Source organism: Pipistrellus kuhlii, unplaced genomic scaffold (assembly GCF_014108245.1).
Source record: "Pipistrellus kuhlii isolate mPipKuh1 unplaced genomic scaffold, mPipKuh1.p scaffold_m20_p_31, whole genome shotgun sequence".
NCBI lineage: Eukaryota > Metazoa > Chordata > Mammalia > Chiroptera > Vespertilionidae > Pipistrellus > Pipistrellus kuhlii.
Genome location: NW_023425531.1, coordinates 2,492,416 through 2,564,149, shown reverse-complemented (window position 1 = coordinate 2,564,149; position 71,734 = coordinate 2,492,416). Strand labels below are relative to the sequence as shown.

General features: G+C 49.3%; 1 pseudogene; it reads right to left on the bottom strand.

The window, feature by feature from the left end:
• Positions 1-11,473: 11,473 nt before the first annotated feature.
• On the bottom strand, positions 11,474-17,961 carry LOC118731518 (annotated as a pseudogene).
• Positions 17,962-71,734: the final 53,773 nt, after the last annotated feature.

The following is a 71,734-nucleotide window of genomic DNA, read 5'->3' as shown; positions in this document are numbered from 1 at the left end:
CTGGGGAAGATGAGGGACATGGCAGTCGATCGTTGAAGCAAAAGCCACTGTGCAGCGGTCTCACACCATCCACCCCCTCGCTCATGCCGGACGGGCGGCCCGAGTCAGCCAGACCCAGGCGCTCTCTCCGGGTGCACTTATATCTCAGATCAGGTTGCTCTGAGGGGAGGAAAGGAATTCCAGCGAAGAAACCTTACTGTGTGATGTAGTTCCTACAGAAAATGCAAACACAGCACAGGGACCTGGTTCAGTACATCAGCCCAGAAGCACGCAGTCTCCACTTTGCCATGAGACCATGATACACCTCTGAGGACACCCGCCTCTCCTCACCACCCCGAGATGTCAGTGTCCCCAGGGTCTGTCTCCACATCCTCCCCTCTCTCCCGTCTGTCTCCTGGACAGCCTCGCCTTCTTGGCTCTCACCACTGGCTGCCGTGTCCCAAGGGCTTCCAGATCACACCCCCTTAAGGTGCCTGACCTTGGTGTCCCTGAGAGTCATTTTAAATCGTGTTGAATTGGCACTGCATTTTCAGAGCTGAAATCTAGACAGTGTTAGAAGAGTCAGCACAAATTCTCCCTCCCTCTGTGTCTTGTACCTGCCTAGTTTCCATCCTCACAGATCATTGCTGGTACTTATGACTCCTTCCAGCGGTCCCTAGGAAATACGGTATTTTCCCCTCAAATGTGCCATTTTACACACATAGTCTGCAATTCTGATCATGACAATGTTTAGAGAACATCATTTTTTTCCTTTTTAAGTTTGTAATCGCACGGCATTCCCTTGTTGGCTTCCCCGTAATTTATTTCACCAGTCTCCTAATGATAGACATTTGAATTGCTTCCAGTTTCCCCAACCCAGCACTGAGGGTGCACCTGGAGGTCCCCTGTCAAGCCCTGCTGGGTTGGGGGCATGTCTGATATCCCCTGTCAAGCCCCCTGGATGGGGGCATGGCCTGAGTTCCCCCAACCCAGCACTGGGGGTGCACCTTGAGGTCCCTCATCAAGCCCTGCTGGGTGGGGGGCACCACCTGAGGTCAAGCCCCACTGGGGCGGGGCAGGGCGTAGCCTTAGGTCCCTGCTGATTGCTTGTTAAGGCTCCTTATGGGAACTTGGCCTCAGCTGTGTGTGCAGCCATCTTTGTGATGGAGTGATGGTTAATTAGCATAGTCCCTTTTTATTAGATAGGATATCTCTACATCTTTCCATATTTATCTGTCTGTTTCTATCTCTCTCTCTGTCTTTGAGCTAGAACATTGGTCTTCCTCATTTGAACTCAGGCTGACTGGAACCATACCACTCACTCTCCTGAGTTTGAACTTCTGGGTGTCTATGCTCCACAGTTACACAAGCTGATTCCTATAATCTCTCTCTTTCTCTTTCAATAGAAAATATCTATATCTACTCTATATCTATATCCACATCTATCTATCTATCTATCTATCTATCTATCTCTATCTCTATCTCTATATCCACATCTATCTATCTATGTCTATGTCTATGTCTATGTCTATGTCTATGTCTATGTCTACGTCTATGTCTTTGTCTATGTCTATATCTAATCTATATCTATAGAAGTATCTATAGTAATATAGATATACTGGTAAGTCCCATAAGGGATCTGGATCTATCTCTCCACACATACCTTTCTAGCACCTCTGACAGGTGAGGAGGGATCCAGAGAGCAGACCTAAGAAGTGGGGTTAAGGACACTGCACTCTCCCAGGGAGAAGAACGTGCTGACAGCCAGAAGGCAGTGCTGGCGAGGAAGTGCACCTGGGGCTGGGCCTCCTGATCTGAGAACCATCACAATCTTGACTGATTTCTCCAGGATTCTGGAAAGAGGAGCCTGTGGATTGTTAGTAAAGGTAACAAGTCTTGATCCACTGTTGTGTCCCCTTCATATTCATACGCTGTATGAGAAAGTAGAGCTTTAGGTTAAATGAAGACTTAAGATGGAGCCCTTTCTGATAGGACTGATGTCCTTCTAAGCAGAGAAAGGGACACCAGCCCTCTCTCTGGGGCCCAGCGGGAGGGCCAAGTGAGGACACAGCAAGAGGGTGACTGTATGCAAGCCAGGGAGGGGGCCTCACTAGAAACCAACCCTGGCACATTCAACTTAGACCTCGAACCCCTGGAACCGTGACAAAATAAATGTTATTCTTTAAGCCACCCAATCTATGGTATTCTGTTATGGATTCTCAGCAGACTAATGTGCCCACTTTGTTTTTACTAATTTTAGTTATATGTAAGTAAGAGATTCTTTCACTCTTCTTGTGAAAATTAAATATTAAAGAATTTTTAACCAACAACTCCTATCTTGGTTCTCTAAACCAGCAGTTGGCCAACTATGGCCCATAGGGGCCCAATCTGGCTCTCTTGAGGAGTGTGTGTGTGTGTGTGTGTATGACAGTCAACATTTCATAATATTGTTTGAACATTTTATAAGCCACTATTCTTTTAAAAAATATATAACTTTATTAATTTCAGAGAGAAAAGGAGAGGGAAAGAGAAATGGAAACATCAATGATGAGAGAGAATCATTGATCAGCTGCCTTCTGCACGCCCCCTATTGGGGATGAAGCAGGCAACCCAGGCATGTGCCCTTGACTGGAATTGAACCCGGGACCCTTCAGTCCACAGGCTGATGCTCTATCCACTGTGCCAAAGCAGTCACTGTTCTTTACAATTTGGGGCTTCTCAGATATAAACATTAAAGTTAGTGCTTTGGAACAGCACGTTTGAGACTGTATTTGTGTTACAACATGTATAATGTGTTTCTTAAAGGATCAGATGGATTCGCAACTGCCAGTTTGAAGGGGCAACACGGAGACTCGAAACTATCTTCCGCCAGGACAACAATGAGGGGCTTTGTTTTCACCTGGCTCTATCTGTTTTTGAAATAAAGTTTTATTGGCACCCAGCTCATTCATTTGTACATTGTCTGTGGCTGCATTTGTTCTCCAAGGGCAGAGCTCATTAGTCACAAAAAAACATAGGCCTGAAAAGCCTGAAATACGAGGATTGCTGACCACTGCTCTCGACCGTGTCCAGGAGGAAGCGCTGTGACCAGTTTGGTGGGAATTCTTTCAGCTTCTATAGCACTGTGCCATTTGGTGTGTGTATGTTCCAATAATGGTTTGTCATATCTTTCTCTGCCTTTCAAATCAGGCAGCACTGTCTTGAAGACTTGCCCATGTTAGTAGATATACTATTCCAATGCAAACATTATTCATAGACATTTTGGTTGTTTGGCATTCCTTTTTTTTTTTTTTTTTTGCCACGATAAACAATGCTACCACAAATATCCTTGTATATACCTCCTTCTGCACTTGTGTGAGTAGTGCTTCTCTGATTGATATTGATGTTGGAGCTACTTAAAAATGTGACTAGGACACGATTCAGAAATAAAAAATGTATACAAGATGTGCACTGGAAACTCTCCCCTTTCCTAACCTCCTTCACCTTCCCCTCCCACATAGTTGATAGTTTCTTGTCTGCCCTGCCAGCATTTCTTCATGAAAATAAAGCAAAAACCGTGCTATGACTTCTCTTGCTTCTTACATGAAAGGTAGCATCCTGTATATATTTATTCTCTACCTCACTGTCTTCCCACTTGACAAGGTATTCTGCAGATCTCTTCATTACTATAAGCCTTCTCATATATGTATACAGAGCATCTACCCATCAGTTTCTCCAGGTATTTTGTTTGTGTAGTATTTACAATGATGTACCGCAATTTAACTATTCCCTTATGGAGGGTCACCTTTTCCCTGCTGTCTTTTGCTGCTACAAACAAGACATGCACATTTTACCTTTGGGTAGAAATGGGCACGTTGCCCTCCAGAGTGGCTGTGCAATTTGCATGCTACCTGGGTACATGGTGAAGCGGCTGACATGGAGCAGACATTTGCCCGTTGTGCTGGGCAAATTCCAACTGCTCCCACTCCCAGAACACGACATGTTTGTCACATGTCCTTACTGCCCTCGTCACTGGGCTCTCCCTCTCCACCTGCCTGTCCAGCTGTCTCTAAAACCTTCCCCTGTGTCTTGCCTTGAGGTCTGTGGCGCTCTCCCAAGGCCTGTCTGTAATAGAGGCGGTCGCTCCCTCTCTGCATCGCCACTGATGCGTGCTCACATCGCTGCCTCTGCCCTGCACACAGTGTGTGTCACCTCTTCACTGCTCTTGTCCCCCTTTCCTCATTGTGGGCTTCTCTAGGTGAGAGACCACATCTTTATTCGTGTTTGTATTCCTAAAACCCAAGACAGTGCCTGTGCTAGAATAGCTCCTCAATAAATGTTGGCTGAATGAATAAATTAACATACAAATGATCACTCAGAACAGAGATGAGCCGACCACACTAAATTTGGACAGTGAATTTGGGAGTTCGAGCACGGGGGTGTTTATCTACTCGTCTGCCCATCATGCAGATGAGCTTATCTGCGTGTGCTGATGGGTTTGATGTAATTTGCATGCTGGCGGGGAGGCTGCCAGCTCACCGAGGGCCTAAGCTTGCCTTGGAGTGCATGTCGCACAGCGTCAGCCAACGAGAGGAGACTGTGGCTTTGGAACAAACATCTGCTGGACGCTGGGTAAATACTGTTTAGAGCCTGGTGTTTATGACCGTCTCTGTGATTAATCTGAATCCCATGTAATTTAGTATTTGATCGTGGGGGACCCGCAGAGATCATGCTCATAACTCAAGTTTCAACTGCAAACACGGCATCTGCCATCCCACACTGGCCTCACGTCTAGGAGATGCTTTCATGTTGGGGTGATGCTGGGATGGGGTTAGAGTCTGTTCAGTGGCAGCCGTCTCATGTAGAGAGAACACTGTCTCCAAGGCCTACCCTGGACAGCCCTGATGTGGACAGCCATGGAGGCTGGGCACAGGGTGTCTCCTGTGGACAGAATGGAGGCCAGGCACAGGGTGTCTTCTGTGGACAGAATGGAGTGATGGGGACAGGGTGTCTCCTGTGGACAGAATGGAGTGATGGGGACAGGGTGTCTCCTGTGGACAGAATGGAGTGATGGGGACAGGGTGTCTCCTGTGGACAGAATGGAGGCTGGGGACAGGGTGTCTCCTGTGGACAGAATGGAGGCCAGGCACAGGGTGTCTTCTGTGGACAGAATGGAGTGATGGGGACAGGGTGTCTCCTGTGGACAGAATGGAGTGATGGGGACAGGGTGTCTCCTGTGGACAGAATGGAGGCCAGGCACAGGGTGTCTTCTGTGGACAGAATGGAGTGATGGGGACAGGGTGTCTCCTGTGGACAGAATGGAGTGATGGAGTGATGGGGACAGGGTGTCTCCTGTGGACAGAATGGAGTGATGGGGACAGGGTGTCTCCTGTGGACAGAATGGAGTGATGGAGTGATGGGGACAGGGTGTCTCCTGTGGACAGAATGGAGTGATGGGGACAGGGTGTCTCCTGTGGACAGAATGGAGTGATGGGGACAGGGTGTCTCCTGTGGACAGAATGGAGGCCAGGCACAGGGTGTCTTCTGTGGACAGAATGGAGTGATGGGGACAGGGTGTCTCCTGTGGACAGAATGGAGTGATGGAGTGATGGGGACAGGGTGTCTCCTGTGGACAGAATGGAGTGATGGGGACAGGGTGTCTCCTGTGGACAGAATGGAGTGATGGGCACAGGGTGTCTCCTGTGGACAGAATGGAGTGATGGGGACAGGGTGTCTCCTGTGGACAGAATGGAGTGATGGGGACAGGGTGTCTCCTGTGGACAGAATGGAGTGATGGGGACAGGGTGTCTCCTGTGGACAGAATGGAGGCCGGGCACAGGGTGTCTCCTGTGGACAGAATGGAGGCTGGGGACAGGGTGTCTCCTGTGGACAGAATGGAGGCTGGGGACAGGGAGTCTCCTGTGGACAGAATGGAGGCTGGGGACAGGGAGTCTCCTGTGGACAGAATGGAGGCTGGGGACAGGGTGGAGGCTGGGGACAGGGTGTCTCCTGTGGACAGAATGGAGTGATGGGGACAGGGTGTCTCCTGTGGACAGCACGGAGGCCAGGCACAGGGTGTTTCCTGTGGACAGAATGGAGGCTGGGGACAGGGTGTCTCCTGTGGGCCTTTGATAATTGGCTGTCCTTTTTCCAGGGAGAAGGAGGTTAAAAGAAGTGTGGTGAGGAAAGTACATGGATTCATATCTTTTTCTATGGCAGATTCTTTCTAGATGCTTTCCTCACATTTTTCCCATTTGCAACTCAGAGCACTGTGGGGTCAGTATTATCAATGGCCATTTACACACACACAAGCTGGGTGAGAGGGCCTTGTTCTGGCTCTCAGCTAGCAGGTGCCTGTGCCTGACCTGCCAAAGCCCCTGCTTGCCTCAGGATACTGTTCTGCTGTCCCCAAGGATATGGTCCATGGCCCTCGGCAGAGCCATCAGCTGTGACAGTGCTGAGTCTCTGCAGATAGCGCTGGCTGCATTGGCCCTGAACTCTGTCTCCTTTGCTTCCAAGTAAAATCATCAGATGCCGTGGCAGCTTTGGAGTTCTTAAGAACATCATCCAAATGCTTTGGTGAAAAGCCCACTGCTGGTGGACTGGAGCATATAGCTTACTAGAGACTTGGTGCATCAATTCATGCACAGGTGGGGTCCCTCGGCTGGCAATCGGGGCTGCGGGAGGTTGGCTGAGGAGAGGTTCTCTGGGAGGTTGGCTGGCCATGGGAGGCTGGCCATGGGAGGTCACTGACAAGCAAGGGGCAGCTTCTGTGTTGAGCCTCTGCTCCATGGTAATCAGTGCCCAACATAGCGACTGGCTGACCGGTCGTTTGGTCGTTCAGTTGCTTAGGCTTTTATATGTATAAATGGTAGATAAGTGTCCAAGGGAATAGAGCATTTGCTAAGTTAAGAATTCTTTCTAGCTCCATAACTGCCATCAGAATGAAAACAAAACAAAACAAAAACAACAACAGCTGGGCCACTGGGTTTCAACAGAATCATCTACAGGCCTTTAAAAAATATTCATGCCTAGTCCCCAGCCCCAGACCCACAGATATCTGATTCCATGGGTATCTTAGACAAGCTTTCCATGCTGTTCTGATGCACGAACAGGCTTTAGAGCCCATGATTGGAGGCATGGGCCACCTGAGTCTTCAGACCTTGAATAAGGAAAGGAGGATGCTTTCTTTGGATCCATCTTTTCTTTGTCACATCAAATCTCTCTCCCTCTCTCTCATGCATTTTTTGCTAGCAGTAAGAAATTCTTAAAAGCTTTTTTGCTACTAAACCATCTGCTAGAAAAGCCTCCCACTAGGTTTCAAATGCCAGACTGTTCCCATTAGCAATTTTCTTTATTATTTTGGGGAAAAGAATGAATTACATTTCTTCCCTATGAAAGAAACTACTTTAAAAATAAAAATGTTCATTATGGACTGGTAGAAGTTGCTTATATTTTTTAAAGAAATTGCTTTATTAGACATGTGTCCTGCGAGTTAGCTTGATTCTTGCCTGAGGAGGACGTTTGGATGATCCCAGTGCTGGATGCTCTGGTCAGCAGAGGTAGCGCCGAGGATGGAGACCAATTTAGCTCAAAGAACTGCAGGGTGTTTTATTGACTTCCTGATGCCCACAAGCTTATGAAAGCAGTTCATCCACTGCTATAAGCCTCCCTTGAAGGTGCCTATGGTTTGTCACATTGTATGTTCTAACCCTTCCCATTACCGTCCACCCTGGGCAGCAGCAGGAGTGTTATAAGAGACTTAGGGGGAGAGACCTGACAGCCTTCTCTGCCTCCACGTGGAGGTAGTTTTCCTTCAATGTCACGTCGGGTGATCTTATACGGCTATGGCCCATGGCTAGCTACCCACAGCCCTCTGGCCCCCGCCGAGCATGCCCCATGACCCAGCTCTCCCTTGCATCAGTGTGCTGTCCCATCAGTCCTTCAGAAGAAACATGAGCAGAAGTGATGTGTCACTTCTGAGTCAGCATTTTTAAGAATTGGGGGCTTTTAAAATTTCTTTTCCCCCTCTGCTGACTGAGTGCAGCTAATTCCAAACCCCTGCAGCAAGTAGAACCCTGAGGTGGAGAGTGTGTGCGGCCCTGGGTCTCTGCCTGGAAGACTTGCTTTGCTCTGAGTGAGAAAGAAGCCCCTCTGGGGCTACAGCGCTGGGGTCGGAGTGTGCCTCTGACCTGGACTTACCGCCCTGAGCGAGCCCTGGCTGGAGGCCTTCCTCTGGTTAAGGCACTCTGGCCTCCTGACGCAGAGATGCTCCTGAGAGCAGTGACCCTTCCTGTGCCCAGTGGACATGTGGGCTGAGTAAAGAACTTTTGTCCTGCAACAACCATCCTATACAGTAAAAGGCTAATATCCAAATTGTCCCCTCGGGAGTTCAACCATTCGCTAAGATGTGCGCTGACCACCAGTGGGCGGTGTGGAATGAAAGAAGGCTCCAGCCAGCAGCTGACAGCGGGGGAAGATTCCGGCAGGCCTTGATCTCCCACCAGGCCTAGGGACCCTACCGGAGCATGAACTTCACACACTGGGCCTCTAGTTCTAAGAGAAAAACACTGGCGTTTGGTACAGGATCACTGTCTGCATGGGAAAGGATACTAAGGAGGGAGAGGACTAGTGCAGTTTTGCCCATTGGGACAGGCAGCAGACAAAAACGGGCACCTATTGCCACCCTAGGCCCGGTTAGCCCCCACAGACAAGTACCCTCCATGGTGCGGAGCCTGCTGAGACCATGCTGGCCACAGCCAGGGAGAGGCTGTGTTTCCGTGCGGGTGGCAGTACGTATCCTCAGAAGCCACCACAGAGCAGGATGCGGGATGGAGAGGGGACCAAATGCCTGCCAGGCCCACGGGGGTCGGCGACAGGACGGAACAATGACATGGCTGGGCACTCAGGCCAGGTGGGAAGGGGGTGGGAAGGGAGCCGACAGGCCTCGGGGCAACAGCGGCCACTCGGAGTGTGCACGGTGGTGGCAGGCCAGCTGAGTCCATTTCTGTGGCTTCCGTCTGGGGGAATGCAAGCGAACAAACTCTGTCTCGGAAGCGCCATTTGCTCCCAACATTTGCAAGTGACTTTGGGATTCGGGTACGTCTGTCAGTCTGGTACAGAGACGCCACTGACATGTGAGCAGTGACCACAGTGACTGCAAGTGCTGGCCTGACCCTCACCTGCTGGGTCACGGGGGGCCTGCGGGCACGGCTTGGGGGAGCTTGAGGAGAGTGACTTTTCCTAACTCAAACAGATACAGTTATATTGTAGCAATCCACACAGGACCTGGAATAGAATCAGAAAACCACCCTGCTGTCAACAGGAGGACTTACAACATGAGACCTGGAGCACCTGCATTCATCTGAGAAATAATCTTTACTTTCAACCTTAGACCTGTACTTACGTGAATAGGGGTAGGTTTCTCACATGTGAATGGGGGTTAGGTTTTTCTTAAGTTTCCTTTCCAAGGCCTGCGCGAAGCGATGGCGGAGGTGACTCAGCTGTGAATCCAGAAAGCAGACCCGATAAGCAGGCCCAGACCCACCCACCAGGAGTCAAAACATTATCTCATCCACATCCTCTCATCCTCTGAGGACCGAAGACAATACAGTAGCTGACTTTGTTCCCAGCCTAACCCCAGCCCCTGTATTACCTGTCCCCCTGTATTACTTGTCCCCCTGTATTACCTGTCCCCCCTGTATTATCTGTCCCCCCTGTATTACCGTCCCCCTGTATTACCTGTCCCCTGTATTACCTGTCCCCCCTGTATTACCTGTCCCCCCTGTATTACCTGTTCCCCCTGTATTACCTGTCCCCCTGTATTACCTGTCCCCCTGTATTACCTGTCCCCTGTATTACCTGTCCCCCCTGTATTACCTGTTCCCCCTGTATTACCTGTCCCCCCTGTATTACCTGTCCCCCTGTATTACCTTTCCCCCTGTATAACCTGTCCCCCCTGTATTACCTGTCCCCTGTATTACCTGTCCCCATGTATTACCTGTCCCCTGTATTACCTGTCCCCTGTATTACCTGCCCCCCCTGTATTACCTGTCCCCTGTATTACCTGTCCCCATGTATTACCTGTCCCCCCTGTATTACCTGTCTCCCCTGTATTACCTGTCCCCCCTGTATTACCTGTCTCCCCTGTATTACCTGTCCCCCCTGTATTACCTGTCTCCCCTGTATTACCTGTCCCCCCTGTATTACCTGTCCCCTGTATTACCTGTCCCCATGTATTACCTGTCCCCCCTGTATTACCTGTCCCCTGTATTACCTGTCCCCCCTGTATTACCTGTCCCCCCTGTATTACCTGTCCCCTGTATAACCCTGTCCCCTGCACCTGCTGGGAGGCAGGTTTGATGCTTGAAGCGCCCTGTCTTCTAGGCTGGTGGCCTTCCCAATAAACGCCTGATGGGATTAAACCCGCCTTCGTTAGTGAACACAGCGACAGGCAGCCCGAGCCCTCTGGGTCTCCAGGTGACACTGTCAGGGTCTACCTCACAGGCTCCCACCTGCCTCGGGCAGCCTAGGGTCTAGCTGCTGCCCTGAAAGCAGTTTGCTGTGCAAACACACACAGGGCTGCCTGCACCGGGTGCCCCTCCCTCCTCTCCCCCCCGACCCCCCAGAGGATTGCAGCCTGACCCAGCGCTCAGTGAGCCACACAGAATCACCCATGTGCTTGTTCTTTCTTTTATCTCCTAATTAGGCATCGCGGGCCTAAGTGTGCTGATGCCCACTGGACCGCCTGCGCTGTGGAGGCTGCCTCCCAGCCTGCGGTGGCTCCCCGGGCCCCCTGCCGCCCCCTCCACAGCCTGCAGGGCGCACTGGGGCCTGACTCCTAAGTGAAGGATCCAGTGGCTCTCCCGCACTCTCTACACCGGCCTCCCGCGGAGTCCTGGCCTCTGCCCGCCAGGGACTGACCACATGCTCTTCCGTCCTGCCCTGCGTCTCCGTCTCCGTAGGCCGCTCTCAGGCGTTTCACACCCGGAGGCGGGAGGTGGAGGCCTTGACTTCCAGACGGTGTGGCTGGTTTCCAATGGCGTGAGGGAGCAGGCCCACTAACCCCCGGTCCGAGGCGCTGCCCAGCCTGCGTCCCCTCCGCTGCTCTTTCCGTGAGGGGAGCCTGCCTTCCCCAGCTTCCCTGCACCTGAGCAGCTTCGTAAACATCTGCGGAATAAATAGCCAGGAACTTGAGGACCCAGACTAGATGGGAGGGCCTGACTGCCCCCACGGGTGCTGCCCAGCAGGCCCGCAGCTGCCCCAGGGCTCCTGGTGGTCCCGGTGGTCCCAATGGTCTCGGTGGTCCCTATGGTCCTGGTGGTCCTGGTGGTCCTGGTGCTCCTGGTGGTCCCTATGGTCCCGGTGGGCCCGCTGGTCCTGGTGGTCCCTATGCTCCTGGTGGTCCCTATGGTCCTGGTGGTCCCAGTGGTCCTGGTGGTCCCGGTGGGCCCAGTGGTCCTGGTGGTCCCGGTGGGCCCAGTGGTCCTGGTGGTCCCGGTGGTCTCAATGGTCCCTATGGTCCCGGTGGTCCTGGTGATCCAGTTGTCCCAATGGTCCCAATGGTCCCAATGGTCTCGGTGGTGCCGGTGGTCCCAGTGGTCTCAATGGTCCCAATGGTCTCGGTGGTCCCGGTGGTCCCGGTGGTCCCAATGGTCTCGGTGGTCCCGGTGGTTTTGGTGGTCTCAGTGGCCCCAGTGGTCTCAATGGTCCCGGTGGTCCCGGTTGTCCCTGTGGTCTCAATGGTTCCAGTAGTCTTGGTGGTCCCAGTGGTCCCGGTGGTCTTAATGGTCCCAGTGGTCCCAGTGGTCTCAATGGTCCCGGTGGTCCCAGTGGTCCCAGTGGTCTCAATGGTCCCAGTGGTCTCAATGGTCCCAGTGGTCCCAGTGGTCCCAGTGGTCCCGGTGGTCTGGGTCATCCCAATGGTCTGGGTGGTTCCGGTGGTCCCGGTGGTCCCAGTGGTTCCAATGGTCCCAATGGTCCCAGTGGTCCCGGTCATCCCAATGATTTCGGTGTTCCCAGTGGTCCCGGTGGTCCCGGTGGGCCCAGTAGTCCATTGGTCCCAATGGTCTCGGTGGTCCCAAAGGCCCCGTAAGGTCGGAGGGGCTGCTGGGCCAGGCGGCCTGGGGAAGGAGCAGGTCTCCGGCCGCAGCACATGGGAAGGGGTATCTTCAGTCTTTACTTAAGGAGAAGAGCTGGGAATGGACACTCGGCTCAGTGACAGTTAGGATGCATTTCAATAAGCCTGCCAGCCCCCCACTGAGTCCCTCTGCCTCCCGAGTTCTCAGTTGCCCGTGGGTTCTGTAGGAGCTTCTTGTCCCTCTTTCTACCCGCAGCGCCTCATACCGAGTGTGGTGTGGAGCCAGCCCTTGGCGCTGAGCGGGGGTCGGTCTGGGACAGGTGCATGCTGAGGCCTGGCGTTCAGCTGGCCGTGGCCAGCTTCTCAGGGCGAGTCACAGCCCTAGGTACAGCGAGTGGGAAGGATGGAGAGAGGTGGAGGACAGAAATGGAACACGCATTTGTTGTTCACTCACTCATGCAGTCACTGGTGGACTCCTGTGTGTGCTCTGCCTGGGAATGGCCCTTCTTGGTGTATCCGGACCCCAACACTGAGGGCTTGCACCTCTTTAGTCACCCGTTTGCTCAGCTTCTCGTCCCACACAAGCCCCTGCGGGACAGGCGTGCTCCTGGAGAGCAGCTCTGAGCAGGGAGCAGGGCCTGTAGGGTCCTGAGCGTCCATTTGAACCTGGAAAGGTCACTGCTAATGAGGCTGTTGTAGAGATTGAGTAGAATCACCAGTGCAAGCGCCCAGCCCAGCCTGCACAGGCAGGTGGTGATAGAGTGCGGTCTGAAGAGGCAGTGTGCCATGGTGGTGATGGTCCGGCCTTTGCAGCAGAGCCTGGGTTTAGATTTCCACTGGGTCACTCACTAGCATCATTGTGAACTTGACAGTTTAGTTAACTTTCCCAGAGCTCAGTGTCCTTATGGACAACGGCACTGGCTACCAGGTCTAACTCGCAGTCGGTGTGGGGTTAGATGCCAGGATGCATATTCAGTTCCTGGCCACACAGCCAGCGCTCAGTGAAGAGACAGCACTGGCTGACATACCTATCCCGGGGCCGGGGGGGAGGGGGGGGGGGCGCGGAGTCTGCTGGCCGTTTGAAATTGCTGGGGAAATTGGGATTGGAGGGGGATGCACGGTTGCTTATCTCCTAGCTGGTCAAGCTGTCTCTTCTGTTTTCTCCCACATCAGCCCATCAGCATTCCTGTTGGCCCTGCCTTTAAAACACACCTACTGCCCCCTCCCTCTGCCCTGTCCCCTCCAGTTTCTCTCCACATGCAGCCAGAGGGGCCCCCCATGCAAGCACGCCAGCCCAGTAGCCCCATTTCCCTCACAGTAAACACAAGTTGTTCCAGTGACTCTCGAGGCCCTGGCCTGGCCTGTGTGACTGCTCCCTCCCCTCCTCTCTCACTTCCTGCCTCTCCCCCTGGCTGCTACCACTCCAGCCACACTAGTTATTTGCTGTTTCTGGAACACACCAGGCATGTTCCTGTTTCAGGCTCCTTGTACTGGAGTTTCTTCTCTCTCTCCACCCTCTCCGCCACCCTTCCCACTCCATTGTTTCTTGTGACTAATTCTTTCCCTTCCCCCAAGTATCTGCTCAAACGTCACCTTCTCCATGAGGCCTTCCTTGCCCACCTGTCTAAATACCAATATCTGCAATTCCAACACCTCTCACCCCTGTGCCTTTTCTGTCTTTTTATTAAAATAGTCCTTTGAAATCTTTAATTTCTAACCAAAGACTCAAATTAATACACACACACACACACACACACACACACACACTAGTGGCCCGATGTACAAAATTCATGCACGGGGGAGGGGAGGTATCTCTCAGCCCGACCTGCATCCTCTCCAATCTGAGACGCCTGTGGGATTGGGCCTAAACTGGCAGTTAGACAACCCCCTCTCAATTCAGGACTGTTGGCTCCTAACTGCTCACCTGTCTGCCTGCTTGATCACCCCTAACCACTCTGCCTGCTGGTCTGATTACCCCCAACTGCATCCCCCAACTGGTCCCCTCTGCTGGCCTGCTCACCCCCAACTGTGCCCCCCCCCCCCCCCCCCCCCCCGCAGCCTGATCACTCCCAACTGCCCTCCCCTTCTGGCCTGATCATCCCCAAATGCCTTCCCCTCCTGGCCTGATCACCACTCACTGCCTCGGCCTCAGCCCCGCGACCATGGCTTTGTCTGGAAGGACTTCTGGAAGGTTTATGGTCTAATTAGCATATTGCCCTTTTACTAATGTAGATAGGATATGACATACCATCATAACTATAACATATGTACCAGTATTACTCTATGAAAATACATATCTAAGACATTACATTGTATATGTTGTAAGTAGCAGGAAATACTATATTCATAGCAATAATATACACCCTGTGACTTCCCTTCCTGATTTGGGAATAGTTCTCCAATTCTTTGAACATTTCCTGGCCCCTAATGTATTATTATTATTTTTTTTGTCATTCAGTGTAACTTTATTTACTGTTTATCACACATGATTTAAGATCTTTAATTTCTAACCAAAGACTCAAAGGACTATTTTTTTCCCATGAACTTGAACATTAACATCAGTGAATTCATGTATCCATGTGTTTTTATTGTAAACATCTGAATTATTCACATTGTCATAGATCCTAATCTCATAATCATAGACCATGCACAGGCTGGCAGCAAGCCAGGAAGCCACTCTGCAAGCAAACAGATACTCTGCATACGGAGAAAAGTCATAGCACAACATTTAATGTCCAACCTGAGTCACCTCAGAATGTTACATATATTGACTTCTTAATTCATATAATATCAGGAACTCAACTGCTTGGTTGGTGATGGGGTTGACCTGGTTTCAGGAGGATTATTCCTGAAATAATTAAAGAAAGGGGGGCTCAATCTTTTCTTGATTGCTTGCTCCTCCCCAGCACCTTCATCTTTCTCTCATCCTCAGCATCTTGGGCATCTTCTCCTTCACCTTCACCTCCTTCTTCTTCCTCCTTTGAATCCTCAAATTCTTCGTTGGCACCTTCTTCCTCTTCCTCTCCTTCCTCTTCATCAGCCACTTCCTTCTCCTTCTCCGCCTCTTCAGCTTCTCCTTCAGAGGAGTGTTCATCCTTAGCTTCCTCGGCTTTTGCAGCTTCCACCTCGATCTGCTCCTTCTGGAAGTGGCTGATGTATTAAGAAGGGAAGGAGCGAGCGGACATCAAGTAGAGCTAGTCTGTAACCACTGTAGGCAGATCGACCAAAGACCTGGGAACTCTGGGAGAAGCCGCTGGCTATGCTCCCCACGCTGGTGAAACTGAGCCGGGTCTCCTCACCTTCCAAGAGTTTCCTGTCAGCTGCAATGTCCATGTCCAAAGCCACATTGAGGAGGTCCTGGTATTCTTTTAAATATCCTGCCATTTCACTCTCTGTAGTTCTCAGCTCATTTTCTAATGTGTTGGTTGTGTCCTGCAGAGCACTAATGTCCGCGTTCTGTTTCTCCTCCAGCTCTCTCAGCCGCTTTCCCAGAGCTTAGGTCATGCCCGGCACGCTTTGATCTCCAGGGTCTTGGCCTTGAGCAGGCAGCGGCTTTCAGACACCTCCTCCTTGGTGGTGCCCACCCCGTAGGTGTTCTTGGCAGTGCTCTCGGTCTGCATGGTGCAGCGGCTCCTGTACCATTCGGCATTCTGCATGTTCTTGGCAGCCAGCTTCTTGTATTGGGCGCGGATGTCCTTGAGCATGGCAGAGAGGTGGGACTTAGAAAACATGTCCATCTCCACAGAGACCTGAGCTTACTGGTTCTGCGCCTGCAGCTCAGTGATCTCCTCTTCCTGCACCTTCTTCAGAAAGGCCATTTAGTCCATCAGGCTGTTGGTGCACTTTTCAAGCTCAGCTTCAGCGAGAGCCGCCTCATCTGCTCTTTTGCTTCCCTCCATCAGCCAGCCCTCTGCATCATCATGGTTCAGTACCTCTTCCTGGTAGCATAGGGGGCAGTCCCTTCCCAGCCCTGGTGCCTGCTGACTGCCCACTGCCCTCTCCTCGCCAGAGACCTGTGCAGTGGGCAGGGACACAGGCATCCCGTTTTCATTAAAATGCTTAACCCTAGCCTGCTCCCCTTGTCTCCACAGGTGGCCCGGGGACACACAGTGATCCCAGAGACCCTGGCCACCCCAGCCTACCCGGGGTTCCGATGGCTGCCTGGACACCGTGGGTGGCTTCAGGCGCTGCCCCACTCCGCTTGCCCAGTTACCTATCCAGGCCTTGACCCAGCAGGCTACATCAGGCTCTGCCTGTCCAGCCTGTCTCATTCCCGATGGCTGCCCAGACCCTGCAGGCAGAGTCAGGTATTGCCCAACAGGCCTGCTTGGTCCCCCATGGTGGCCTGGACATTGCGGGTGGCGTCAGGCTCTGCCCACCCAGCCTGCAGGTTCCCTGATGGCTGCCTGGACCCTGTAGGTAGAGTCAGGCAGCTGCCTAGACACTGCAGGCGGGGTCAGATACTGCCCACCAGGCCTACCTCACCCCAATGGTGGTCTTGACACTGCAGGCAGTCAGGCACAGCCCGCCAGGCCTGCCTGGTTCCCGATTGCTGCCTGGACACTGTGGCCTAGGTGCTGCCGGCCAGGCCTGCCCTATTACCAATGGTGGACTGGACCCCGAGGGTGGTGTCAGGCACTGCCCACCTGGCCTGCCTGGTCCCGATGGCGGCCTGGTCCCTGATGGTAGCGTTAGGCACAGTCCGCCCCTCCTGCATATGCAAATTTACCCTCCATTTTTGTTGGCTTAATTTGTACAATATATCACTCCTGATTGGCTATGGGCATAGCGAAGGTACGGTCAATTAGCATTTTTCTCTTTTAGTAGTGTGTGTGTGTGTGTGTGTGTGTGTGTGTGTATTTCAGAGAGGTAGGAAGAGGGAGAGAGAAATAGAAACATCAAAACATCCATGATAAGGGAGAATCATTGATTGGCTGCCTCCTGTACACACCCTACTGGAGATCAAGCCCACAACCTGGGCATGTGCCCTGACCAGGAATTGAACCATGACCTCCTGCTTCATAGATCGACACTCACCCACTGAGCCACATGGACAGGGCTATCTTTCTCTGAAAACTTATCACATCTAACCCACCACATCCTTATTATATTTATTGTCAGTCTCCCACCAGCTAGAATAAAAGTTCCATAAGGGACAAAGGTCTTATTTTGTTCAGTGTTTTGTCTTCATGCCTACAACAGTGCCTTGCACATAGCAGGCATTTATTAAATGTTTGCTAAAGAAAGAGTGACCCAAAGGGAAGGAACAACTTTAAAGATCTAGAGATTTAGATCTTTAAAGACCTGAAGATTGAGGCCTGCAAAGCATTTAAATATTTGCTGCCTACTGCAAAATCTGGTTTTATTTTCCAGATTACTACCTGAATCAAACATTCTGGTGAGTAAAACGATCTCAGAACATGGACCCTCGTCCTCTAATGGCACCTGTGGGCAGAGTGGAGCAGGAGTCCCTGCAGGTTGGCAGGCCCTTCACAGCTCAGGGGCTCCCGTCTGGCTGGGAGCGTCTGGCTCCGCTCTCCCCAGCAGCTCAGCCTCTGAGGCCGGTGCTCCTGGGGCTGGCCTCCCCTCTGCCTGGATTCTCTACTTACATTTAAGTAAACGGGTGCTGGGGTGGCTGACCACAGAAGGAGAGTCTGTCTCACTCCAGCACACACAGCACATTCATGAACACATGAAGTAAACCTACTCTGCTGGGCAGGGAAAGCAGGGTGATGCTTATGCAGTGTTGGCAGTTGGATTTCTCCGGGAGATGTGCAGTGGGTTTGAGTTTATCTGATGAAACTGAGACAGCAGCTCCTGGCCTGGGAGCTGAGCCCCACCCGCAGCCGGGAGGGGCTGGAGCGGGAGCTCACCGGGAGCTGGTGAGTGCACGCTCCTCTGGCTGTCTGCAGGGAGAACTCCATGTCCCGCATTTCCTTGCAATGGCGAGGAACAGCAGTTTGAGATAACGACCTGCTTGTGGACTTGCACAAAACCCCAGGCCCTTCCATGAATGAGTTTTATGTGGAGGGCGGGGAGGTGCATCCGCCTCACCGCTGATACCATCTCCCGAGGACTCTCTCCTAGGGTCGTCATTAAGGTTTAATTAAATTTTATGTTATCAATTAGGATTAATCTACATTTAGTCTGAATTAGAGGGAGCCAATTATAAATAAGTCGACTTCTCTTTTATTCCTGAACACAAAATGAAGGTTTTCAAACTTCCTTTAGAAAAACCCCACACAAAAACGCACTCCCCTCTGAACCAAATGTGCCCAGGAGGCTGGACATTCTATTAAAATGAGGTGAGAAGACGAGAAGGCTGGTGGCAAGGTGTATGGACAGAAAGTGGGGTGGTGAGGGGAGGTGAGGTGGCCCAAATGTGAGAGCAAGTGCGAGAGGAGCTTCCAGAGGCGCATTCTGCCCGCATGTCCAGCAAACAGGGACACGGCCTAGTTTCCAGGAGGGTCTGGCCGCCGCTCCAGGAGCCTTCGGGGCCGCAGTCCGCGCCCATGCCACGTGCCACGGCTCCGGACAGGTGGAAGGACACACACAGGCAGAAAGCCTACACGTGGAGGGAACACGTCAAAGCGTTTCTTCTGAAATCAGGCTGATTAGACTTATCTAAGTGTCATGAGCGGGAGAACAGCCGGATGCTGACACAGTCAGCTGGGGTCGCTGAGGCCTTTCCACTTGAAAGCGTCACCTGGCGCGGGGGAGGCGGACCTGGCGCGGGGGAGGCGGACCTGGCGCGGGGAGGCGGACCTGCGTGTTGGAGCCAGAGCAGAAGAGCCAGAACGGCCTGCCTGTGGCTGGGCCGGCGCGGCCAGGCAGCCCACTTCTGCTGTTTCCGGTTCTCTTCTTTCTGGGCACAAGCAGGACTGCATGTCTCCCCTCTTCCACCTGGAAGTTGGACAAGGGCTGGTCATTCGTCCAGCCAATGGGATGTAGGAAGCCCCGGGGTCAGTCCGGAGCAGACCTTGGCGGCTTTCTCCCTCCCACCGCGGCTGCCATGGAAACGCAGGGCACACAGAGCCCCCAGCAGCCTAAGCTGGGCAGCCTCTGGCCAACCTTCACGGGTCATGTTGCAAGAACAAGGAGCTGTCATCGTGTGAAGCCAGTGAGCTGAGGTTTTTGTTACTGCAGCTTAACACAGCTTATCCTGCCGGTTAGAACCTCTCTCAGCCTTGAGAGGTTCAAAGCTCAGTATTCTAAGCGTTGGTACCTACATCATTGGGTGGTTATATGAGGAGAAAACTGAACTAATCTGTGAAAGGTGTATAAGTCAGTGTCTGGCACACAGCTAGTACTTACTAAATGCTATTATTGTTGTAGTTGGGGTGCCTATATATTATGGCCAAATGACCCCACATTGTGAAAATAGGTTCAAAGTTTATATGTAAACTCCTAGCATTTCCATATCTCGTCTTCCTACCTAAACTGAAGTCCCACATCAGGTATACCTTGATTGCTCTTGGTGACAGTTTCTAGAATAGACGCAGCCTTGCCATGCAGACCCTATTTACTTCCTCCTGTTTCTCACTGCACCAACCAATATCCCAGAATGTTAGATACGATTTAAGAAAACACCAGAATCAACCTTTTGATGACAGCTCCTTTAGGGAGGCGTTGTATGTTCAGTGAGGGTTTGGGGACATGCCTGCATGGGCCTGCTGACCCCTGTGCTCTGAGTTGGGCACATTTTCTGACTTGGGTCTCACTTAAGTGTGTGCAGTCGATGTCAGGTGGAAACAGGTGAGGTATAGAGACTCACATTCTTTTGTGACCAACGGGACAGGTGTGCACCGTGAACTCTTCCCACCGGCTTGGGGTGCTATTGCGCCAGAAACCCTTCAGCGGGAGCCACAGGGTAGAAAGCCCGAAGAACATCCAGGAACAACGATGAGACCAGTTCTAACACTACTTGGGCCCAGATTTTAGAATGCCAGTCTTACTCCAGAACCAGGGTGTGGCCCAGCATTGCACACTCATGACAGTTAGGAATGTTTTGGTTGCAAGGGCCGGAAACCCAGCACCAGCCCCAAAGGAAATTTGTTAGCTCTGGCAGCCGGGAGGGTCAGAGCTAAGGCTCCCAGCTTCAGCCATGGTTGTATCTGGTGTTCAGAGCCGTCAGGAGCTTTCTTCCACCCACGCTGGCTTATCTCTGTATTGATTTTTCTTTTCATGGCTCTTTTACATCGTGGCAGAGCTGACTGCCAGTCATCCATTGCTCTTGTAACTATTACCTCAGCAAAAAGACTGCCTTTTCCCCACAGTTCCAGGAAGAGGACCGGGGAGGGCTCTAGGGTTAAGTTCACTAATCCACAAAGAATTTCTGCAAATGGAGAAGAGTAAAAAATCCAATAAAGAAATCGGCAAAGGGTAGGAGTAAGCAATTTTCAGAAGAGAAAATGCAAATGGCCAACAAGCAAATTACATTAAGCTCCTTCTTCGGTGAAGGGGAGAGGTAAATAAAAATGACGGGAAGATGGAGTTAGGAACACGTCAGGGTGGCCAGAGGGACACGCTTCAGACCAGGGCTTGATTGTGTGGTAGAAATAAGGACTCTTGTACTTTGCTAGAATGAGTAAAAATTGCTCTAATCTGGAAATAGCTACTTAAGTTAAAAATAGATATACTCTTTGACCCAGCCATTTCACTTTGGTCAGACAGAAATAAAAATGCCAGATCAACAGAACAATGTTTATTACAACATATCTGATACTTGAAAAAGTCTGGACATAATCCACATGTCCAAAAATGGGGAATTATTAAATAAGTTATATTAATTCATATTCTTGAGTTTTATGCAGTTATTAGAGAAACAATATGTGGAGATATACCTATAAGGTCTTGTTAAGTAAAAGAAATCAAATCTGTGTATCAAGATCCCATTTTTGAAAAAAAGAAGAAAAATCTACTCAAGTGATTTTTTTTAATGTATTAATATTTGCATGAGCCCAGGACAGTTATGGAAAGACTAATTCCAAGAAACTTGACATTAGTTACTCTAAAGGGAAAGGGTCACGTGAGCCTACATTATTGTTTGAAAGGAAAATTTACTAAGGCCTCCATAAAGAAGAACAAACTGTGCCTGTGTCCCTGAAGCAAATGCCAACACTGGACAGGTACAGGGTGGCATCCTAAGTCTTAGGGTGAGCATGGGGGTGTTGTCCACCGTCTACTTAAGGGGCCTTTGGTAAGAGCTGTGCTGTGGCTGCGGCCCTGCTCTGCCAGGAGGGGAAGGTACCATCCGTTGACCGTGGTCACGCTGGACCTTCCCGCTGAAGGATGGCTGCCTGGTGGCTGTGCATCTGACATTTCAGCAAGGATGGCCTTTCTGTGCCTGCACTCAGCTGGCTCTCGTGCCGATGGGGGGTGAGGTCAGGGCCTGGTGGTCTCTGCTGTCCATTAGGTCTGAGCCGTGTGGTTTCACTTGGTTGTGTGGAGCTGCTTGTGGGTTAGTGTTATCCATAGATAATGTGAAGGCCTAACCGTCACACTGTGTGCTAAAGGGCAGACAACTTTGACTCTGCTTGTTTTCCCTTACACTTTATTATTATTATTTCAACTTTAAAATTTTTTTTAAATGTTCTTATTGAGGGTGACACTTGTTAGCAAATTTATACAGGTTTTGGGAGCACAATTTTACAACACATCGTCTGTACACAGTATTGTGTGTTCACCATCCAAGTCGTCTCCGTCCGTCACCATTTATTCGCCCTTCCTCCCCGTCCCCTTCCCCCAGCAACCACTGCACTGCTGTACCCGCCATGAGTTCCTTCTCTTTTTTTCTATTTTGCTCAACCCCTCCACCTCCTAGCCCCACTCCCCACAGCTGTCAGCCTGCACTCTGTGAGTCTGTCTCTAGTTTGCTTGTTAGTTCATTTTGTTCATAGCAGCATTGTTTACTGTAGCCGAGATTTGGAAGCGGCACAAGTGCCCAACAGCAGGTGAGTGGATAAAAAACTGGGACATTTACACAATGGAATAGGACTCAGCCGTAAAAAAACAAGGAAATCTCACCCTTTGCAACAGCCTGGGTGCACCTGGAGAGCACATGCTGAGTGAAATAAGCGACAGAGAAAGACAAGCACCACATGACCTTCCTCAGGCCTGGAAGCTAATGGGCCAAGTGAGCTGTCCAGCCTTGGAGACCCTCCCAGGGTGTGGATTGCCAGGCGGGGCTTAAGCCACAGTCAGTCCGTGCAGCCAGGCAGCAGGCCCAGTGCTGGGCATGGTGCGAGGCAGCCGCTGGCCTGCTCCGTCCGTGGCCTGTGCTTTGCACAGCACCCAACGGCCATTACTACTGGAAATGGGGAAAAGAGAACATCTCTTAATGAATTGTTGAGTCAAAGGAGAGATAAAATATACAATCAATGACCATTTAGAGAATGAGAATGGGAATAATACATATGAAAATTTATGGGATAGGGCCAAAGCCCTTAAACTGCTTTGTATTGTTGGAAATAAAAATGAAGTTAGCTTTAAAATCAAGAAGAATTAAAATTCACAAAAATTTGAAGGAAATCAAGAAAAATAAATTTTCCAAGAACAAAGCAGAAATCCCTGGATTCAAAATCAGAAAAGCTCGCGATATGATAACTATATCCAAGAGGTGGCTGCCTGGAGAAAACCAGTAATGAGTGGCAGACACACCTCTCTCACGGACTGAGGAGGGAAAGAAACAAGTAAAATGACAAGCGACGAGGCCCCCAGAGGCCTGCGAGGCTGACCCGTGTTGCCGGGCACAGCTGTGTGCGAGTACAGGAACAGGCCCCGCATGTACAGGAACAGGTCCCGCATGTACAAGAACAGGTCCCTCATGTACAAGAACAGGTCCCGCCTGGGGAACAGCGTCCCAGGAGAAAAGCAGTTTCCGAGGGCAGCGCACCCGCTGGGCGGCCAGCCTCCCGCACGGGCGCTCCTCTGCTGCGCTCTTCCCTCCCAGGCTTGCCTAGGTTCCTGGTAGAGAAACACACAGAAAACTCTCTGATTCATGCTCGGAGGACAGCACACCCACAGAGCCAAGCTTGGAGAGTGTAGTGGAAAAAAACGAAGCAGAAGACCAAGGCACTGGTGAGAAACTATAAATAAAGCAGTAGCAAGCGATTCAATGACATATTCACAGAGGCGTTCACCATGACCCAGGAAGTTAGCCCAGAACACAAAGGCTTTTGTTTTCAGATCATTTTATTACAAAGAAATAAAATAAAACCTTGTAGATGAGCTGAGGCACTTTTCAAACCCACCCTGACCCTCCTCTCTCCACCTTCCTCCCCACCCCGCCCCTTGCAACAGCCAGAGGCAGCTCTCCCGACGTTGGTATCTACGCTTCTGATCTATGTTTTGTGTCTGCACTTCCCTCAAAGTCCATAATATTTAGCTACGTATTCATTTGTTTGTCCTTAAGCTTCCATACCTGGTTTTACTCTAAACGCACCCCTCTCGGCATCACGTTCCTGAGATTGACACGCTGACCCGGAAGCTCTCGCTCACGCGTTGTGCAAATGCGCCGTATTTTATCCCCCTTTCACCTTTACACCGGACGCCAGGCGCTTCCTTTCTTTTGGAGCTGCTGTAAGCGAGGCTGCAACCACGCCACACTTCCCGCTCACAGGCAGGTGTGTGTGTGTGTGTGTGTGTGTGTGTGTGTGTGACTGTGCTCTCCTGGCCTCGGTGTGAGCACTGTCTTCCGGTTCTTGGGTGTGTTGGATGGGATGGTAATATTCCTGCTTTGAACTCTCTTCCTATTGGTTGGTAGGATTTCTTTATAGATTCTGAATGCCGACCCAGAACTATTCAATAACAGGGAACCTATTAACATCTTACATCAGAGAAACAGGTTAAAAAAGATCCCAGAAACTGTCAGTAGGCATTCGATAGAGCTTGAGAATCATTCCTGACAAAATGCTTGAAACTTTGGCACCAGAAGGACGATGACAGTGTCTTCTAAACAAGGCCCACGTCAGACCTGCTGCTGGAACCGCAGATGCATCCCCATCGGGCAAGGACGCACACAGAGGGACGGCCACGTGAAGACCAGGGAGCAGATGGCCTCTCACACGCAGGAGAGCGGCCTGGAGAGAGTCTCCCTCTCGGCCTGGGAGGAAGCCGCTCTCCTGACCCCGACCGGGCCTGGCAGCCTTCGGAACTGAGAGAAGCAGGTGCCTGTGGACTCCTCTCACCGCCCCCACACCCCGTGGTGCTTTGCTAGGGCAGCCCCAGCAAGCATACATTCCCCTTTACTGACACTGTACGTGCTGTGAACATTTTGACCCCATGGCATGTCATGGAAAGAAGAGACTCAACTGTGAGGAAGGAAGAGACCAATGCATTTCCGGGTGACATCTGAGGAGAGCCGGGGCAGCCTCAAAGGGCAGTTCAGGACAGGGCTGGTATCACACCGCCCTCTAAAACCCACACACCGGGCAGCCAACATTGGCACTGACAACAAAAAATAACTGCACTGCGTTAGCAGGAGATGTGACGAAGAAACCGTAAACATTGCTGAGTAATACAGAGGTTTAAAGAAATAGAGCTGTGTATCAATGGCCTGAATAGGAGCCACTCTTCCAATATACTCAACAGACTTAATGCATGAGATTTAAATCTTTAGAAACTTTATAAAATGATCGTATGGCTCAGTGAGGACACTGTGAGGAGGAGTCATGATGGAAGACCTGAAACGTCAGATACAATAACTCATTACAGGGATTTCCAGCCGGTGGCTGCAAGAATGTTTAAAACAGACAATACCCGACTGTTTAGTCAGGGACACTGGCCTCTTCTCCTTAGATTGTCACATAAAAACGTGGCAACAGCCAATACAACAATGACTGTTTGGTGTGAATGAGTACAAATTATACCGATTTTTTTCAGGCCAGCAAAAAATATATTTTTTGGTGTGCAGCAGAGTTTTAGTAATTAGTTGATGTGCCATGAAATGAAGATTGAAAATTGCTGACTTATGACAAAGCTCTAACAACTAAAACTGGGTGGCATGGCTCAAGCATTCAGAACCAGGTCACTGCCACTGACGCCCAAGCACACATTACTCTAGCAGTCAGCAAACACTGCGAGTGGAAAGCAAGTGATGCTAAGATTGTCTTAAAAATCAAAGAGGAGTCGGAGCTGGAGAGGGAGCAAGGCGAGGCAGTCAGGCCGGACAGGCCGGAGGCAGCAGGACCTCTCCCTGAGGACTGACTCCTCTTCCCTTCCCATCGCTCCCGATAGCTCTGGGCCGGGATGCGAGGTGGTTGGAATGCCTCGCCCTCGCACCCGCATGTCCCTTCCCTCTGGCGGTGGAGTGTCTGAGAGCCCTGCCCAGCCGCCCCTCACCCCGACAGGCTTCGTACAGTAGGAATCAGGCTTGGGTACATGTTGCACAGCACTCACACAGCTCAGGACTCTGGTTGGCTGGAAAAGGACATTGTCTAAGAAGTAACATTCACGCGTCTCAAGAAATCATGCCTGGGTGGATGCTCTGGCTCTGGCTCATTCCCTCCGGTGTAGACCTGGTCTGGGAGGCACCAATCTCCAGGGGTCCTGCTTGCTGCAGCCCGGCCCTCACCCGACCCCACCTCCCCTGAGCAGGCCGAGGAAGGGGGTGGCGGGTCCTGGGCGTCTCATTCGGGGGTCCCGAGGGGACTGCCTGTGACCGGTGGCTGGTGTGGAGGGCAGGAGAGGAGGGGGAGCCGTGAGGGGACACTCGCGGCATGTGTGGTCCGGAACAGGCACGAGAACTCCGTGGAGGCCAGATGTCCATGTCTCAGGCCCTTAGGCCGTAGGGGCCCTGCAGCAACTGCTCAGCTGCGCCCCAGGCAGCCCGGGCACCAGGGCACCAAAGGGCCTGGGTGTGCTATTTATTATATAAAAGCCAGAGGCGGGGCTGTGCCCAGGGGCCGCCGTTTGTGAACTCTGGTGTAGAGCTTGGTTGTGCAGTTGCACCCATCCCCCCAGCTCCCTGCACTGGCCGGCAGGGGGTTTAGAGACTGACGTGCCTCACGTCCGCGGGCAAGGCCGGGCCCCCAGGACCGCCGTGCGCAGTGTGGGCTCCGCTGGGTGTGCCTTGTCTGTATCGTCATGACAGTGACCGTTCCCTGTGAGGACCAGAGGCACTCGGCAGGTCACCCCGGACAGCCCCCTCCCTGCCGGAAAGCAGCACAGACACGATCCCTCCGCATGCTCGGCAGGCTGGGCCTCGAACGCCCCTCGCGGAGTGCTGGCTGCAGGCCGCCGGGCATCCTTCTCAGCAAACCGAGCCCCAGGCGGCCCTGCTCTTTCTGCAGCTTCGGCTGGAGGCGAACCAGGTTTGCACGGAGCGCAGGCAGGCCCGGCCCCAAGGTTGCTAGGAGAGTAATCACTGTCCCATAAGTAACGTCTCATTTTAAGTGTCCAGTGTGGCCAGGCCGGCTCCTGCCCGTTGGCTAAATTGCTTTACCATTAGGCAATCGATCATTGCTGCTGGACACCGAGGGAGGGCCATGCCTTTTACTTCCTCTCCTCTCTGTACCCCCAGAGCACCCAGGCCGCCTTCTGTCACGCCAGGAGCCAACACGTGTCTCTGGAAAGTGGTCCTCATCTGGCCATAGGGCCTTTGGCATAGATACCAGATTATTTAATTTTATTTTTTTGAGCCAATAAATCGGTGTCTGAAGTCTCCTGTAGCATCTCCTGTCCATGTCCCCATGGTCTTAAAGGGACAGCCCCCATCTCTCTCCTGGTCACTGGACCAGCTGCCGACCAGCCTCCTGCATCTGCTCTCACCAGGCCTCAGTGCGGTCCCGCCCCGCCTGGCTCCTCCTTGCAGCGGCCTGGCCTCCTCGGACGGCTTCCGATGTCTCTCACAGTAATGCCCAAGCTGCCAGGGGCTGCGAAGTCCCACGTGATCTGGCTTCTGCCCACCTGGAGCCTCAGCCAGGGCGGGTTAGGAGGTACCAGCCACGCCGGTCACCTTCATGCTTCCCAGAGCCACCAGACGCCTCCGGCCTCAGAGCTCGCATGTGCCGTTCCCTCTGACAGTGCTTCCGACCCTCCACTTGCTGCTGCGACAAAAACCACAAACGTAGTGGCAGAAAACAACACCGGTTTCTTATCTAAGTTCTGGAGATCATGAATCTAAAATGGGTTTCATGGGGCCCTGGCTGGGTGACTCAGTGGGTTGGAACGCCATCCCGTACACCAAAAGGTTGCGGGTTCCATCCCCGGTTAAGGCATGTGTGGGAGGCAACTGATCAATGTTTCTCTCTCCTCTCCTCTCTCTCTCGCGCGCTCTCTCTCTCTCTCTCTCTCTCTCTCTCTCTCTCTCTCTCTCTCTCTCTCTCTCCAATAAACATAGCCTCGGTGAGGATGAAAGAAAATAAATGAAATGGTCCCTGGGGGACTGCTCGCTGCCCTCTCCAGGCACAGAGGCCGCTGCGTTCCTTGCTCACGGTCCAGGCTCCCGCCTCCCTCTCCCTGCAGGACCTGGTGGTTAGCGTGGCCCAGCCGGGCAGACAGCACCTACCCCACCTCACTGCCTTGAATTTAGTCGCATCTGCAAGGTGCCTCCTGCCACACCAGGTCCCCAGGACCTCCCCGGCGGCGCTCTGCACGCTGTTCCTCCTGATGGAGCCTCGGGTCCCAGCGCCCCTCAGACAGCCTCCTGCCAGCCCCGTGCAGGTCCCGCTTCCTCAGCCCGGTCCTCCTCCACAGCAGGGTCCTCGGTCAGCAGGCGCCTGCAGCTAAGCCTTCCCACCACGGGCTCTGGTCCCGAGGGAAGCATCCTGCCGCCCAGAGAGCCTGCGCTCAGCCCCAGGCGCCCTGGCCAGGGGCTCCCCCAAAGCCGCCTGCCGGCTGGCCTCGGCGGAATCCTGAGAGGAGGGACACTACCCGGTCACCACCCACCTCTGGTCACTAGGCCTCATGTCCAGGAGCACAGCCTCCTGACCCCTTTCTGGTGGCACTGGCTTTGGGGCAATCTCAGGGGAGGGTCAGTGCTCTCGCTTATAGACACACTTCTCCTGCAGCTGGTTCCTGGCAGGACCTGTCTCATCTCACCAGGGCCCCTCTCACCCAGGACCATCTCCTCTCACCCAGGACCCACCTCCTCTCACCCAGAACCTCCTCTTCTCACCCAGGACCATCTCCTCTCACCCAGGGCCATCTCCTCTCACCCAGGCCATCTCCTCTCACCCAGGACCATCTCCTCTCACCCAGGACCCCTCTCCTCTCACCCAGGCCATCTCCTCTCACCCAGGACCCCTCTCCTCTCACCCAGGGCCATCTCCTCTCACCCAGGCCATCTCCTCTCACCCAGGACCATCTCCTCTCACCCAGGACCCCTCTCCTCTCACCCAGGGCCATCTCCTCTCACCCAGGCCATCTCCTCTCACCCAGGACCACCTCCTCTCACCCAGAACCTCCGTCTCTCACCCAGGGCCATCTCCTCTCACCCAGGCCATCTCCTCTCACCCAGGACCATCTCCTCTCACCCAGGACCCCTCTCCTCTCACCCAGGGCCATCTCCTCTCACCCAGGCCATCTCCTCTCACTCAGGACCCCTCTCCTCTCACCCAGGACCATCTCCTCCCACCCAGGGCCATCTCTTCTCACCCAGGACCCGCCTCCTCTCACCCAGGACCATCTCCTCCCACCCAGGGCCATCTCCTCTCACCCAGGCTATCTCCTCTCACCCAGGGCCATCTCCTCTCACCCAGGGCCATCTCCTCTCATCCAGGCCATCTCCTCTCACCCAGGACCCCTCTCCTCTCACCCAGGGCCCGCCTCCTCTCACCAGGGTGGGGGTGTCCTCCTGGGTCACTGGTGGGGGGGATAGTAGGGGGGGCGAAAGGGGCTGACAACAGTGTGGCATCCTCAAGCGGGTCCCTGGAGGTCAGCGTGGCTCAGGCCCAGGGGCGCTGCGGGCAGCACAGCCCGCTCCTCACCGTGGCGCCCGCAGACAGAGCTGGGGGTGCCCGCCTGTTCATCACCAGCTGGCTCAGGGCTTGTGCTGGGGCAGGGCAGTTCCTGGGGCGCCAGGCTGTGGGCTCACACAGGCCAAGTGGGAGTCCTAGGCCAGGAGAGGGGTGCCACTGAGTGGAAGCACGTCTGGACCAGGTGCGGGGCGGCGCTGGCAGCGAGGAGCGTCTGGGCACCTGTGGGCAGAGCAGGGAGCTCCCTGCCGCAGCTTTTGGTCTCTGAGGCGGTGCCAGGCGCCGGGAGGCAGGTGATGAAGACGTGGTCCCAGACCTCACGGAGGGGACATCCGGTCGGGAGACAGCGCTTTCTAGAAGGCCTGGGACAACGGGGACTCACAAAGGCGCTGGGAGACAGTGCTTTCTAGAAGGCCTGGGACAACGGGGACCCACGAAGGCACTGCTTCTGTGGATGAGAGGGACGGGCAGCCTGGGGCGCGGGGCACGGGCGGCTTTTCTGAACAAGGTGCTGAGCAAGAGCGGAGGAAGTGTAAGGCTGACCAGGCAACAGACAGACAGACAGACAGATAGAAGGGAGGGGGGAACTCTGAGCCAAGGAGGTGTGCCAGGCCCTGGAGCCACGGGAGGCCCTGAGGAAGGGGCCGAAGTTCCAAGAGCAAGGCCAGAGGCAGAGGCCAGAGGTCAGCCTGCGGCTGAGAGACCTCTGTCCAGCTCGCCTCCTGATTTCGTTCTGATCCTGCCCAGTGTCTCTCAGGCCCAGTCCGGGGCTGCTTCACTTGGATGCTGAGGGGAAATGGGAGCACAGGGCGGATCTAGCGGCAGAGTCTGTTCTCACGTTCATCTTCCACCCACTGACGCTCAGACTGGAATTAATACATAAATTCACAGCTGCACGTCAGTTGTGATAAATAATCCCAGAAGTGCTCTGATTATTTACATTTTTATGGGATCTTGCCTGAGCAAACCCAGAGAGCTCACCAGGCACTTGAAGAATTATGTCTTGTTCAAAACCAATTTAACAGCCACGGGCAATGAAGCCATCTGCGGGCACTTGCAGTGCTGGGCGATTCTCTGCCGTGAGCAATGCCCCGAGGGCACCTAGCCAACCCAGGCCCGAGCCCCCCGGAGGGGTGGCCCAGACCGGGTGGGCTGCGGGGCCGGGGCGCCGGGAGCCTCCTGCTGACACGTGCAGACCACCTCCAGTGATGGGCGTGGAGCCCGTGCACCGCGCTGACCCGGAGGGCTGGCCCTGGGAGGACAGGCCGCTCCGTGACGAGGTCAGAGAGCTGAGGGTCGCACCGGGTTCTGCCACTCACCAGCTGCTTCCCGTTTTCCTGAAACAGAGTGGGGTGTGTTTGTCCCTCTCCCAGCCCCACACCCTTCCCCCACCCGACAGCACGGCTTTTCTCTCCTTTCATTTTCCTCATAGTTGAGCACTTATTTTTACAAAGCTCTACTGAAGTACCATACACTAAAATTCACCCATTTTAAATGTGTATTTTGATGAGTTTTTAGCAAACTTATGTAATTGTGCAATGCCACACACTCCAGGTTTAGAATACTCCCATCAACCCCAGGTCCCTCATTCCTTTCACAGTTGGCCCCTACTCCCTCCTCCCACTCTAGGCAACCTCAGATGTGTTTTGTCTTTTCTAGAAGCTCCATGAAAATAGAGTAATGTAATATGCAGTCTACGTGTCCCGCTCTCTCATGTAGCATAATGCCTTTGAGATCACCTATGTTGTCACACGTGTCCATAGTTGTCCTTTCACTGCTGACATCACGCTGTATCCCTCCTCCAGCCGATGAGCCTTTGGACCATCCCCTCGCTGGCTGTGAAGAATTGCCACGAACAATGGCAAAGATATCTTTGTGTTGGACACTTATTCCTCTTAAGTACAAGTGGAGATTGCTGGGTTGTAAGGAACGCCATTTTTAAAGAAACTGCCAAATCGTTTTTCCAAGTGGCCATGCCATTTTACGTTCGTGCCATGAGTCTGAGGATTAAGTTATTCTGCATCCTCACCGAGTCTTTTGTGTCGGCCTCTGTCTGTAAGGCTCTGCGGGGCGGGTGGTTTACATGTGCATTTCCGTGACGGCGGGTGGTGCTGAGCACCTGTCCCACACTTGCTCTCTGTTGCTATGTCTTCTTTGGTGAGGTTTACGCGCACCCTTTTCCCATTAAAACTTTGAGTTGCATGTCTTCTAGTAAGCCCTTTATCAGGTAGGTGTTGTCTTGCCTGTGGCTTGAGTTTCATTGTTCTTAGTGGGATCTTAAAAGTTTTAAATTTTGATGAAGTCCAATTTGTTACTATTTTTCTTTTATGGATTGTACTTTTAATGTCATATTAAAGTAATACTTGCCTAGCCCAAGGTCATAATTTTGTTGTTGTTTTCTTCTAGAAGTTTTAGCTCCTATGATTAGGTCCATTCTGAGTTAGTTATGTTGTGTGCGGCATGTGTGAGATAAAGGCCTAAGTTCCATTTTTTGAACTTGGGACGTCCACTTTTCTAGCATTATTTGTCGAAAGATTATCTTTTCCTCCTTGAATTACCTCGGGCCCTTGTTGAACACCGTTTGACTATTTACGAGTGCGTTTATTTCTAGACTCTCTTAGTTTTCTGTTGATGAATAACCTTTATCCCACTTGATGCAGTTCGCGGGTGCTGCCTGGAGACGAAGCCCTCTCAGAGACAGGAGTGGGCACAGGCATGCTGATGCTTTCTACCCAGCACTGGGAAGCGATGGCCAAAGTGACTGATAATGAGTGGAGTTAGATTTAGTTATAATGGTTGTTTCCTATTCAGACTCATTGCACAAGACTTTCAGTAACTTTAATCATATAAACTCTTTATATATATACTTACAACAATGCCATCAGACATACTATGATTATGCCCATTTCCCTGATGGGAAACCAAGGCAATCTCAGCCTAAGTGACTTGCTCAACCCCAAAGCTAGTATACACAGGGCCAGGACTTGTACCTGGGGAACCTGCCTCTGTAGCCCACACTTTAAAACATCAGACTATCCTATCTTGGCTGCATTTGCTCCTCCCTAACCTCTAAAGGTGTCTTGGGCCCTGCCTGCTCCCAGGTCTGATAGCAATCGAGAGGCTACCTTGGAGGGTCTGGTCTCCACTCCCTCTCAGGAATTTCCCTGTACCTTAAGTTACCTAAAGCAAGTTTCTGTTTCTTTTTTTCTTTTCTTTTTTTTTTTTTTAATTTATGTATTTATTTTTTTTTTACATATTTTAATGATTTTTTTTTGCCCCCTTCCCTCCCTCCCCCATATCCCCTCCCTCCCCATAGTTTTATGTCCATTGGTTGTACTTATATGCATGTATACAAGTCCTTCAGTTGATCTATTATCTCCCCCAGATCCTCCTCCCCTCCCCGCTGTAATTTGACAATCTGCTTGTTGCTTTACTGTCTCTATATCTATCTTTTGGTTCATCAGTTTATAATGCTCTTTATTATCCACAAATGAGTGAGGTCATGTGGTGTTTCTCTTTCATTGATTGGCTTATTTCACTCAGCATGATGTTCTCCAATTCCATCCAGGTTGCTGCAAATGATGAGAATTCCTTCTTCTTTATGGCAGCATAGTATTCCATTGTGTAGATGTACCATAGTTTTTTGATCCAATCATCTGCTGACGGGCACCTAGGCTGTTTCCAAATTCTGGCTATTGTAGATTGTGCTGCTATGAACATAGTGGTGCATATATCCTTTCTGATTGGTGTTTCTAGTTTCTTGGGATATATTCCTAGGAGTGGGATTACTGGGTCAAATGGGAGTTCCATTTTCAGTTTTTTGAGGAAACTCCACACTGTTCTCCACAGTGGTTGCACCAGTCTGCATTCCCACCAGCAGTGCACGAGGGTTCCTTTTTCTCCGCAACCTCGCCAACACTTGTCGTTTGTCGATTTGTTGATGTTGGCCATTCTGACAGGTGTGAGATGGTACCGCATTGTTGTTTTGATTTGCATCTCTCGTATAATTAGTGACTTTGAGCATGTTTTCATGTGCCTTTTGGCCTTCCTTCTGTCTTCTTTTGAAAATATTCTATTTAGGTCCCTTGCCCATTTCTTAATTGGATCATTCATCTTCCTTTTATTTAGTTGTATCAGCTGTCTGTAGATGTTAGAGATTAAACCTTTATCAGTGGTCTTATTTGCAAATATGTTCTCCCACACCGTGGGCTTTCTTGTTGTTTTGTTGATGGTTTCTTTTGCTGTAAAAAAGCTTTTATTTTGATGTAGTCCCATTTGTTTATTTTCTCTTTAGCTTCCATTGCCCTAGGGGCAGTATCAGTGAAGAAGTTCTTTTGGCATACGTCTGAGATTTTGCTGCCTGAGGATGCTTCTAGTATTTTTATGGTTTCCCGTCTGATGTTTAAGTCCTGTATCCATTTTGAGTTTATTTTTGTGTATGGTGTAAGTTGGTGATCTAGTTTCATTCTTTTGCATGTGTCTACCCAATTTTCCCAACACCATTTATTGAAGAAACTGTCTTGACTCCATTGTATATTCTTTCCTCCTTTGTCAAATATTAATTGAGCATATTGATTTGGGTTGATATCTGGGTTCTCGATTCTATTCCATTGATCTATATGTCTGTTCTTGTGCCAGTACCAGGCTGTTTTGAGAACAGTGGCTTTGTAATACAGTTTGAAGTCCGGTATTGAGATCCCTCCTACTTTACCCTTCTTTCTCAGGATTGCTGTGGCTATTCGGGGTCTTTTATTGTTCCAAATGAACTGTTGGAGAGTTCTTTCTAGGTCAGTGAAATATGCCCTTGGTATTTTAATGGGGAGTGCATTGAACCTATAGATTGCTTTAGGAAGTATGGACATTTTGATGATGTTGATTCTACCAATCCATGAACATGGTATGTTCTTCCATCTCCTTACATCATCCTCTATCTCTTTTTTCAATGTCGTGTAATTTTCTGCATATAGATCCTTTACTTCCTTAGTTAAATTTATTCCTAGGTATCTTAATTTTTTTGGTGCAATGGTAAATGGAATTGCTTTTTTAGTCTCTGTTTCTGTAGTTTCACTGTTGGTGTATAGAAATGCCATGGATTTCTTGGCATTAATTTTGTATCCTGCTACATTGCCAAATTCATTTATTAAGTCAATTAGTTTCTTAATGGAGTCTTTTGGGTTCTTTATGTACAATATCATGTCATCTGCAAATAAGGATAACTTTACTTCTTCTTTTCCAATTTGGATGCCTTTTATTTCGTCCTCTTGTCTAATTGCAATGGCTAGTACTTCCAGTACTATGTCAAACAGGAGTGGCGAAAGTGGGCATCCCTGTCTTGTTCCTGTTCTTAGAGGGAATGGTTTTAGTTTTTGCCCATTGAGTATAATGTTGGCTGTGGGTTTATCATATATAGCTTTTATTATGTTGAGGTATGATCCTTGTACTCCCACTTTGTTAAGAGTTTTTATCAGGAAAGGGTGTTGGATTTTATCGAATGCTTTTTCTGCATCAATTGATATGACTATATGATTTTTATCTTTCAATTTGTTTATGTGATGTATCACGTTTATTGATTTGCGGATATTGTACCATCCTTGCATTCCTGGAATAAATCCTACTTGTTCATGGTGTATGATCTTTGTGATGCTCTGCTGGAGCCGATTTGCTAGGATTTTGTTGAGGATTTTGGCATCTATGTTCATGAGGGATATTGGCCTGTAATTCTCTTTCATTGAGTTGTCTTTATCTGGTTTTGGTATTAGGGTGATGCTGGCTTCATAGAAGGAGTTTGGAAGTGTTCCTTCCTCTTGAATTTTTTGGAAAAGTCTGAGGAGGATAGGTTTTAGTTCTTCCTTGAATGTTTGGTAAAACTCTCCTGTGAAGCCATCTGGCCCTGGGCTTTTGTTTGCTGGAAGCTTTCTGATGACTGTTTCAATTTCTTCCCAAGTCACTGGTCTATTGAGATTTTTAGATTCTTCCTGATCGAGTTTTGGAAGTTTGTATTTTTCTAGGAATATGTCCATTTCCTCCAGGTTGTTCAGTTTGTTGGAATAGAGTTGTTCGTAGTATTTTGTAACAATCCGTTGTATTTCGTTGGGGTCTGTTGTTATTTCACCTCTTTCATTTCTGATTTTGTTTATTTGGGTCCTCTCTCTTTGTTTCTTAGTTAGCCTGGCTAGAGGTTCATCTATCTTGTTTATTCTTTCAAAGAACCAGCTCTTGGTTTTGTTGATCTTATGTATTGTTTTTTTGGTCTCTATGTTGTTTATCTGTGCTCTGATTTTTGTTATTTCCTTCCTTCTGCTTACACTGGGTTTTTCTTGTTGCTCCTTTTCTAACTCTTTGAGTTGTAGAGTTAGATCATCTGTTACCCCTTTTTCTAGTTTTTTGCAATAGGCTTGTAAGGATATGAACTTCCCTCTCAAGACTGCTTTTGCTGTGTCCCATAGATTTTGGATTGTTGTGTTTTCATTGTCATTTGTTTCCAGGATGTTTTTAATTTCTTCCTTGATATCTCTGGTAACCCAGTCCTTGTTTAATAGCGTGCTGTTTAGTCTCCATGTGTTTGATTTCTTTGGATTATTTTTATTGTAGTTAATTTCCAGTTTTATGCCATTATGGTCTGAGAAGATGCTTGATATGATTTCTATCTTCTTGAATTTGAAGAGACTTTGCCTATGACCCAAAATGTGGTCTATCTTTGAGAATGTTCCATGTGCACTTGAGAAGAATGTATATTCTGTGGCTTTGGGGTGGAGTGTTCTGAAGATGTCAATTAATTCCATCTGGTCTAGTGAGTCACTTAGGATCGATATTTCTTTGCTGTTTTTTTGTTTAGATGATTTGTCGAAGGGTGACAGTGGGGTATTAAAATCTCCTACTATGATTGTATTGCTATTAATCTCCCTCTTAATGTCCTCCAGCAGTTTTTTTATGTATTTGGTTGCTCCTGTATTGGGTGCATATATATTTACCAGGGTTATTTCTTCTTGTTGGATTGTTCCCTTTAGTATTATGAAATGGCCTTCATTATCTCTTATTATGTCCTTCACTCTGAGATCTAATTTGTCAGATATAAGTATTGCTACCCCAGCTTTTTTTTCATTTCCATTTGCCTGGAAAACTTTTTTCCATCCCTTCACCCTCAGTCTGTGTGCATCTTTTTTTCTGAGGTGGGTTTCTTGTAGACAACAGATGTATGGGTCTTGTTTTCTTATCCAATCTGTTACCCTATGTCTTTTGATTGGAGCATTTAATCCATTTACATTTAAGGTTATTATTGATAGGTACACATTTGACGCCATTTTTATTCTATACCCGTGTTCCTTCTTCACTTCCTATTTCTTTATTTTTACAGTAGACCCTTTAGCATTTCTTGCATTACTGGTTTGGTGGAGATAAATTCCTTCAGTCTTTTTTTGTCTGTGAAGCTCCTGATTTCCCCTTCAATTTTGATTGATAGCCTTGCTGGGTACAGTATTCTTGGATTCAGACCCTTCCTTTGCATGACTTTGTATATTTCATCCCATTCCCTTCTGGCCTGGTAAGTTTCTGTTGAGAAATCAGTTGCTAGTCTGATGGGGGTTCCTTTGTATGTAACTTTCTGTCTCTCTCTGGCTGCTTTTAAGATTCTTACTTTGTCATTGTTGTTTGCCAATTTGATTATAATGTGCCTTGGAGTCTGTTTTCTGGGATTCATTTTGCTTGGGACTCTGCGAGCATCTTGGATTTGTGTGGGTTTTTTCTTCTCTATTTCAGGAAAGTTTTCTGTCATTATTTCTTGAAATACTTTTTCCATGTCTACCTCAGTTTCCTTTCCTTCTGGAACCCCTATTATTCGAATATTATTTTGTTTTGTAATGTCCCAAAGCTCCCGTAGGCTCTCCTCCTGCTTTTTAATCTTTTTTTCTAGAAGCTGCTCTACTTGGGTATTTTTTTCCATCTTATCTTCTAGCTCACTGATGCGGTCCTCTGCTTCCTCTAGTCTACTCTTGATGCTTTCTATTGAGTTCTTCATGGTAGCGATGTCATTTTTCATTTCTTCTTGGTTCTTCTTCAATTCCTCATGGTTCTTCTTCAGTTCCTCATGGTTCTTCCTCATTTCTTCTTGGTTATTGTCAAATTTCTCTTCCATTCTTTTTAGCCAGCCTATGATCATTATTCTGAATTCTTGCTCTGGTAGGCTGCTTACCTCGGGCTCTTTTACTTCCTTTTCTGGTGATGCCTGCTTTTCTTTCATGTGCGGACTATGTTTTTGTCTCCCCATGGCCTCTCTTCTCAGGATGTCTGGTTATGTGGTGTTCCTTCTCCTGCGTTGGTTTAAAATTTCAAAATACAAACACTACCTGGTACAACACAAGAGGCACTTAACAGGAATGTACTTACAATATTAATAACCTTTAGTAAAGGTGACCACTAGAGAAAGGCAACTTAGGGGATAGGAGAGAAGGAAGAAAGGTAAAAATAAAATAAAGAAAAATTTTAAAAAGTAAAAATTAAAATAAAAAAAATTAAGTAAATAAAATAAAAAAAAAAGAGAGGGATAAAGAGATAGAAAAAGAGGAAAAAAAGTAATGACAAAATAAAGTTAGAAAACAGGGAAAAAAAGAAAGGAGAGAGAGAGAGAAAGAGAGAGAAGAAGCAAACTAAAAGAGAAATGGGAAACAAACTATATATATGTGGAGAAAACTGCCATAGAACAACCACTGAACCCAGCTAATGCCAGTAACAATACTTGGAGATTAATACAAACTACAATATCCCCTATTATTAAGTAAGGCTATGATATACAGAAGTAAAAGATGCAAACAAAAACAGAGTATTTTTTTAAAAAAAAATACAAAGCAACAATAACAACACAGTAATAAGCATAACAATTTCACTAACAAGCCTAAAATTTCACAATAATCAACCTTCACACAAACAATGCGAAAAGGATAGAGGGGAGAACAGTTTTTCTTTTCTTTTTTTTTTTTTTTTAACTAGTTAATATAGTGCAGAGATTGGTATTTATACACTTGGATCAGGGGTTGGAACATAGGTCTATAAGTATAGTGAGAGTTTTAGCAGGGGGTATACAGAAAGAATAGAGGAAAAACTGAAGCTGGAAAGGGATAGGATAAACTGTAGACTAAAAGGGTAAAGTTTAGCAAGAGAGTGATGGTGTAAAGGTCGAGTTGAGATAGGGTTGAATGATGCTATAGTAGAGATTAAAATAGAATGAAGGTTACTCCCAAGGTAAAATATAGAAAAAAAAATAAAATGGTACTGAAGAGGGAAAAAAAAAAAAATTGCAAAATAGCAGTAGTAATAGTGATGATAGAGATTGAAAAATGTAATAATTAAAAAGGTAAAATCAAGTAAGGAAAAAAAATCGTTTCTTAAGTAAAAGATATAAAAAATGAAGATTAAATAAAAGAGGTAAAAAATGAAAATAAAATAATAGTAAAATTAGCATAAAAATGTCCAGTAGTGGTCATTCACTTCCTCTGTTAATGTATTTGGCACTCCTGATTCTCGGCCCAAAAAGTCTTGCAGTTCCCAGCATTCCACTGCACCTCAGATTTGTAAGGTAATCCTTAATTTTAAGTAGACTATATCTTAGTTATTTGTGTCCATTTATTTTTGATTAAAAAAAAGAAAAAAAAAAAGAAAAGAGAAGGGAAAAAAAAAAGAGAAAAAAAAAAAGGGGGGGGGCAGTTTGTAATTCAGCTCTTAGGTGTCAGTGTTACCGGTTTGACCTCCCAGTCTTTTTGGTTGCTCTGGCCTTCTTTCTCTATGGCTCTAGCTGGCAGGGTGCCAGCTGGCTCCCAGACTATCTCTTCTGGTACAGATCCCTTGTTTCCAGGAAGGCAATTTCCCCCTGCAATTTCCCCGGATATGTCCAACTGGGCAGTCCTTCCCTAGTATTCAGAAGCAAGGGGGTGAAGGGGATCAGGCACCAAGGTGTCCAGATGTTCCGCCCTTGGCGAAACAGCCGAGATTCTTAACGCTCTGTCCAGTGACCTGTGGCGTTTTAAACAAGTCCCGCTTCTGGGGAGGATTACGTCAAACCCAGCACTAGGTGTCGCTGCAGCCTTCTTTGGGTGCCGCTCGGCGGCAGGTAGTGCGCGCTCCCGGCTACCCTGAGGGAGGGGTTGGAGCTCCCCGGCTACCGTAGCCGCCTGGGCCGCGGGACCCCGGTCCCCTAGGCTATCCCCGCAAACTCTGACCTTTCCGTGGGTGACCGAAGAGCTCCCCGGATTCCACGCGCCTGTGCTGATTCGAGCTTCTCAGCTGCTTGATGGACCTCCCCGCTGCGTGTTTTTCCAGGCCTCAGGGATGCTCCTCCTTTCCTGGTAAGATGGCGCTGCCTTCTCTCCGCGAGAGCTCGCTGGGAGAGCCGCCACAGCCGCGGCAGTGCTGGCCTCTTGGTCAGGAAATCTTGTCCAGCGGACCTTTCCTTACCTTCCTAGAGAATTCCGAAGCCCCTTAGCTGCCAATCAACATTCCCTGAGCGACTCAGACGCTGTTTCTATCTGTTCTGGGACCAGAGTCAGAACAAGTCCGACTGTTCGGTCGCCATCTTCCCCAGCCTTCAAGTTTCTGTTTCTTAAAACCAAAGAACCCCATTAACCCAATTTACAAGATGATTGTGCAGAGTTAAGAAAGATGATATATGTCAACCACTAAGCACAGTACCTACACACAGCACATCAGACGTTAGAGACAGGTGGTGGTGATGATGACAATATAATTTGTGACTTCTAAGACCCTAAGCCTAGGGATCTGGACTCAGAGAGTTGTCATTTGGAGGCTGTATTAGTTTATACAGACATTCACCTCACAACAACTGGGGCCAGGCATCTGTGTGCAGCTGAGGTGGATGCCTCTGGCTCAGGGTCTCTCGTGAGGCTGCCATCAAGTTGATGGCCAGAGCTTGGTCTCATCTGAAGGCTAGACTGGGAGGGAATGTGCATCCGCTTCCAACCTCACTTATGTGGTTGTTGACAAACCTGAGTCCCTTGGCACATAGTCTTTCCCCTGGGTGAGTGATCTAAGAGAGCAAGAGGGGATGCCTGAGATGAAGGTCTCTGTCTTTCCAGAACTTTTGCCATTCTCTGTGTTAGAAATAAATCAGTGAGTCCAGCCCACACTCAAAGGGAGGGGATAAAGTGAGGCATGGGTGCTGGGAAGTGGATACCCTTGGAGGCTCTCTTAGGGGTGTGCACACCACAGACATCTTGAGGGTGGGGACTAGGGTTATGTGAGGATGTGCCACCAAGGAAGCCAGGAGAAGGGAAAACTTGAGAGTGAGTTTGAGTAAAATCCTTAGGGAGGTTTCCGATCTCTTTAAGCCTGCAGAATTTCTTAGAGCCTTCCCAGAAATGATCTTACTTGAGACAGATCAAGATCGGCTTTTACCTTTTCCTGAGAGGAAACATGAACTCACCTGGATTCAGGTGCTTTCATTTACTGCATTATTAAACACCTGAGCATCTTCTCTGTACTGGGACTCCGCTAGGGATATCCACGTAGATCAGACACACATTCTGACCTCAAGGAGTTCAGAATTCTAAAAAAAAAAAAAAGGGGGGGGGGGGCTGCCGTGAGGTTAGATAATTGCAATGTAATACACAAGACTATGCTTATGGTGCGTAGTGGCACAGACGTGGAATATCCAAGTCTGCCCGGGAAGGTCAATGACTACATCAGAGGAATCACTGAGGCTGGGTCTGCGGGCTGCACAGGAACTTACCAGAGAAGTGGATGGGCAGAGGCACAGGAAGAGGAGGAGTGACAGTGGTCATAGCATGTCCAAAGACTAGTACGTTGAGGGGAGATGACGTTGGTTAGGGTTGAACGGAGGGTGAGAGTGGATGGAGTGAAGAGGGTAAATCTGAAGAGGGAATTTGGAGGACGCTATATCCTGCAAAAGATGCTTGACTTCATCCTGAAGGGGACATGGAGTTGTTGAAGGCCATTACATCATGGAGAACGTTGTCAGCTGAGCATTTCCTCTGCCAGGTGGGTCTTCACAGTGTTAGTCTGCAAGGCTGCTGTAACAAAGGGCTGCAGACTGGGGGTTACACGTAAACAGGAGAGATTTACTTCCCATCGTTCAGGCGCTGGGAGTCCAGGACGCAGGCACTGGCAGCCTGGTTCCTCCTGAGGCCCCTCGCTCTGGGTCCAGATGGCCGTCCTCTTGCTGTGCCCTCACGGGGCCTCTTCCCTGTGTGTGTGCACCCCTGGTGTCTCTCCCTTCTCCTTTAAGGACACCGGTGATATTAGGTGAGGGCCCCATCCTATGAACTAATTTAATCGCAGTTACCTCTTTAAAGGCCCATCTCCAAATGCAGTGACATTGGCATAGGAATTTTGGGAGACACAATTTGTTCATAAATTTCATTGGCTCTGTGCTAATTTCATTGCAATCTTTTATTTCATCTCTATGCTAGTTTTGCAACATTGGACAACTAACTTAACTTCTCTGTGCCTCAGTTTCCTCGTCTGTAAAATGGGGATAATAAAAGTACCTGCCTTATAGTATTGTGATGAGTATTACATGAATTAATATATGTAAAGCACTCAGAACTGCATCTGGTATAGAACACTGGTTAAGTATATAAATGAACTCTCCTTATGATGTAGACAGAATTCATATCATCATCTTATACGTGAGAAAACTGAGACATAGACTCGAGAAACACCTTGCCAATGTCAGCTGGCAGAAACACTTGAGTTCAGTGCTCCATGACCACCACCATCCCTGTGGCTCCTTGTGCAGGGCTCCGGGGTCCCGGAGCTGTGGCAGGTTCTGGTGTATTTTTTAAGGAAAAGAGGCTGGCCACTGTCGTATTTGGAGGACAGGACACATCAAAGCAATCATAGCTGCCAGGCACACCCATTGCTTCCAATAGCCAGGAGGAAATGTTCAGCTGACAAAGCTGGGGCAGAGGGCGGAGGTGTGCATTTGGAGAAAGAGCAGACATTCTAGGGGCCGAAGCAGAGGGTGCGGGTGGGGACAAGGGCAGGGCAAGGGCACCAAATCAGAGCGAGCTGGGACCTGCGTATCCTGACTGCCTTTGTGTTGTAGGCCACAGGGGGACATTGGACATTTAAAGCAGGGTCACTTTATCGGCTACAAAACAGATTATGGACAATTTAGAAAAAAATCAATTAAAATGGAAACAGAAGTCCATCATACCTTTAGAAAGTTCTGCCTCGAGGATCTAGGCAACAGGAACTAATGGAAAACTGTTCGAGGCACTTCTGTTTCTCTCTCTGCTGGACACCTTCCAGACTCATTCCAGGGAGGGGCAATCTGATTGGTCAGATGACCAAGCCTGGAGGGTGGAACCTCTTGATTGACAGTCCTACCAGAACGTCTCCCAAATGGGAAGGGGTGTTCCCCAGAGTGAAAAAAGGGTGCTGTCACCTGAAGATGGGGAGTTGTTTAAAACACAGAGGTGAGGCTGGAGTGGACTCCTGGGAGCAGGGCTGACCTGGGACCAGGCCCAGAACAAGCACTCTCAGCACTCGCCAGCCGTCATTAGCACCACGCCTGATTTTAGTTGTGATTTTATGATTGAATATTAATTTTCCAATGTTAAAAAGAACTGATGGTAGGTAACTAGACACATTTCTGTCCATATAGAGACAGAGTGTGTTTTCTAAGGAAATTTATATAACAAATACTATATATTGATAATAAAGAGCTAATATGCTAATTAACCCAACAGCAGAACAACCATCTGGATGACCTTCCAGACCACATGTGTCAAACACAAGGCCCTCGGGCCAAATCTGTCCCGCCAGGCCTTGCAATGTGGCCCACACCGCGCTGTCATCACTGCACTCCGCTGTGTTTCCATCACAATGACAGTTTATGACTGTTCAGTAAACCATTCGGCCCGCGATTTAGGCTGGATTTTAGATTTTGGCCCCTTCTCTGATTGAGTTCGACACCCCTATTCCAGACGAAGCCGGGGTTGCAATGTCCGGCCAGGGCTGCAAGGGCCAAGCCCCTTGCACGGATTTCATGCATCGGGCCTCTAGTTTAATTGTAAAGAAATTTATTTTAAAAATTTAATTTTTTTGAGGAGCCAGTACTTGAGTAATATATTCCGGTGGTTCAAAACAAACATGACAGAAAGACGCATGCATGTGAAGGTCTCCTGCAGGGGAGGGCCTGCTAGTTTCTGGCGTGCTCTTCAGGTATTTTTAAAGTTTGCTGCACGTGCTGATGATTCTGCATCAGCAGGACCTGCCTGGCTTCCTTTCTGGGAAGTGTTGGGTGCCCTGAGGGGTCCAGGGAAGCGGGGTCTGTTTTACCATCCCAGCTCCAGCCTCCTGCTGTCCTAGGTCTTTGTGGGGCCTGGGACCCCAGGGTCCTCGTACTGCGCTTCCTCTCCCTGGGCAGGTCCACGCAGGCCGGAAGGGGCCTGTGTCAGAGGACTGCTCCATCTCCTTGGGGCATTCAGAGTTCAGCCTCGTCTCCGAGTTCCTCCAAGTTCTCCAGGGCAGGGGTGAGCAAACTGCACTTGTTCTGGGGAGTTTTACGGGACCCAGCCACGTACACACCGTGTGTGGCAGCTTTCCCTGTGACAGAGGCGCTGAGTACCAGAGATAGGGGGGTTACAAAGCCCAATGTGCCTTTGTCTGCCCTTCACAGAAGACCTCAGCCACCCTGTGCCCGGGGCTCCCAGTGGTTACAGAAACCCTGCAGGGCCAAGGTGAGGAGGCCATGTTCTGGTGGCCCAGTTAGCTGGAACATGACTGGGCACCAAAAGGTTACTGGTTAGATCTCCCGTCAGGGTGCGTAGAGAAGGCAGCTGGTTAATGTTCTAACAGGACACGTTCAACAGGACACGTCCTCCATGGGATTAAAACAAGAAGTCTGGGAGTCATCCTGTCCCCTCCTTTCCCTCCTTCTTCCCATACCCACTGCAGTCAGCACCGATGCCTGTGGCTTCTCTAAAACAGGGCTAGTGTGTCCTCGTCTCTCCGTCTCCAGCAGCACCGTCGCTTCATCTCTCGCCTGGACCGCTGAAGTCCCTCCAACCCTCCTCTGCAAGAGCAAAGCAGTTTCCAGCAGCTCTTCACGAGCAGCACCTTCTTTGCAGAGTGGAGATCTGATCAGGTTGCCCTCCGCTTGATAGCTGCAGTGGCCTCTTCCTGCTGTTCTTAGAAGTGACCCACGTCCATGTCGTCCTCTGCTGGCCTCTCCGGAGCCCCGCAGCCGGACGCCCCTCTCTGCAGCCTGGCCGCACAGCGGCGCCTGCTCCCCCCACAGGGCTTTCGCTCCAACTGCTTCCCCTCCCATGTGTCCCTCCTTTCGCGTTTCCCGCCCCCGCCTCCTGTCCTTCAGCTGTCCCCGGACCATCACTTCGCACTGGGACTTCTCTGCTCGCTGACCAGAGAGCCCTCGTCACAGGCTGTCGCACCGCAGCCCCCTGGCGGAGCTCCGGCTACACGAATTTGTTCTTTTGTTTTGTCTGCTTTTCTTACGAGAGCGGACACCCATGTCTGACTGCTGACCACGGTGTCCTGGTTTGTAAGATATGTATTTCCATGGATATGTAACAAACTGATACAAAAAGAATCCTGTTCCGTTCTGTCCACCGTGGCTGCCGGCACTGTTCGCTCTGCAGCGTCTCGGCTTCCTTCCGGGGCCTCACCTCACGTTTCACGGGGGCCGAGGTGGCAGAGCCAGCGAGGCTGCGAGGCTGTGCTGATTGAATGCCACTCAGGCAGCAGCTGCCGGCGCCTGCCAGCCGGTGTCTGCAGCCAGACAGCGGGCACGCAGCAGCTTCCCCCGGTGCCCCGGGCCCCGGATCAGTCCTAGCGGGAGGAGGGCTGCTCCACACGTGCTCCCCCTCCAGGCCGGGCCTCCACGGGACCCAGCCTGTGAGGAAGCCTCGAGGAGACAGGGACAGGGTCTGTGCCCTCCGCCATTGGTTAAGTATTCCTCGGGCCCTGGCACGGGGTTTATCTGTTTTTCTGGACTTAAGCTGCCAGTGATTGCTTTTTTCAAACCTCCAAGGGGAGCTGGGTCCTTCCAGCCACCGATAAGGAGCCAGGTGACAGAGAGATCAGCATCCCGACACATAAATCTGCAACTAATCCTCGGGAATCGATATTTTTCATTAAGAACCTGCGCGAGCCGGCCGTTCTGGGGAAATCTGTTCAGGCTGACACCTTGATGAAGTTGCTCAGTCAGGGGCTTAAGTCACTGAAAGGTAATAAAGCGCAGAGCGCTCTGGGGCTGGTCAGGGGAGAGACGGCGGGAGTGCTGAGCTCTCAGTCCGGTGAAGGATGACCTCCCGATCTATTGGGGAGTGAGGGCGCCGGCCTCGGGGGCAGGCTGGCCAGACGGTGGGCGTGGCAGCACCGCGCTGCCGGGCCTGGGCCGCCAGCAGCCACGGCTGCCCACAGCTGCCCAGCAGTGGGAATACTTAGGAGTCTGGGGGTATTCCCAGCATCCTCTAACCCCACCCTCATCCTCCTCCACATTCTGGACCTCCCTATGGTCATGGGGACCTATCGCTGGCTTCCCACGCCTGGTGGCATAGGCTGGGGTGCCTCAGCGTTAGTTGACCTCCCTAAGTTACTGAGACCCCCAAACCCCGGCAGCACATCCTCCCCTTTTCTGCTCTGCTCTCAGCTCTGCACCCCATCTCGGCTTCTAGTCACTGGCAGCTCCATGACCTTGGACCTCACACCAACTGGACCATCTCTGTGGTTCTGCCCGACGGGAGAGGGATGGAGATGAGATACAAATGCCGGGAGAGACAAGCAGAGCGGTTTCTGGGAGAAGAGTGGGGCTCTAACTCTTCCGCTGTTCACCATGGTTTTCAAGGAGGAGGACACGAGGTCTCAGAAACTGGCCATGAAGATTCGGAAGCGGGAGGGAGCTAAGCAGGGACACTTAGACGCAGCCTCGTGGTGGGAGCCCGCGGAGGTGGGAGGGCTTCCCTGCAGCCTTTCTGAATCACCCAGCCTCTCTGTGCCTCAGGTTCCTCCTCCTTAAAATGGCAGCCCTCGCCGTGCTGGGATTTCGCCGCCTCTGCCTTCCCGGGGGTGGGAAGGGAGACACGGCTGCAGGCAGGCTGGTGGGTATCCACCCTGTGCTATTCTGCCACACGTCACAATTATTTATCTGTCTCTACCCGACTGGTCTGCTGGGGACATTGATTCTATGTCTTACTGAATCCCAGAGCGGGCACAGAGCCTTGTCCCAGTGAGGTGTTCACGGATATGAGTGTTTGATGGATGTCTCCTTTCGGCTCTGAACCCAGATTTTAACTGTGTGCAGTGTATCTTTAAATTCTGGGTGCCCCCTCCATGACCCCAAATCCTCACTGGAAAAGATTTAGGTCTTTATAAAATGTTTTTTTAAAAAGTTCAATCCTCGCGTGAGTACATGCTTAGAGAGATAAAGGGAGGGAGAGAGAGTGAGAGAGAGATACATCCATCACCACCCTCATCGCAGGCGCCCCCACCAGGAATCACACCCGAAACCCAGGCACGTGCCCTCCTCAGGAATCAGACCAAGAACCTTTCGGGGCATGGGATGAGCGCAACCAACTGGGACACACTGGCCAAGGCAAAGATACAGTTTTTAAACCACCTATATAAAAATTAATCTAGCCATTTACAATTAGTCAGGTATCGATAGGACAAGAACCCCCCTGGAACAGCAGGGTTTTGTCAGCCTGCTACAGTGTTACTGAGTGTAGCTAAACCGCCAAGTTCCGTAGCGATTGGGACACACTGGGACACTCGGGAGCTACGGTCCTTTCCCCGCCTCCAGGTGGCAGTGAGGAGTCGTGGTCAAGCCCATGGATTTTGGAATCAGATTTTCTGGGCTCAAATCCTGGCCCTGCCACTTAAGAGCTGAGTGACCTGGAGTGAGTTCCTTAGCCTCAGTTTCCCCACCTCTAAAAGGGGTAAGAACAGTAACTTCCCGGGTTCTGTACAAAGAGCCTAGGATGTAATTGGCACTTGGTAAGTCTCCCCGATGCGATGCGGATGCTGACAGGCCAGTGGCTGCTCCAGGAAAGCCGGGCCCCCGCGGGGAGGGAGGAGCCACCCGCCGCCACTGGCTGGCTCTGTGGGTATTGATCAGGCACAGGGCTGGGTGGGAGACTTATAGAGCCGCTCCCCTCGATCCCCCCAGCCCTAGTCCCGCTAGGAAACGAACTGGGAGTTGATCCTGACGGATGGATGGTGCTGGGCCGCCGGAGGCCGGCGGGGAGGGCTGCGGCAGCCCAGGCGTCAGTAACAGATGGGCCAGCCCGCGAGAGAGCGTGGCTGCAGGTATGAATTATGGATGCCAGTTAGGCTAATGCGCATCTATCTCAAAGGTTCCGCTCCGTTTATGTGCTAGTAAAAGCGGGCAATTTGCTTGTGTTCCAGCTATAATTTGCGCTACATTAAGAGGCCCTCCTTGCCATCACGGCCGGCCACGTGGTTAGACGCAGGCGCAGCTGGGCTGGAGGACAAGGTTGCCTGCGGCGGCAGGAGGGCCATGCAAAGGCGGGCGGTTGCCCCAGCCCTTTGCAGGTCCCGAGAGCCCTGGCCACAGAGACAGGGTCTCAGCTCATTCAAGGCCCGGGAAGGACCGGCACTGAAACCCACGCTCTCCGTGAGCCGCCCATCAAATGCTTCCATGTTTGTTCCAGCCGAAGAGCAAAAGGAAGTGTGTGGGCTGAACGTCGGGGCGGAAGGGCCCAGGTTTGCAGGAGAAGCAGGAGGCCAGAGGCAGTAGGAGAAGAGCCCAGATCCCGGGGCCGGCTGCCTGGGTTTGAATTCTGGCTTTGCCATTTCCAAGCTGTGTGACCCTTTCTGAATCACCCAGCCTTTCTGTGCCTCAGGCTCCTCCTCCTTAAAATGGCAGCAGTGCTACAGACCAATTACATGCTGAGGCAGACAGGCCCAGGAAAGCCATGTGGAATTATTAGGAAACTTGTGAACGGGTTGTTACAATCAGCCATTATTAAAAACTAAACAAGTTTGTTAAGTTGCAGTAAATTAAAGGTAATAAGTACTCAAAACTCATTATTCCTAATTATTTTACTATTATTGATCTCTGGGAGCTATTTCTGTCTGTTGTACCTGTGTGGTGGCCGTGACACAATGCTGTGCCGATGGGCATCTTTTCCCAGATCCGCATGCATGACAGCACATTACAGCCTGAGATTGCCCGTGGTGATAGCATTTACACCAGGGCCATTGGCAAACCCACAAAGCGGCACTTTCCTCTGAGAGCTGGTTCATAAGCCTTTAAGAGCACGCTATTAACACTGACTAGGAAGGTTGTTTGGAAGATTAAATAGTTAATGTTTATAAATTGCTTAGAACAATTTATGACACCTAGTAAGCACCATATAAACATCTGTGATGTTGTAACGGGACAAACAGTGGGCTCGTGCTGCCTGTGAAGCAGAGACAGGGCTGAGTCATACATGAGTGTTGATTCCAGTCCTGCCGGAAGCACAGGAGAGCAGCAGGTCAGCCAGACACCTGCCCTGCTCCCCCTCCCCCCCAGCCACTGCTTATGTGGTAAAAGCACAAAGGAAAGTAGGCAAAAGGGCAGCTTACAGACAGATCTGCGGGAGGACGGGGTCTTCAGAGGGCTGGTGACGTGCAGGGCTGGTGACAGGGGAGAGAGCCCAGGGCAGTGCCGGGCGGGCAGTTCACGGCGGGCAGGCTGGAGGCTGCAGAGGCCTGCAGGGCCGAAGGGCTGGGCCCTCAGGCCGGCGGCTGGTGTCTGGGAGAAGCTGCTCACCTTCCCAAGAGGACAGCAGCTCCATACGGGAGGAGGCCGCCTCTCCGGGGCGCCCCGGCCAGGGAGGAAGTGCCCTCATCAATCGGAGCACGGCCACTGTGACGAGCAGAGCGGGATTCCTGTTTCTCACGGCCACCATGGCGAGCAGAGCGGGATGCCTGTTTCTCACAATGCTTCCTTTCTCCTTTCCATTAGTTTTCATAGATCTCCACAAACTAGCGCAGATCAAATGGCCACTGTGTTAGAGTGGAGCTCCCTCCTGCCAGACCCCGTATAGGAAGACCTACTGACTCCCCTAGGGGCAAGGACACATGCAAATTTTGGAGAAAAATTCGGCTTAGGTTTGCACATTCTCCTTCAAAGTCCTTTCCTTCAATGTGGGCAAAGATTCCAGTAGGCTGACTCTGGTGAGGGGCGGAAGTCCAGTTGTGTTTCCAGTTGAGCAAGTTCTTTCACCTCTTCCATCCTTTCCTGGCTCAGTGGTAAAGAGGGCAGTGACAGCTTCCTCCTGAGTTTGGATTGCAAAGGTGTGAGAATAAAAGAACCAGCAGAATCTCTGGAATCTGTTTGCCTGGGTTCAAATACTACCTGTAGTGCTTGCAGGCCCTAAGACCTTGGGAAAGCCCTTATTTCCATTAGCCTTGCTTTTCTCATCTGTAAAACGGGCAATCTTTCTATTCTTTGCTGTGAGATGAAATGAAATAATGTGGTTAAGGTGTTTAGCACATTATCTAGATATAATAGGTGCTTAATAACTGTTATCAGTGCCCATAGTCATGCCTGGAAGTGCTGCCTCTTACCACCTGACAGCCTGGTGGTGTAGGCTGATCTTGCTGGATGGCTGAGGAAGACTCTCCTCCCTTTTTCTCTTCTGTGTCTGCCCTTAGCTGATGACCATTCCATGCTGAGGAGCAGAGTGCAACAAAACACTGGACTCCTGCCCAGCCCCCTCCGAAACCTCCCCAAGTTTGTAGAATTAAATGAGATAGCCCCAGTGTGATAGACACTTCATGAGGAATTCAATATGGCCGAATTGGTGGTGAAGAATGAATTGTGCCCTGTTCCCCAGGCTGGAGATTCACCAGGAAAGCTTGGGTGCTCTCTTCTTTCTCTTGTTCAGAAGGATAAGTCCATCTTATAGTCTGAGTTTGTATTTGCTTTGGGCAGAGTTAACAGACTTTTCCCCAGGCCATTGACTCTCAGGAGCGGGAAGGAAGGATGGATGTGGGTCCTCAGAGAGCTTTGCTCCAAAGTAATGCCTGGGAGGTTGTCTCTGAAGAGCAGGCATTGGGGCAGTGGTCTGGGGTGTCCTGGGATTTACCATGAGGCCAGGCCCTGGGCGGGGGGTGTGGTCCCCCTTCCCCTCCCCCAGAAAGCAGAGCAAATGGAATCATTGGATGCTCAATAGGTGGCCAACACTGATGGGGCCAGGTTTCAGAACCCCAGAAAGAAAAGGGGGTTTTGAAAAATGATGGTAAGAAAGGCCTAATCAGTGACTGCTAACTCAACTGCTTGATAACCTGTTTTCTTGGGTGGAGTGGGGCTTGAGCTGAATTGTATTTGGTTTAAACAAATAAACTTAAAATTACTTGATATGTGTGACTCCTGGAAGTTGTGTTACTCATAATAGCTGCTGGATACATGGCTGTTCCCTTTGCTCTTCTGTTTAGATTTTATCACTTTTAATACGAGCCCCACCGCAGTTTGTAGGTTGAGACTTAGGTCTCTAGGGCCAGGTAGACCCATGTTCATATCCTTGATCCACCACTTACTGAAAAATGCAAACTTTAGGTAAATTACTTAATCTCCACACACCTCCATTACACCAGCTATAGGACAGGCATTAAACATAAACAGTGCTGTTTGTGAAAATGAAACAACTCTTCGCCCAGTGCCTCAAACGTAAGTACTAGCTAAGTAAATGGTGGCTGTTACTGTCTTATTAGAGGCTCAATGCACAAAAATTCATGCAAGAGTAGGCCTTCCTTCCCCTGGCTGCTGGCACTGGCTTCTCTCTGGCACCAGGACCCGGACTTTGCTCCAGCTGTCCCTGGCAGGCACCCAGAACCCGGGCTGGCTCCCTCTGGCCCCGGCTTGGTCAGGAAGGACGTCTGGAATGACATCCGGAAGATGTCTGGTCTAATTAGCATATTACCCTTTTGTTATTATAGATTGTATGTTCTATTATTATAGATTCTATTATTATATAATAGATTGTATGTTCCATAAGTCAAGTGGGACAAAACAAGTTCCATTAAACAAAGGAAGGCATGGAGGCACAGAGGCCCAATGTCTCCGTCGAGGTGAAGAAGGACTCAACGCTTCTCTCCTAGGACCTCTCAGAGCAGGAATTCCACAAGCCGAGCGTTCCACGTCCCCCAAGCTTCCCAAACCGCAAGTGAGGAGGAACTTACTGAGAGATATGCCGAATCAGGACTTCTGTCTAGGCAGACAACATTGAGTGGCCTCGGCTCCCTTTCCTGCTCTTCGTTCCATAAATCCATTGTTTAGTTCACTCTGTGGTTTCTTCTAGAATCTTCCGGAGTCATTGTCAGCTTTCAGAGGAAAGGAGGGTGGATGCAGGATGCAGACTGAAAAGGCCCTGTGCAATCTGGCCAGAGCGGCCAATGAAGATGATGGGGCTGCTGCTTTTAAATTTTAAGTGGTATGTGTACTTATTCAGCTAATTTTAGAGTCAGTTTTCTGATTATAAAAGCATTATGTGGCAATTATGAAAAAAATTGACTAAGATTCCACATAGTATTTCTGAAGGTAAGCAGTTTATTAAAAACCCAATTCCCCGAGTCCCTTTGGATTTGGAAAACAACCCTTACAGAATTTATAGTTTTTCTAATTAATTAATCAGTAAATCAATTAAGCAGAAAATCTTTATTGAGTGCCTTTTAAAAATATTTTTTATTGTTGGTAGTATTACAGATATCTCGCATTTCCCCTTTCCCCTTCTCCTCCCAGCCCTTCCCCACCCCAGGTCTTCACTACCCTATTGAGTGCCTTTTTGTATGCTGAGGCTGATGCTGGGAATGTGGTGAGATAAGAAAATGAAAAGCTTCAAACCAATAAAGGTCATACAGTCCCAGAGGGAGACCGAGCTAATGATAATTCAATTAGTGATCCAGGGTTTGTTCCTTAGGGATGGCAGGAGTTGGCCATCAGACAATAAATGTTTGCAAACAGGAGGACAAATGATCACCAAGGTGACAGGAAGGGCTTGCTGAAAGAAATCCAGTGTGGAAATGTCCTGCTCATAGGCCACAGTGGAGGAAAGATGACACCATCCACCCATCCATCCATCCACCCATCTACCCATCCATCCATCCATCTACCCATCTACCTATCCATCCAGTTAAACCTTTTTATTATACTGAAATGGGCTTTTTAAGGTATAATAAAAATATAACAGATTGCATATATTTAAAGTGCAATTTAGTAAGTGCTGACCTCTGTATACAGTGAACCCACCACCACTGAGATAGTGAGCATGCTCACCACCCTCAGAGTTTCCAGTGTCCCCTATAGGTTGTCCCTCCCACATTCTCAGGCAACCACTCATCTGCCTTCAGTTTGCATTTCCTATCTACACTAATAAAAGAGAAAGATGCAAATAGCAGAGGTATGCCCATCAGCCAATCAGGTGTGAATATGCAAATTAACCCAACAAAGATGGAAGGTTAATTTGCCTACGTAGGCATGGAGTGAAGACTGAAGGCCCTGCCCAAGGCTGGAGCCAAGCCTAAATGCTGCAGGCTTGGCTCCACTGCAGCCTGGGTCCCAGGTGCAGGAGTAAAACCAGTGCCGGCAGCTAGGGGAGGAAACTCCTACTGTACAAATCTTCGTGCAATGGGCCTCTAGTAATTTTTAAAAAATGAAATAATAGCCGAAACCAGTTTGGCTCAGTGGATAGGGCATCAGCCTGTGGACTGAAAGGTCCCGGGTTCGATTCCGGTCAAGGGCATGTACCTTGGTTGTGGGCACATCCCCAGTGGGGGTGTGCAGGAGGCAGCTGATCGATGATTCTCTCTCATTGATGTTTCTAACTCTCTATCCCTCTCTCTTCCTTTCTGTAAAATATCAATAAAATATACTTTTTAAAAAATGAAATAATACAATATGCACTTATTTTTATTCTGGTTTATTTTATTCCCCACATAACTGAGATTTATTCATGTTTTAGCATGAATAATAAAGAGGTAATATGCAAATTGACCATTGCTCCAACAAACAAAATGGCCACCCCCATGTGGTCAAAGATGGCCACCTCCATGTGGACACAAGATGGCTACCACAAGATGGCCAGTAGAGGAGAGCAGTTGTGGGCAATCAGGTCAGCAAGGGGAGAGCAATTTGGGGGGACCAGGCTGGCAGGGGAGGACAGTTGGTGGGGACCCAGGCCTGCAGGAGAGGGTAATTGGGGAGGGGGGGACCAGGCCTGCAGGGGAGGGCAGTTGGGGATGACCAGGCCTGCAGGGGCGGGCAGTTAGAGATGACCAGGTCTGTAGGAAAGGGCAGTTAGGGGTGACCAGGCCAGCAGGGGAGGGCAGTTAGGGGCAATTGGGCTAGCTGGGGAGCAGTTAGGTATCGATCTACAATAGCTGGCAGGAGAGTGGTTTGGAGTGATCAGACTGGCAGGCAGAAGTGGGTAGGGACAATCAGGCAGGCAGGCAGGTGAGCGGCTGGGAGCCAGCAGTCCTGGATTGTGAGAAGGATGTCTCACAATTTAGGCCTGATCCCAGTGGAGCAGTTGGACATCCCTTGAGGGGGTGGAGGGTGGGCTGAGGGACACCCTCTCCCCCCGTCCCCCGGGGCATGAATTTCATGCTCTGGGCCTCTAGTATAGGTTAGGTGTTATGTAAGCCCCTGAGATGAATCATCACAATAACTCCTATGAAGTTGGTGCTAGTATTACCCTATTTTCCATGTAAGGCCAGTGAGCTCAGAGAGCTGGAATTTGAATCCACGTTAGTCTGATTCTTAGGTTTACATTCTTACTCACCTTAATGAAAAATAGTTTAGATTTTTTTTTCTTTTTGCAGAGAGAGTGTGCACGAGCGATTGGTTTCCTCTCATAAATGCTCCAACTGGCTGGAACTGCCACCTGTTGGTGCATGGGAGGAGGCCCCAAGCAACTGAACTGCCTGCTGGCCCATTTAGATTTGGTGCACCTGCTTCTTACTTCAGCCAGTATTAGTCAAGATGCTTCCAGGCAACCCCAGCATGGCACTAGCTGGTTCCCCAATGACCTGGCGGCCAGGTGGCTGCTGCTCCTCCCATTTAACCCTGTGTGGCACCCAGATGGCTGGCTGTCTCCTCCTTTCGGAACTCATCCTCCTTTCGGAACTCCTCAGGTGCTCCTGGCTGGCCGTCAGCTGCCTAAGCCTCCCCTTCCTCCTCCTGCCCGCCCGTCCTGGCTGCCCCGGAAGGCCACATGTTCCTGGTGAGCATATCTCCTCTTACAGCTCCAACTCTCAGCTCTCCACCAATGACTTCTCTGTTAATGTGTTAGCTAATGTGATTTTTATTTGCTGTTTCTGGTCTGTATTCTCTGCCACATGAGTGTTCTGGGATATTTCAAAGTCAGGTTGTAACTCAGCCTCATCTCTCTGCTGTGCCCTTCACTACAGGCCCGGCAGTGTATCCACCCAACCAGCCTGGAGTCTAGTTACCAAATTCTGCTCATTTAGCCACAACATCACTAATAATTATTTCTCTGGAAAGACCCTGTCCCAGCTCAGTTTCTTATTACCTGCCGATTGACTGCAATAATCTCCTAAAAGTCTCTCTGCCCTTGTATCTTTGTTGCTACCCTTCCCCACAAAAATAGACCTGTTCATATTACTTTCCAGTTTGAGTTTTCTCATTGTAGTATTAATAAATAGCACATTTATTGGATGAGCATTCCATGATCTTCTCATATTACCCAAAGTTTATGTAATTATTATTAAAATATACTTGGTAATTATAACATTTTTTATAAGATTTCTTCTTTAGTTGGTTGATATAATGGATTACAGTGATATAGTTGATGTTAATCGATCCTTATATTCCTAATGTAGGTGTGCTAGTGTTTGATGAACTCAATTTCCTACCAATTTATTTATAATTATCTAGCTCCACTGTAAGTGACTTTGTGCAGTGTTTTCCTGTCGATGTTTTTAAAACTCAGGCTTACATAATAAGGTGATTTGATTTAATGAAAGTGCGTGTGCGCGATAGAGATGGGCCCAGTGCGGCCGAGCGGCGTCTGGCTGCTGGTGTGGGGTTCCCTGCTCCACCCGGGGCGGCCGCTGGCTCCAGGCTCTGCCCTACATCTCAGCCCAGAAACATGGCTTCCCACAGGGTGCCACGCTGTCCCACTGGGCTCTGCCAAGCCCTGGGACCCGAGACTGTACACACGTGGTCTGCTGTGCAGGGCCCAGGGACTTCCTTCCTTAAACGACTACCCTGTAAGCCACATACCTATTTCAATACCAGGTAACTGAGATGGAAGCCCCCCGAACCACACACTCAGGTCATGAGGAACATCACTCCCTTGAGCCCAGGATCAGTAAAAGGTAAAAGCAAACAGGAATCCACAGCTGCGGTCCTGTTAGCCTTCCTGAGGTTTAATAACCTGTGCAAACACCAGGCCTGGAAAGAGAAGGCCGTTCAGGGCAGCGACCAGCTCTTCTGTTTGAAAATCCAGTTTTGTCCCGGTGGGATGTTTCCTTACCAACTCTAAAGATACTGCCTTTTCCCTCTTAAATGTTTCTGACTTGGAAACCTGGAGGCAGAGCAGCTGCTGGCAGCTGGAACACACAGAACCAGTTCTTCATTCTTCCAGTCTTTCATTTGTTCACTTAAAACAGTCACAATGCCCAGCTGGCATGGCTCAGTGGCTGAGCATCCATCCATGGACCAGGAGGTCACGGTTCGATTCCTGGTCAGGGCACGTTCCCCGGTTGCAGGCTTGATCCCCAGTGCGGGGCATGCAGGAGAAGCTGATTAATGATTCTCATTATGAATATTTCTCTCTCTGTCCCTCTCCCTTCCTTCTGAAATCAATAAAAAATATTTTAAAAACAAAACAAACAAAAAACAGTAACGACACAAACCATTACGGACAGCCCACTGCGTCCCAGGTGCTCCGCACGGGTGCCCAGTTGGTACGCAATGTCATACTCGGTAGGGAGGAATGAGATCATACTTCCTATCCTTAGAGGTGGTCACGGTTCTCTTGGGTCGCCCATCAACAATTGCGTGGCCATGGACACTTCGCCTACCTCTCCGTGCCTCAGTTTCTCCTTCTGTGAAGTGGAATTCATAGCAGTACTGGTCACAGAGCTATTGTGAGAATTTCATGAAATGATACATGTAAAGCTCTTAGAGAGTGTCTCCTGCACAGTGAGCACAATGCTCGATTGTCTTACCAGTGATGACAATGAGGACAAACGCATAGTATTCTGTGGAGACTTTGAGGAAGGAACCACTGAGCTGATGTTGAATTAGGTCTGGAAGGTCATTAACAAATGAGTGATGTTGGAGGGCAGCACTGGACTGGGAGGCCCAGGGAAGGCTGCTTTGAGGAGGGGAGGTTTGAGCTTAGAACTGAATGACAAGAAGAAAGGACGCTAGACAGGAACTTGGGGAAGAGCTTCAAGCGGGGACAGGAGGAATCAGGTCTGGTTCGCTGGGAAAACAGTGAGAGGCCGTGTGGCTGCCACAGACTGAGCAGGAGGGAGGCGATAGGAGGGGTCAGATCATACAAGGTCCTGTAAGCCATGGCAAGGAGGTTGGATTTTACTTGGAGGAGTTGCAGTGCAGTGTCTTAAGCGGGCCTGATTTTAAAGGGTCATTCTATGGAACATGGTATGAAGGTTCCTTAAAAAATTAAAAATGGCAATTCCACTTTTGAGTATCAGTGTGAAGAAAATAAAAGCTCTATGCCAAAAAGATATCTGCACCTCACGTCCATTGCAGCATTATTTCCAGGACATGGAAGCCCCCTAAGTGTCCACTGAGGGGTGAATGGATAAAGGAAACATGATGTATACACAGTGGAATGTCACTCAGCCTATCATTTGTGACAACGCAGATGGACCTTGAGAGCATTCTGCTAAGTGAGATAAGTATGACCTCACTTATATGTATAATCTTAACCCCCCCCAAAAAAGCCATAGAAACAGAGATGAGTGATTCAGAGGTGGGGCGGGGAGTGCTGGGTGAAGGAGGTGGAAAGGCAGACTTCCATTATCAGGTAGGTCAGTCCTGGTGTCAGGCACAGTATAGGAACTAGTTAACAACACGGTATTGCACATCTGAGAGCTGCTAAGAGAATAGGTCCTGAAAGCTCTCTTCAGAAGAAAAAACATGTATAACTATGTGTGTTAATTAAACTTACTGTGGTAATCACTTCACAATATAGAAATGCATCAAATCTTGCATTGTACACTAAAACTAATATGTCAAATGTATCGTAAACAAACAAATGATTAATAAAACAAAGGGTCGCTCTGACCACTGTGTGGAGAATGAGCTGTAGGGACAGGATTGGAAATGTGAACAGAATGTGCTGGGCAGAGGGGCATTGGGCCTCGTTCACAGAGCAGGGGTGTGAGCGGAACCCCTGGGCTGTGCGAGGGTCCCACAAGCCCACCCGAGACTGACCGTCACCTGTCCCGAGTGGACACCGATAGACACCCTGTGTGTGTGCTTAGTGTGTCTGAAGACACTCAGATTAACCAGAAAACATGGCGGCGCAGAAACTATCAGATGGCTGTTTATGAAGTCCTTCTTAAAACAGTTCCCATAATGACCTTAGATATTTTTAAAATCTTCTTTTTATTTATTTTATATATATTTTATTGATTTTTTACAAAGAGGAAGAGAGAGGGATAGAGAGTTAGAAACATTGATGAGAGAGAAACATCAATCAGCTGCCTCCTGCACACCTCCTACTGGGGATGTGCCTGCAACCAAGGTAGATGCCCTTGACCGGAATTGAATCTGGTTCACAGGCTGAAGCTCTGTCCACTGAGCCAAACCAGTTTTGGCTAAAATTTAATTTTTCAATTGCAGTTGACATTCAGTATTATTTGAATTGGTTCCAGGTGCACAGCATAGCCGTCGGGCAATCATATACTTTACAAAGTCTCCCCAATACCTCTAGCGCCCCCCTGAGACCATGCATAGTTATGACAATATTACTGCCCATGTTCCCCATGCCCTACTCTGCATCCGTAAGACTATTGTGCAACTGCCAATCCGTACTTCTTAATCCCTCACCTTCTTCACCCATCCTCCAACCCCACCGGTCCCTCTGACTCCATCAGTCTGTTCTCTGTATCTAGGAGCCTGTTTCGATTTTTTGTTCATTTATTTTGTTCACATGTAAATGAGATTATATGGTATTTGTCTTTCTCTGACTGGCTTATTTCACTCAGCATAATCCCCACTAGGCCCTCCCAGGCTGTCACAAATGATAAAATTTCATTACTCTTTTATGGCTGAGTCATATTCCATTGCATATACCACAGCTTTTTGTCCACTCTTCTAGGCTGCTTTCCTATCTTGGCTATTGTAAATAGCACTGCAATGAACATAGGGTGCATATATTCTTTTCAATTAGTGCTTTGGGATTATTAGGATATATTCCTAGAAGTGGGATCACTGGGTCAAATGGCGGTTCCATTGTTTTGAGGAAACTCCATACTGTTCTCCACAGTGGCTGCACCAGTCTGCATTCCCACCAGCCGTGCACGACGGTTCCCTTTTCTCCACATCCTCACCAGCACTTGTCATTTGTTGATTTGTTGATGATAGCCATCCTCCTCATGGTTTTAATTTGCATCTCTCTGATAATTAGTGATGTTGAGCATCTATAATAATAAAAGCATAATATGCTAATTAGACTGGATGTCCTTTGTTCTGGACAAAGCTGCAGTGGGCGGGGGGCCGGGGCCAAGGCCCTTACACGAATTTCATGCATCGGGCCTCTAGTCTTTTCATATGTCTACTGGCCATCTGTATGTCCACTTTGGAGAAGTGTCTATTCAGGTTCTCTGCTCACTTTTTAATAGAATTGTTTATTTTTTGGTGCTGAGTTATATGATTCTTTATGAGTTTTGAATATTAACCTCTTATCAGAGATATTATTGGTGAATATGTTCTCTCATTTAGGAGGTTGTCTTTTCATTTTGTTGATGGCTTCTTTTGCAGTGCAAAATCTTTTTAGTTTGACATAGTCCAATTTTTTTAATTTCTTCATTTGTTTCCCTTGCCTGAGAAGATATATCAGACAAATATATTGCTATGAGAAATGTCTGAGATTTTACTGCCTAGATTTTCTTCTAGGATTTTTATGGTTTTGAATCTAACATTTAAGTCTTTAATCCATATTGAGTTTATTCTTGTGTACAATGTAAGAAGGTTGTCTAGTTTCATTTTTTTGCATATTATCTGTACCAGCATCAATTATTAAATAAACTGTATTTTTAATGTTTTTGTCTTCTTTGCCAAATACTAATTAACTATAAAGGCATGGGCTTATTTATGGGCTCTCTGTTCTGTTTCATTGACCTATATGTCTTTTTATGCAAGTACCATGCTGTTTTGATTACTATGGCCTTGTAGTATAGCTTGATGTTAGGTAGTGTGATCTCTCCAACTTTGCTCTTTTTTTCTCAAGATAGCTGTTGCTATTTGGGGTCATTTGTGGTTCCAGATAAATATTTATTCTAGTTCTGTGAAGTACACTATTGATATTTTGGTAGGAATTGCATTGACTCTGTAGATTGTTCGGATAGTATGGACATTTTAATTGTGTTAATTCTTTTTATTCATGAGATTGGTATATACCTTTATTTATTTGTATATTCTTCAACTTCTTTCTTCAATATCTTACAATTTTCGGAATAAAAGTCTTTCACCTCCTTGGTTAAATTTATTCCTAGGTATATTTTTTATGCAATTGTAAGTGGGATTGTTTTATTATTCAATAGTTTCCCTTTCTGATAGCTCATCATTGATATCTAAAAATGCAACCAATTTTTGAATATTAATTTTGCATTCTGCTACTTTGCTGAATTCATTTCTCAGTTCTGTTAGTTCTTTTGGTGGAATGTTTAGTGTTTTCTAGATACAGTATCATGTCATCTGGTACTAATGACAGTTTTGCTTCCTCCTTTCCAATTTGGATGCCTTTTATCTCTTCTTCTTGTCTGATCACTGATGGCAATCTCCAGAGACAGGTAAAAGGATTACCTCAGTGTCCTTTCTTCCAGAAAGTGCTCCATGAGCACCCCGTCTCTTCCCACCTCCTGCAGAGCTGATGCTCTTCTATGTCATCACGTTCGACACTCAGTAACATGCTTAGCACCAGGCACTACACCTGCCGCCCTTCTCTGTATCCTCCACAGGTCTGCAACCGGAAGAGTTCTGAGACCATAACTGCTGACTGACACCACCTGCAGTGATCTTAGTTGTGGAGTGTGGTAGCAGGTGTGGAGAAAGTACTTGCTAGTGGTGATAATGAAGGAAACAGAGAAGACTAACTTTGCATGACAATGCAGAACTGAGAAGTGCACAAACACACGTGGATGTAGGGGGTCACTCCTGGGAGTGGAATTAGGGTCTCACAGGAGGTTCAGGAGAGCCTCGCATGGGGCCCCGAGGGAACCAGGATCCGTGGTGCAGTCCTAACGTGCCACTGCGAACAGAGGTGCATCTTCCCCTATCTCAGGCCCAAGAACTAGACCACATGTGTCAAACACAAAGCCCGCGGGCCAAATCCGTCCCGCCAGGCCTTGCAATGTGGCCCGCACTGCGCTGTCATCACTGCACTCCGCTGCGTTTCCATCACAATGACAGTTTATGACTGTTCAGTAAACCATTCGGCCCGCGATTTAGGCTGGATTTTAGATTTTGGCCCCTTCTCTGATTGAGTTCGACACCCCTAAACTAGACAGAGCACCCTCCTCAGCCGTGGGGGCTTGAGGGAATCAGGACAAGGAGGCCGGCTCACTGAGCCTGACCCTCAGTAACGCACGTTTGGGAGGCCATTGCGTCACGCCCACGTGGAAATAGTTACCACACGTGAGCAAACATCCACAAACAAAGGCAGGCCTCAAAAACGTTTGCCTGGTTACAATGGGTGTTTCGGGTTTTGCACTTTCCTTTTTTCCTGGGAGTTTTGCATTAAGAATTATTAGTTGAGGAATAAAAAAAACTCCCATAGAATAAATATAATTCAATAAGAACATGGTCAATATAAAGTTCTTGAATAACATGCTTAACAACATGGAAGATGATGATGATAATTATGTGGAAAAAGTAGACTGTGAAACGTGTTCCGTGTAGCATGATGTTGTGTTTGCAGCTGCTGAGGGCTGCGTGTGAGTGAGCCCGGGAGAACACAGGGCTCCCTCCAGTTGGTGAGCTTAGTGGTGTTTTATATTGTGGACTTATTTTCTGTTATAATAACTATAATAACTATAATTCATGTAATTAAATTTTAAAAACTGATGCATATTTCTGGCATAACGTGTGCATGTTACTTTGGAACTGAGTTGACTGGTGTTGACTCACAGGCGGACAGGCCAGGCACGTGTCCCTGAGACTGTTGGCCTTTACACTCATCAGTTGTTATCTTCCTCATTTCCTCATGTCCACATGGCAATTACATTTACAATTACTATTAATAACAATGATGATGAGTAAGCACTATTTTGATTACGCCACTCCCCGGCTTAGAATCCTTCCCTAGCTGCCTTTGTTTAGAATAAAGTCCGAACTCCCTAAGCAGGCTTCCCGGCCTTTGATGAGCTGGCTTAGCCAACCACTCTGTCCTTTGCTGTCGCCTGTCTCTTGTCGGTAGCCACTGTCTCTGCGGGGCCCCACCTCTGCCCCTGCCTCAGGCTCCTACGCAGAGTGGAGGTACCAGCTAAAATGTCAGGTCTTTTAACTCGCTCTGCTCCCCAATCAGTCATTCTTGTTTATATTTCCTCTGACCACATGGTGCATCTTCTAGTAAAGCGCCTACCACACCGTGTCATTTCCTGTTACCTCCCATGCTTCCTGTGGGATAGGGCCTGGCTCCTGCTCAGGATGGAGATCTCATGCTCAGCACAGGAATGCAGAGCCATGGTGCTCCCCAAGGGCATGGAACCCTGGGTGCTCCCTGCAGGTGCAGAGCCCTGGGTGCTCCTCATGGACACAAAGCTGTGATGCTCCCTACAGACACAGAGTGCTCCCTGCAGGTGCAGAGCTGGTGAGTGAATGCTTACCCTCACCCTTGAGGCAGTGCTCAGGGCTCTCACTTTGCCCTGCTCCTCAGGCGGCCTCAGGGCTGAGGGAGTGGTGGAGTGCAGAGATTCCCAAGACTGATAGAAGAAAAAGCAGGGCCACCCTTGGTGTGGTCAGGACACCAGCTTAGCAGGAGGGGGAGCAATCCCTGAACAGGTGAGGCTTTAGTGGTCGTTGAATGAAGAGATCAGTTGGCAGAGGGACCTGCATAGGCAAAGGCCTGGAGGCTGAAGAGATTGCTGTCCAGAGGGGCAAGGACCTAGAGAGAGTGGTCAGCAAACTCATTAGTCAACAGCCAAATATCAACAGTACAAAGATTGAAATTTATTTTGAGAGCCAAAAACCAACTTCTGCGCATGGGCCACGAAGTTTCAATCGCACTGTATGTGCGCACCCACACGTGGTATGTTGTGGAAGAGTCACACTCAATGGACCAAAGAGCCACATGTGGCTGTCGAACCACAGTTTGCAGACCACTGACCTAGAGGGAGCGCAGTGAGGGCAGGCATGATGGGAACAGGAATGCAGAAAGTGACATAGAAGAAGATTTTAGGTCCAGATGGGGAAAGCCATTCACCACATGCTTTGGATCGGCAACATGGGGCTGGATTGGCTTGGTTTCTGCATGGATCTTCAACCAAAAGCTCTGCCATCGCGCCTGTGCAGCAGCTGTGCGTCCAGAGCTCACCAACACGCCTGAGCCGTGTCAGAGAGCATCTCACAGGCAGACAGCACATTGGATCTGAAATCAGAAGCCATTTCATTCCGATACGTCACATGTCACAGGGAGCGTGATTATAAATGGTGTTTACAGGCTCATTTGCGAGCAAAAGCATTTCTGCTCTGATGAAGCTCCTTAAAAATTTATAGCAAGATTAACATTATAATGCCGACAAAGGGAAGGTTCTGAAAGCCCAAACCAGTGAAGAAATGTAACCTGCTAAATTCTGTTGATCATAAGCCTGTGCTAGAGGTTGCTAACATGGAATAAGAGCCCTGAGGACTGGAGGGTCCTGGGTTCGATTCCAGCCAAGGGCCCATGCCTGGGTTTCGGGCTTGATCCCCAGTAGGGGTTATGCAGGAGACAACCAATCAATGATTCTCTCTCATCATTGATGTTTCTATCTCTCTCTCCTTCTCTCTTCCTCAATAAAGAAATAATTTTTGAAAAAAAGTTTAATGGAAATAATATGTTTATTATTTAAAAAAAGAGAAAGAAAGCAACAAATAAAACTAGTACAGAATAGTTTTTAATGAAAAATAACATTCTTGCCCTACCTCTTGCTACTCTCAATCCCATTTCTCAGAGACAACCCATTTTAACTGCTTTTGAGAATTTCTTTTTGTGGTTATATTGTTATTGTTAAACTAGAGTCCCAGTGCATGAATTCATGCATGGATGGGATACCTCAGCCTGGCTGGCAATCAGGGCCAATTGGGACCATCTCACCCAGTCCCTATCAGGGTGATTGGGGCCAGCCGGGGGGGTAGGGGAGGGACCGTAGGAAGTTGGCTGGGAGGGGGTGGGATGGGGTGGAGGTGGGGGAGAGGGACCGCAGGAGGTTGGCTGGCCAAAAAAGGGACCACGGGAGGCTGGCTGTGGGAGCACACTGACCACCAGGTGGAAGCTCCTGCATTGAGCACCTGCCTCCTGTTGCATGGTCATAGCAACTGGTAGACTGGTTGTTCAGTTGTGATGGTTGCTTAGGCTTTTATATCCTATATAATAAAGAGCTAATGTGCAAATGATTGTCATGCCATCACGGCTCAGACATTCAATATTGGAAAGAGAGGAATGGGGACCAGCCAAACTGGCTCGGGAGAGGGACAAGCCATCCACCCAGCAGTCCCGGGCGCCAATAGCTGAACATGTGCCTGCAGCCTGGGAGAGGGGCCAGCCACCTGCTCACGGTCCTCTGTGGGTACAGCCAGCCTGGGCGAAGCTGGCCCGTGTCCTGGGTGCCAGCAGCTGGGTGAGGGAGGGAAGCCCAGGTCCCGGGTTCCTGTGACCAGCTGGAGAATGGAATCCTGGGTCCCGGGTGTGGGGTGAGGCAGAGGAGATTAGGGGCGATCAGGCCAGCAGGGGAGCAGTTAGGGGTGATCAGGTAGGCAAGTAGAGATGATTAGGGGCAATTAGGCAGGCAGGAAGAGTGGTTAGGGGCAATCATGCAGGCAGAGTGGTTAGAGGTGATCAGGCAGGCAGTCAGGCAAGCAGTTAGGAGCCAGTGGTCCCAGATTATGAGAGGCGGACATCCATTAGGGGTCCTGGATTGGAGAGGGTGCAGGCCGGGCTGAGGGAATCCCTCTACCCCCTTCCACGAGTTTTGTGCACCAGGCCTCTAATATATAGATAATATGGTATGTAAAAAGGGCTACTTAGTTTTTCAACTGTGGATAATCTTTTGGCTGCCAGCTCTGATGGACAGGAATGTAACTCAATTGCCACTGCAGTCTTCTCTCTCCCACCCTTCAGTTGTAATTATCTTATTATATTTACTTGCCTTTGCAATTTTAGGAACAAATTAAGGCCAAACTTTTAAATTTAAGGCCCTTGTAAAGGAGGTGGTGGTTATGGGAGGCATGAGCGACCATGAGGAGGAATGACGCTTTGGGGGCATCCTTCACCCTCTTTCTCCAAAGCACCAGCACATTGGCCTGACTCTGCCTTCAAATGCACCCAGAACCTGGCGGGGAGCCTGAGCTGCTGACTGTGCCTGCGGAGGTCTCCCTTTTCCTGCTCTTGCTTCTCTGCAAAAACCTTTATTTATTTTTGTTTTTCACCAGCAGATGAAAAATTGTATTTCCCAGTTGTCTTTAATATCAGAAAGACTATGTTCTTCATATAAAAACATTAGTACAGGTAACTCAACTTTCTAGAAAATGACTATATAGACCCTCAAAGAAAAATGCACCCCATTATTAGGTTTCAGTGAAGTTGCTTGGAAAAAAACTCACATCCGGACCAATACCTAAAACATGCCACTCCACACTGCATGTTTTGGTTCAGAGTGTAGATTAGTTGCCCCGTGCTTGGTCCCCACTCTTGCACGTGTGATGCTGTGCACACAGGTGGGACTCTCAGCTGCTGCCCCACTGGCTCGTCAGCCTTTCTGCAGGTGTAGAGGGCCACTTGAAAAGGCACATGGGCTTTTTTCCTTAACATGTCAGCTGAGACCGAGCCGATTGGCAGAGCCTCAGTTCAGATACACATTTCCCCAAGATGGTGGAATGTGTAATCAGCTTGGCCTTCATATTAGCCCAGGTGTCGGCAGGGGTGGGTCTAGATATGTAAATCCAGGCATGCTAGGGCCTACTTAATAATGCAGATAAGTTGGTGTTACTTCCTGGTATTGGGGGCATAAAATAAATGTGCTGTGTGAGTCGTTGTCTTCCTGCCTCTCCATCAGAGAGATGGCAACCCACCCAGCTCCAGGCTTTAAATCTATTTCTGTGTCTCCTTTCTTTCTTTCTTTCTTTCTTTCTTTCTTTCTTTCTTTCTTTCTTTCTTTCTTTCTTTCTTTCTTTCTCTCTCTCTCTCTCTCTCTCTCTCTCTCTCTCTCTCTCTCTCTCTCTCTCTTCTTTCTTATTATTTCTCAATCCCTGGCCGCCTCCACTTAGAACTGGTTTGTTCATCTCTCTTTCCATGCTGGAGGCAGAAAAGGGAGATCCCCGCCATGTTATCAGGCCCCCGCATTCAGGTTTGTCAGTGGGCAGCGAGGCTGCACCTTTCCCTGAGGCCTTTCTTCCAGGCCTCCAGGTGTGGAGCCACATCCTCATCCTCATCCATCAACTCCGAGGCTCCACAATTGCAGAGAAGCACTCCTTGTATTAGGCCCAGCCCTGCAGGAAGTGTCTCTCTTGTTCAACCAGCTCGCTCAGATAGCACTCCATTCACTCAGACATGGTCTCTCCAAGGAGGTGCGAGCTGGTTGGGAAGGACTCCAGTGGACAATAGTCAGCAGAGGGACACGTTTGGAAAGCTGAGGGCCCATATCATCATACCAGCAGTTAGCAACACGCACATGTGGTCTTCTGCCACATTGTGCATTGGTGTCTGGGTCTTGCTCCCCAGTTTATGGTTTCAGTGAAGTTGCAGAGACAAGATGGAACACAGGGAGGCGTCTGCCAAATACAGATCTGGAATCCCAACCCTCCTGGCGCATAAAACCACACCACAGTGTCGCGCCAGCAGGAAGCCTCGCAGTGGAGACACTGACATGGAGGGTGTTTCCTGATGGCTAAGCTCCCACTGTGCTCTCCCTGGGCTGTGTGGCCAGCTGTGAGGCTTTACCTCACTTGATGGTTCCCACTGCATACTCAGTGTGTGTGGTGAATCCTGCCCGAGGGCTCGCTGTCAAACTGGTTGTGAAACATGGTTTCCCAGAGGAGCTGGCTGTCACCTCCCACAAAGCTGCAACTCAAGGAGCGCTGCAGAAACTGCGGCTCAGCCAAGGGCCTTATCAAGGTGTAAGTCGGTGTACACCACTTCTCAGCCTTAAACCCTCCGACAGCTCCCACTTCACTTGCTCAGACCAGCTCCACACCACACCTGACCACACCTCTGAGTTCACCCCACCACTGGCCACTGCTCACTCTGTTCCACACCTCCCTGGACGTCCCTCAACCAATACAAGCACACACTTTGATTGTCTGCCTGGAATACTTCCCCCAACCTCCACCACCCCCAGCAATCTGCTCAGCTCATGCCCCTTCCCACTCCTTGGGAGGGAGTGTCAGTAAGTACATAGTATGAGAAATGCTAGGGGCAGACAGTGTTTTGAAGCATTCTGGCAGGGGAGGAGGGAGGATGGGTACAGAGAGAGGCAGGATAGAGGGGAATGTTTAACAGTCAGATGGCAGGAGTTTTGGTTAAAGAACAAGGAGATGTTGAAAAAAGAGAGGCTATGAGTCCGAGAGAGAGAAAAGTTAATGTGGAGGGACTGTCCCAAAGGAAAGAGCAGGCACAGGATCAAAAGCATGAGTGAACGAAACAAAACTAATTAAAAAGTTCATGCTTGAAGGCCATCATTTTCTCTCTGTGACAAACTCAGGGGCTAGCCCAGTACCATAGCTCAGCAGTTGAGCATCAATCTATGAACCAGGAGGTCACGGTTTGATTCCGGGTCAGGGCACATGCCCGGTTGTGGGCTTAATCCCCAGTCGGGGGCATGCAGGAGGCAGGTAATCGATGATTCTCCCTCATCATTGATGTTTCTATCTCTTTCCCTTCCCCTTCCTCTCTAAAATCAATAAAAAACAATAAAAATTAAAATGTCAGGGTCTAATCCAAGGGGACTGGCTAACCCAGGAGGCAAGAGGAGGTGGCAGAGTGGGTTTGAAGCATGCCAGCTGCTGAGAGGAGCAGGAGAGGGGTGATCAGGAGCACTAAAGGGTTGCCCTGCCTCTGAGGGCCAGGCAAAGATGGAGATCTTAAATTTGAAGTCCCTTCCCATATACACTTGCTTGCATGGTTTGTCCCTGCCTACCACCACCCTCACAATGCCTGGCATTCCTTGTGTTATAATGATAAAATAATAAACTAACATTTAGTAGAGGATTATCATTTTTCCCATTTTACAGATGAGGAAACTGAGGCACAGAGAGGTTACCAGCCAGTTGGTGGTTGTATTAGGCAGGGTTCTCCTGAGAAACAGTACCAATCTATATATATAAAAGCCTAAGTGACTGTTCAACTGTTCAACCATTCGACCTGTAACTATGATGCACACTGACCACCAGGGGGCAGATACTCAATACACAGACATGGAAACATGGAACAGACTGATGAATCTCAGAGGGAAGAGGGAAGGGGGGGGGGCAGGAAGAGATTAACCAAAGATTTTATATGCATACTAGAGGCCTGGTGCACAGATTTATGCACCATGGGGTCCCTTGGCTTGGCCTGCAGTGATCAAGCTGAAACCAGCAGTCTGACATCCCCCAAGGGGACCTGGATTGCAAGAGGGCACAGGCCAGACCAAGAGACCCCACCAGTGGACGAATCTGTGCACTTGGCCTCTAGTGGAATATAAATGCAGATATCTTTCTCTATCCCCTTCTCTCTCTCTCTCTCTCTCTCTCTCTCTCTCTCTCTCTCTCTCTCCTAGAGGAAAAGGATTAAGGAAGAAGTAGAGATAAAAAATCACGAAGAGACATGTCTCTTAGATGAGGGTAGGAGGGATGGAATCCTGAGAGAGAGAGAGAGAGAGAGAGAGAGAGAGAGAGAGAGAGAGAGAAGAAGAAGAAGAAGAAGAAGAAGAAGAAGAAGAAGAAGAAGAAGAAGAACCAGCGCTCAAGCACTGTAGGTTTCAATAAACATTTGTTGCATAAATAAAGAGTGGGCAAAAGTAGGTTTACAGTTATGAGTATGCAAAACACAGCTTATTCTTGTATTATTATTTACCAAAGACCCCTTGCAGGAAGATTCCTGAAATAGGGCTTCCTGGTGCAGTCTCCGCTGCCCCCCTATTTCCCTCCGTTCTACCCACCCCTCTTGCTTGCTTCTCTGCAGCTTTGCTTCCTTCTGCAGTGGTTAGCTTCTTTCTACACATCGTCTGTCTTCACTCTGGCCTGGATATGCAAATTAACTGCCATCTTGGTTGGGTTGATTTGCATACTCTTCCTGATTGGCTGGTGGGCATGGCTTGTGGTTTAGCAAAGTTACAGTCAATTTGCATGTTTCTCTTTTATTAGAGAGGATTAATTATTGTATTATTTATTTATATTACAACTGTAAAACTACTTTTGCCCACTCTTGTAAATGAATAAATTAGGCTCTTTTGCTGAAGATTTTTAAAAAAAGAGCAGGTAACACCATGCATTCGTTAGCAAATACTCTAGCACTTTCTGTCCTATAGACTGGAGATACAGCAGGAACAAAACAGACCAGCAGAGAAGGTGGAAGCTACGTTCACCTGCTCCTGGCTCCAAACCAATTTACAGATAAATTATAGAACAATCAACCTGACTAAGCTACTGAAGGCTAGCTGGACTGAAATATTATGACCAAGGACTTACACAAGAAGCCACACAGAGACTGATAAGAAGGGTGGAGGTGGGGAAGGGCTGGCCCCCACTCTTAGGTGCGATGGTGGCTGAGAAGCTGGAAGGATATCACAGATACAAAACTCCCTCTCCCTAGAAGTGGGGGGTGGGGTGTTGATCAGCCCCAAGCAGCAGGGATCTCAACCCAGCACAGCAGAGATGGGAGGATCCTACATAGCATCTGGTGGTGAAATCAGTGGGGATTCCATCCTCCTGGGAGACGAAGGCGCCACCTTTCCAAGACAAACACTTCCATTGTTCTAGCAGCAGTCTGGGGTGTGCACTGCCGTCTTTGACTGTGGGGAGGCCTCTCTGCAGTACCCAGGCATCCAGCAGTGACTTTAAGGGCCCTCTTCTTCCGGGGAAGCTTTTGAAAGAGACTCAGGCAGTGACTAAACGTGGTAGCTTGGGAAAGAGGGCCGGTATCCCCCACCTCAAGCATGGCAGATGCTGGGTGTGTAGCTACATCATGGGGTTCAGTGGCCACTCCTATTTCCCCAGTGAGCTCAACTCCCCCAACCCCTAGAAGGGGAAGAATTGCCTGTCCCCATCCTATAGGCTGTGGGCACCACCAGCAATGGGAAACTGTTTGGATCAGTCCTACCAGGTCCCGGATACCCTGCCCTGTTGGGCTCAGTTCCACAGGGAGAAGGAAAAGTAGCTCTGCGCTGGGGCATTCAAAGTGTGAGTCCTTCAGAGGTTATTGTCTGGGACCAGGACAGAGTGCTTATCTCCCTCCTGTAGGTTGGGCTGGCATCATCCATAATGGGACACTCTTTTGGTCTGTCCCCCTGAGCCCAGGGTGGCTGAGCTTGCTCCTGTAGAGGGACTGACTGGATGCACCCAACCTGAACCTGCAGTGAGTCTCCATAAGGGGAATTAGAGGGGGATTATGGCAGATTGAGTACTTTGATTCTAGTTGAGGGGTCACTTTCCCCTCAATGAGTGCCTGACTGCATGATCCCAAAGTAGAATACTTGCTAGCCCTGTCCTCATGTTCCTGGTGGCCCCACACTACTGAGCTTGCAAACTGTGGAAGGGGCTGTGGTTTATGGCCAGGCTGGGCCCACCCTACAGTCTTTCTCCAAAAGGCTCTGGAGAAGACCAGGCAAATTCAGGGGGAGACAGAATAGCTGACAGGGGGAGGAAGACCTCAGGGAGCCATGGTCCTTTTACAGATCTGCCGCCAGCTCCAAGCTGCAAGAAGCCAACCTTTTCACACAGATTGGCCCCTTCCACACACACCAAGGTCCAGTAGATGGAACAAAAACAGTGAATAGCCTGGTAGCTCCAGACGGGTAGCCTAAGGCTAGTTATACAGAACATCTGACATTGACCTGTTACTGAATCCTGCCCAAGTGGACCCAGAACCAACACAACCAGTGTTGGGCTTCAGACAATAACTAGCCACACAAGTGGCACACACAAAAGGGTGTTCTGGCAGGCTACCAGACCCTACTGGGAACAACTCTGCTTCATGGAGCAGCCCTTGCACAGCGTCTCATACACGGTGATTTACTCTTATAGTCAGCCAGCCTAAAGGGTTAACTCCATCCACAAAAGGGCCATTCAAGACTCAACTACAACAGGAGGGTACACAACCCACAAGAGACATTCCTGGAGCTCAGGTGATCTGGAAGATTGTGCCACTGAGCCCCACAAGATGCCTTCATCATAAAGCCATCTTAACAAGTTTGGGAGTCACAACTGATCTACCTAATACACAGCAACAAAATGGGAGACAAAGAAATATGCCCCAAATGAAGAAACAAGACAAATCCCCAGAAAAAGAATTAAATGGAATGAAAGAAATCAAAATACCAGATGCACAGTTATAAGGATTCTCAAAGACCTCAGGGGAAGAATGGATGATCTCAGTGAGAACTTAAACAAAGAGATAGTGAGCATTAAAAAGGATGTAGAAACCTTAAAAAAAGAACCAGTCAGAAATGAAGAATACAATATCTCAAATAAAGAATACTCTAGAATAGGGGTAGCCACCCATTGCGTTCATTAGCAGAGAGGTGTGGACAAGGAACTCGGATGGTTGGTTAACCTTGAAGCTCTGAAAGTCAGAGCCAAGCACCCACTATCTAGTTGAGACAAAGGGACCTAAGCAGCTTCCATCTTTTAGTTTTATGTAAATCCTTCCTGATCGGCTATTATGGGAATTGCCTGCCTAAGGGCTATGGGTGTATCCCATAGTCTTAATAAAAGGGACTGCAAGGCCAGAGTGTGGTGGAGTCCTTCCCCTTGAGTTGGGCTCCTACCTGCCCCCAATATTTCTAAATTAATATTTTCTAGTCTCATTTGTGTGAGGCCTCCTCCTGAACCCTGAACCTGAACGCTAAGCCATGTGGGATACAGGGAGGAACACTCGCAACTGGCAGCCCAAAATAGGGTACTTGCCACTGGCAGCCCAACCTGGGACACTCACAGTAGGGAATCTTTTTTCTGCCAAGGACCACTGGATATTTATAGCATCATTCACAGGCCATACAGAATTATCAACTGAATTTGGTCTAACATTTAATGTTAGAGTTAATTAAATGTTAGCTAATGTTGTGGGGTTGAATCCTGGGTTCAAAATAAGACCACCGGAAGCTGAAGATTGATTAAAAAAAGCAGGCAAGGATTGAAAAACTGGCCAGGACGTCCTCGGGAGTACTGATC